The sequence below is a fragment of the Ranitomeya imitator genome, chromosome 5 (assembly GCF_032444005.1).
Source record: "Ranitomeya imitator isolate aRanImi1 chromosome 5, aRanImi1.pri, whole genome shotgun sequence".
Classification (NCBI taxonomy): Eukaryota; Metazoa; Chordata; class Amphibia; order Anura; family Dendrobatidae; genus Ranitomeya; species Ranitomeya imitator.
In genome coordinates, this window is record NC_091286.1 from 580031062 (window position 1) to 580103150 (window position 72089).

General features: G+C 42.7%; 1 protein-coding gene across 6 annotated transcripts; it reads left to right on the forward strand.

Moving 5' to 3' along the window:
• Positions 1 to 21394: 21394 nt before the first annotated feature.
• On the forward strand, positions 21395 to 55954 carry ZBTB38 (zinc finger and BTB domain containing 38). Of its 6 annotated transcripts, none has more exons than XM_069727865.1 (2): positions 21395 to 22164; positions 47230 to 55954. In XM_069727865.1, the coding sequence occupies exon 2, from the start codon at positions 47250 to 47252 to the stop codon at positions 51015 to 51017; it is 3768 nt and encodes a 1255-aa protein (XP_069583966.1). In that variant the 5' UTR covers positions 21395 to 22164; positions 47230 to 47249; the 3' UTR covers positions 51018 to 55954. The 6 variants fall into 6 exon arrangements, 5 of the variants coding, with proteins under 5 accessions (XP_069583966.1, XP_069583967.1, XP_069583970.1 ...); XM_069727866.1 differs by having other exon boundaries at positions 21429 to 22038; XM_069727869.1 differs by having other exon boundaries at positions 21440 to 21660.
• The last annotated feature ends 16135 nt before the right edge of the window (positions 55955 to 72089 follow it).

The window sequence follows — 72089 nt, forward strand, 5'->3', positions numbered from 1 at the left end:
CCTTTGATAAAATTTAATGTGCTGCAAAAAGGTATTGCTATCAGCATAAACATATTTCTCCTCAAAAAGGCCCAAAAATAAATTCGAGAAGGTACATGCTGCCGGAGTCCCCATCGCAGTCCCCACCTTTTGTTCATACCAAAAACATAAACGCATTGTGAGTAAGAATGAAATCTAGGCCTTCACATACAAACCTAGTGAATTCACGGCTTTTATTCGTGGTGCACAAAATCTGCTCAATGGCCTCCACGCCTATCCTCTGAGGGATCCTCGTATACAAACTTTCCACGTTGATCGAGGCTCAGGAATAATTTTCCTGCCATTCGAAATTCTGGATACTGCTAAGAAAAGAATTTGTGTCCTTCAAATAGGCAGGAACATCCTTCAACATAGGGCGCAACAACCAATCGATGTACTGGGACATGGGCTCAGTGAGCGACCCTATCCCAGACACGATCGGCCGCCCAGGAGGACACTGAACAGACTTGTGCACCTTAGGAATGTGATACCAATGGGGTCTGGTGGGGAACTCCGGCAACAATTTCTCTGCTTTTCTCTGCGTGATAACGCCCAATTCTACATATTTCCTCAAATAGGACCTCAACTCAGATTTATATTTTTGCAGCGGATTATTTGGTAACAACCTATAAACCTGTCATGATCCCAATGGCAGGGGATCACAAAAGGACAAGCACAAAAAACAAAGCAAGCTCTAGGGTGATGGAAACTGAGCTGACCGCGATCCTGAACCTAACACACGACTAGCTGTAGCCGGGGAACGTGCCTACGATGATTCCTAGACGTCTCGCGCCAGCCGAAGGACTAACTTCCCCTATTAGAAGAAACACAGACCTCTCTTGCCTCCAGAGAAACACCCCACAGAAATAGCAGCCCCCCACATGTAATGACGGTGAAATGAGAGGAAAGCACATACGTAGTTATGAAAACAGATTCAGCAAAATGAGGCCCGCTAAAGCTAGATAGCAGAGGATACAAAAGTGAACTGCGCGGTCAGCGAAAAACCCTACAAAAAACCATCCTGAAATTACTTGAACTCATGTGCCAACTCATGGAACATGAGGAGTAATATCAGCCCACTAGAGCAACCAGCAAAAAGGAATCACATATCTGCAAGCTGGACTAAGACAAAAAATTAAGCAAAACGTGGAACAGGAAAATCAAAAACTTAGCTTGTCCTGAAGATTACAGAAGCGGGAAGCAGAGGTAACAAGACACACTGATTACATTGATAGCCGGCGAGGAAATGACAAGAAAGCCAGGTTAAATAGGAAACTCCCATATCCTGATAGAACAGGTGGACACCAGAGACCGCAGAAAACACAAGTCACCCAGCACCATCTGTAACCACCAGAGGGAGCCCAAAAACAGAATCCACAACAGTACCCCCCCCTTGAGGAGGGGTCACCGAACCCTCACGAGAACCACCAGGGCGACCAGGATGAGCCCTATGAAATGCACGGACCAAATCAGCAGCATGAACATCAGAGGCAACCACCCAAGAATTATCCTCCTGACCATAACCCTTCCACTTGACCAAATACTGGAGTTTCCGTCTGGAAACACGAGAATCCAAGATCTTCTCCACAACATACTCCAATTCTCCCTCCACCAGCACCGGAGCAGGAGGTTCAAGCGAAGGAACAACAGGTACCTCATACCTCCGCAACAACGACCGATGGAACACATTATGAATAGCAAACGATGCCGGGAGATCCAAATGAAATGACACAGGGTTAAGAATTTCCAAGATCCTATAGGGACCGATGAACCGAGGCTTGAACTTAGGAGAAGAGACGTTCATAGGAACAAAACGAGAAGACAACCACACCAAGTCCCCAACATGAAGTCGAGGACCCACGCGGTGACGGCGATTAGCAAACTGCTGAGCCCTCTCCTGGGACAACTTCAAATTGTCCACCACATGACTCCAAATCTGATGCAACCTATCCACCACCATGTCCACTCCAGGACAATCAGAAGGCTCCACCTGACCAGAGGAAAAACGAGGATGAAACCCCGAATTACAAAAGAAAGGAGAAACCAAGGTAGCAGAACTAGCCGATTATTAAGGGCAAATTCGGCAAGCGGCAAAAAGGTAACCCAGTCGTCTTGATCAGCAGAAACAAAACACCTTAAATAAGTTTCCAAGGTCTGATTAGTTCGTTCCGTCTGGCCATTCGTCTGAGGATGGAATGCAGACGAAAAGGACAAATCAATGCCCATCTTAGCACAGAACGTCCGCCAAAATCTAGACACAAACTGGGATCCCCTGTCAGAAACGATGTTCTCCGGAATCCCATGCAAACGAACCACGTTCTGAAAAAACAGAGGGACCAACTCAGAGGAGGATGGCAACTTAGGCAAGGGTACCAGATGTACCATCTTAGAAAAGCGGTCACACACAACCCAGATGACGGACATTTTTTGAGAGACAGGGAGATCCGAAATAAAGTCCATGGAAATGTGCGTCCAAGGCCTCTTCGGAATAGGCAAAGGTGACAACAATCCACTGGCACGAGAACAGCAAGTCTTAGCCCGAGCGCAAACTTCACAAGACTGCACAAAAGAACGCACATCCCTCGACAAGGAAGGCCACCAAAAAGACCTGGCCACCAAGTCTCTAGTACCAAATATTCCAGGATGACCTGCCAACACAGAAGAATGGACCTCGGAGATGACTCTACTGGTCCAATTATCCAGAACAAACAGTCTTTCAGGCGGACAACGATCAGGTTTATCCGCCTGAAACTCCTGCAAAGCACGTCGCAAGTCTGGGGAGACAGCCGACAAAATCACCCCATCCCTAACCAGTGGGCTCAGAATTTCCAGGGGAGTCAGGCACAAAACTCCTAGAAAGAGCATCCGCCTTCACATTCTTTGAACCTGGCAGGTATGAAACCACAAAATCGAAATGGGAGAAAAACAGTGACCAACGAGCCTGTCTAGGATTCAGACGCTTGGCAGACTCAAGGTAAATCAGATTTTTGTGATCAGTCAAGACCACCACACGATGTCTAGCACCCTCAAGCCAATGACGCCACTCCTCAAATGCCCACTTCATGGCCAAAAGCTCCCGATTACCAACATCATAATTCCGCTCAGTGGGCGAAAACTTTCTAGAAAAGAACGCACATGGCTTCATCACTGAGCAATCGGAGCTTCTCTGCGACAAAACCGCCCCCGCTCCAATCTCGGAAGCATCAACCTCAACCTGAAAAGGAAGCGAAACATCTGGCTGACGCAACACAGGAGCAGAAGAAAACCGGCGCTTAAGTTCCTGAAAGGCCTCCACAGCCGCAGGAGACCAATCAGCAACATCAGCACCCTTCTTAGTCAAATCCGTCAAAGGCTTAACAACACTAGAAAAATTAGTTATGAAGCGACGATAAAAATTAGCAAAGCCCAAGAACTTCTGTAGACTCTTAAGAGATGTAGGCTGCGTCCAGTCACAAATAGCCTGAACCTTTACGGGATCCATCTCAATAGTAGAAGGGGAAAAAATATACCCCAAAACAGAAATCTTCTGGACTCCAAAGAGACACTTTGAACCTTTTACAAACAACGAATTGGCCCGCAGGACCTGAAACACCTTCCTGACCTGCTGAACATGGGACTCCCAGTCATCAGAAAAAACCAAAACATCATCCAAATACACAATCATAAATTTATCCAGATATTCACGGAAAATATCGTGCATAAAGGACTGGAAGACAGAAGGAGCATTAGAAAGTCCAAAAGGCATCACCAAATACTCAAAATGGCCCTCAGGCGTATTAAATGCGGTTTTTCACTCATCACCCTGCTTTATCCGCACAAGATTATACGCACCCCGAAGATCAATCTTAGTGAACCATTTAGCCCCCTTAATGCGAGCGAACAAATCAGTCAACAATGGCAAAGGATACTGATATTTGACTGTAATCTTATTCAAAAGACGGTAATCTATACAAGGCCTCAAGGAACCATCTTTTTTGGCCACGAAAAAAAAACCTGCTCCCAAAGGGGACGAAGATGGACGGATATGTCCCTTTTCCAAGGACTCCTTAACATAATCCCGCATAGCAGTATGCTCTGGCACTGACAGATTGAACAAACGTCCTTTAGGAAATTTACTGCCAGGAATCAAATCTATAGCACAATCGCAATCCCTGTGAGGAGGAAGCGAACTGAGCTTAGGCTCCTCAAAAACATCCCGATAATCAGACAAAAATACAGGAACCTCAGAAGGAGTAGATGAAGCGATAGAAATCGGAGGTGCATCATCATGAACCCCCTGACATCCCCAGCTTAACACAGACACCGTTTTCCAGTCCAAGACTGGGTTATGAGTTTGTAACCATGGCAGACCAAGCACTAAGACATCATGTAAATTATACAGTAGCAGGAAGCGAATCACCTCCTGATGAACGGGAGTCATACGCATGGTCACTTGTGTCCAGTACTGAGGTATGTTCATAGCCAAAGGTGTAGAGTCAATTCCTTTCAAAGGAATAGGGACTTCCAGAGGCTCCAGACTAAACCCACAGCGGTTGGCAAATGACCAATCCATAAGACTCAGGGCAGCGCCTGAATCCACATAGGCATCGACGGAAATGGCTGATAATGAACAAATCAGAGTCACAGACAGAATGAACTTAGAATGTAAAGTACTAATGGCAACAGACTTATCAACCTTTTTTGTGCGTTTAGAGCATGCTGATATAACATGAGCTGAATCACCACAATAAAAACACAACCCATTTTTCCGCCTATAGTTTTGCCGTTCACTTCTGGACTGAATTCTATCACATTGCATTGTCTCAGGTGCCTGTTCAGAAGACACCGCCAAATGGTGCACAGGTTTGCGCTCCCGTAAACGCCGATCAATCTGAATAGCCATAGTCATAGACTCATTCAGACCTGTAGGCGCAGGGAACCCCACCATAACATCTTTAATGGCCTCAGAAAGGCCATCTCTGAATCTTGCAGCCAGGGCGCACTCATTCCACTGAGTAAGCACCGACCATTTCCGAAATTTCTGACAATATATTTCTGCTTCATCTTGCCCCTGAGAGAGAGCCAATAAAGCTTTTTCAGCCTGAATCTCTAGGTTAGGTTCCTCATAGAGCAAACCCAATGCCAGAAAAAACGCATCCACATTGAGCAACGCAGGATCCCCTGGTGCCAATGCAAATGCCCAATTCTGAGGGTCACCCCGCAGGAAAGATATAACAATTTTGACTTGCTGAGCAGGGTCTCCAGAGGAGCGAGATTTTAAAGAAAGAAACAACTTGCAATTGTTCCTAAAATTCAGAAAACTAGATCTATCTCCAGAAAAAAACTCTGGGATAGGAATTCTAGGTTCAGACATAGGAGCATGTAACATAGTTAGTAAGGCCAAAAAAAGACATTTGTCCATCCAGTTCAGCCTATATTCCATCATAATAAATCCCCAGATCTACGTCCTTCTACAGAACCTAATAATTGTATGATACAATATTGTTCTGCTCCAGGAAGACATCCAGGCCTCTCTTGAACCCCTCGACTGAGTTCGCCATCACCACCTCCTCAGGCAAGCAATTCCAGATTCTCACTGCCCTAACAGTAAAGAATCCTCTTCTATGTTGGTGGAAAAACCTTCTCTCCTCCAGACGCAAAGAATGCCCCCTTGTGCCCGTCACCTTCCTTGGTATAAACAGATCCTCAGCGAGATATTTGTATTGTCCCCTTATATACTTATACATGGTTATTAGATCGCCCCTCAGTCGTCTTTTTTCTAGACTAAATAATCCTAATTTCGCTAATCTATCTGGGTATTGTAGTTCTCCCATCCCCTTTATTAATTTTGTTGCCCTCCTTTGTACTCTCTCTAGTTCCATTATATCCTTCCTGAGCACCGGTGCCCAAAACTGGACACAGTACTCCATGTGCGGTCTAACTAGGGATTTGTACAGAGGCAGTATAATGCTCTCATCATGTGTATCCAGACCTCTTTTAATGCACCCCATGATCCTGTTTGCCTTGGCAGCTGCTGCCTGGCACTGGCTGCTCCAGGTAAGTTTATCATTAACTAGGATCCCCAAGTCCTTCTCCCTGTCAGATTTACCCAGTGGTTTCCCATTCAGTGTGTAATGTTGACATTGATTCCTTCTTCCCATGTGTATAACCTTACATTTATCATTGTTAAACCTCATCTGCCACCTTTCAGCCCAAGTTTCCAACTTATCCAGATCCATCTGTAGCAGAATACTATCTTCTCTTGTATTAACTGCTTTACATAGTTTTGTATCATCTGCAAATATCGATATTTTACTGTGTAAACCTTCTACCAGATCATTAATGAATATGTTGAAGAGAACAGGTCCCAATACCGACCCCTGCGGTACCCCACTGGTCACAGCGACCCAGTTAGAGACTATACCATTTATAACCACCCTCTGCTTTCTATCACTAAGCCAGTTACTAACCCATTTACACACATTTTCCCCCAGACCAAGCATTCTCATTTTGTGTACCAACCTCTTGTGCGGCACGGTATCAAACGCTTTGGAAAAATCGAGATATACCACGTCCAATGACTCACCGTTGTCCAGCCTATAGCTTACCTCTTCATAAAAACTGATTAGATTGGTTTGACAGGAGCGATTTCTCATAAACCCATGCTGATATGGAGTTAAACAGTTATTCTCATTGAGATAATCCAGAATAACATCCCTCAGAAACCCTTCAAATATTTTACCAACAATAGAGGTTAGACTTACTGGCCTATAATTTCCAGGTTCACTTTTAGAGCCCTTTTTGAATATTGGCACCACATTTGCTATGCGCCAATCCTGCGGAACAGACCCTGTCGCTATAGAGTCCCTAAAAATAAGAAATAATGGTTTATCTATTACATTACTTAGTTCTCTTAGTACTCGTGGGTGTATGCCATCCGGACCCGGAGATTTATCTATTTTAATCTTATTTAGCCGGTTTCGCACCTCTTCTTGGGTTAGATTGGTGACCCTTAATATAGGGTTTTCATTGTTTCTTGGGATTTCACCTAGCATTTCATTTTCCACCGTGAATACCGTGGAGAAGAAGGTGTTTAATATGTTCGCTTTTTCCTCGTCATCTACAACCATTCTTTCCTCACTATTTTTTAAGGGGCCTACATTTTCAGTTTTTATTCTTTTACTATTGATATAGTTGAAGAACAGTTTGGGATTAGTTTTACTCTCCTTAGCAATGTGCTTCTCTGTTTCCTTTTTGGCAGGTTTAATTAGTTTTTTAGATAAAGTATTTTTCTCCCTATAGTTTTTTAGAGCTTCAATGGTGCCATCCTGCTTTAGTAGTGCAAATGCTTTCTTTTTACTGTTAATTGCCTGTCTTACTTCTTTGTTTAGCCACATTGGGTTTTTCCTATTTCTAGTCCTTTTATTCCCACAAGGTATAAACCGCTTACACTGCCTATTTAGGATGTTCTTAACCCCTTCAAGACCCAGCCTATTTTGACCTTAAAGACCTTGCCGTTTTTTGCAATTCTGACCAGTGTCCCTTTATGAGGTAATAACTCAGGAACGCTTCAACGGATCCTAGCGGTTCTGAGATTGTTTTTTCGTGACATATTGGGCTTCATGTTAGTGGTAAATTTAGGTCAATAAATTCTGCATTTATTTGTGATAAACACGGAAATTTGGCGAAAATTTTGAAAATTTCGCAATTTTCACATTTTGAATTTTTATTCTGTTAAACCAGAGAGATATGTGACACAAAATAGTTAATAAATAACATTTCCCACATGTTTACTTTACATCAGCACAATTTTGGAAACAAAATTTTTTTTTGTTAGGAAGTTATAAGGGTTAAAATTCGACCAGCGATTTGTCATTTTTACAACGAAATTTACAAAACCATTTTTTTTAGGGACCACCTCACATTTGAAGTCAGTTTGAGGGGTCTATATGGCTGAAAATACCCAAAAGTGACACCATTCTAAAAACTGCACCCCTCAAGGTACTCAAAACCACATTCAAGAAGTTTATTAACCCTTCAGGTGCTTCACAGCAGCAGAAGCAACATGGAAGGAAAAAATGAACATTTAACTTTTTAGTCACAAAAATTATCTTTTAGCAACAATTTTTTTATTTTCCCAATGGTAAAAGGAGAAACTGAACCACGAAAGTTGTTGTCCAATTTGTCCTGAGTACGCTGATACCTCATATGTGGGGGTAAACCACTGTTTTGGCGCACGGCAGGGCTTGGAAGGGAAGGAGCGCCATTTGACTTTTTGAATCAAAAATTGGCTCCACTCTTTAGCGGACACCATGTCACGTTTGGAGAGCCCCCGTGTGCCTAAAAATTGGAGCTCCCCCACAAGTGACCCCATTTTGGAAACTAGACGCCCCAAGGAACTTATCTAGATGCATAGTGAGCACTTTGAACCCCCAGGTGCTTCACAAATTGATCCGTAAAAATGAAAAAGTACTTTGTTTTCACAAAAAAATTCTTTTAGCCTCAATTTTTTCATTTTCACATGGGCAACAGGATAAAATGGATCCTAAAATGTGTTGGGCAATTTCTCCTGAGTACACCAATACCTCACATGTGGAGGTAAACCACTGTTTGGGCACATGGTAAGGCTCGGAAGGGAAGGAGCGCCATTTGACTTTTTGAATGAAAAATTATTTCCATCGTTAGCGGACACCATGTCGCGTTTGGATAGCTCCTGTGTGCCTAAACATTGGCGCTCCCCCACAAGTGACCCCATTTTGGAAACTAGACCCCCCAAGGAACTAATTTAGATGCCTAGTGAGCACTTTAAACCCTCAGGTGCTTCACAAATTGATCTGTAAAAATGAAAAAGTACTTTTTTTTCACAAAAAAATTCTTTTCGCCTCAATTTTTTCATTTTCACATGGGCAGTAGGATAAAATGGATCATAAAATTTGTTGGGCAATTTCTCCCGAGTACGCCGATACCTCATATGTGGGGGTAAACCACTGTTTGGGCACACGGCAGGGCTCGGAAGGGAAGGCGCGCCATTTGACTTTTTGAATGGAAAATTAGCTCCAATTGTTAGCGGACACCATGTCGCGTTTGGAGAGCCCCTGTGTGCCTAAACATTGGAGCTCCCGCACAAGTGACCCCATTTTGGAAACTAGACCCCCCAAGGAACTTATCTAGATGCATATTGAGCACTTTAAACCCCCAGGTGCTTCACAGAAGTTTATAACGCAGAGCCATGAAAATAAAAAATAATTTTTCTTTCCTCAAAAATGATTTTTTAGCCTGGAATTTCCTATTTTGCCAAGGATAATAGGAGAAATTGGACCCCAAATATTGTTGTCCAGTTTGTCCTGAGTACGCTGATACCCCATATGTGGGGGTAAACCACTGTTTGGGCGCACGGCAGGGCTCGGAAGGGATGGCACGCCATTTGGCTTTTTAAATGGAAAATTAGCTCCAATCATTAGCGGACACCATGTCACGTTTGGAGAGCCCCTGTGTGCCTAAACATTGGAGATCCCCCAGAAATGACACCATTTTAGAAACTAGACCCCCAAAGGAACTAATCTAGATGTGTGGTGAGGACTTTGAACCCCCAAGTGCTTCACAGAAGTTTATAACGCAGAGCCATGAAAAAAAAAAAAAAAATTATTTTCTCAAAAATGATCTTTTAGCCTGCAATTTTTTATTTTCCCAAGGGTAACAGGAGAAATTTGACCCCAAAAGTTGTTGTCCAGTTTCTCCTGAGTACGCTGATACCCCATATGTGGGGGTAAATCACTGTTTGGGCACATGCCGGGGCTCGGAAGTGAAGTAGTGACGTTTTGAAATGCAGACTTTGATGGAATGCTCTGTGGGCGTCACGTTGCGTTTGCAGAGCCCCTGATGTGGCTTAACAGTAGAAACCCCCCACAAGTGACCCCATTTTGGAAACTAGACCCCCAAAGGAACTTATCTAGATGTGTGGTGAGCACTTTGAACCCCCAAGTGCTTCATAGAAGTTTATAATGCAGAGCCGTGAAAATAATAAATACGTTTTCTTTCCTCAAAAATAATTATTTAGCCCAGAGTTTTTTATTTTTCCCAAGGGTAACAGGAGAAATTTGACCCCAATATTTGTTGTCCAGTTTCTCCTGAGTACGGTGATACCCCATATGTGGGGGTAAACTACTGTTTGGGCACATGCCGGGGCTTGGAATTGAAGTAGTGACGTTTTGAAATGCAGACTTTGATGGAATGCTCTGCGGGCGTCACGTTGCGTTTGCAGAGCCCCTGATGTGCCTAAACAGTAGAAACCCCCCACAAGTGACCCCATTTTGGAAACTAGACCCTGAAAGGAACTTATCTAGATGTGTGGTGAGCACTTTGAACCCCCAAGTGCTTCATAGAAGTTTATAATGCAGAGCCGTGAAAATAATAAATACGTTTTCTTTCCTCAAAAATAATTATTTAGCCCAGAATTTTTTATTTTCCCAAGGGTTACAGGAGAAATTGGACCCCAAAAGTTGTTGTCCAGTTTCTCCTGAGTACGCTGATACCCCATATGTGGGGGTAAACCACTGTTTGGGCACACGTCGGGGCTCAGAAGGGAAGTAGTGACTTTTGAAATGCAGACTTTGATGGAATGGTCTGCGGGTGTCACGTTGCGTTTGCAGAGCCCCTGGTGTGCCTAAACAGTAGAAACCCCCCACAAGTGACCCCATTTTAGAAACTAGACCCCCCAAGGAACTTATCTAGATATGTGGTGAGCACTTTGAACCCCCAAGTGCTTCACAGACGTTTACAACACAGATCCGTGAAAATAAAAAATCATTTTTCTTTCCTCAAAAATTATGTTTTAGCAAGCATTTTTTTAGATTCACAAGGGTAACAGGAGAAATTGGACCCCAGTAATTGTTGCGCAGTTTGTCCTGAGTATGCTGGTACCCCATATGTGGGGGTAAACCACTGTTTGGGCACACGTCAGGGCTCGGAAGTGAGGGAGCACCATTTGACTTTTTGAATACGAGATTGGCTGGAATCAATGGTGGCGCCATGTTGCGTTTGGAGACCCCTGATGTGCCTAAACAGTGGTAACCCCTCAATTCTAACTCCAACACTAACCCCAACACACCCCTAACCCTAATCCCAACTGTAGCCATAATCCTAATCACAACCCTAACCCCAACACACCCCTAACCACAACACTAATTCCAACCCTAACCCTAAGGCTATGTGCCCACGTTGCGGATTCGTGTGAGATATTTCCGCACCATTTTTGAAAAATCTGCGGGTAAAAGGCACTGTGTTTTACCTGCGGATTTTCCGCGGATTTCCAGTGTTTTTTGTGCGGATTTCACCTGCGGATTCCTATTGAGGAACAGGTGTAAAACGCTGCGGAATCCGCACAAAGAATTCACATGCTGCGGAAAATACAACGCAGCGTTCCCGCGCGGTATTTTCCGCATCACGGGCACAGCGGATTTGGTTTTTCATATGTTTACATGGTACTGTAAACCTGATGGAACACTGCTGCGAATCCGCAGCCAAATCCGCACCGTGTGCACATAGCCTAATTCTAAAGGTATGTGCACACGCTGCGGAAAACGCTGCGGATCCGCAGCAGTTTCCCATGAGTGTACAGTTCAATGTAAACCTATGGGAAACAAAAATCGCTGTACACATGCTGCGGAAAAACTGCACGGAAACGCAGCGGTTTACATTCCGCAGCATGTCACTTCTTTGTGCGGATTCCGCAGCGGTTTTACAACTGCTCCAATAGAAAATCGCAATTGTAAAACCGCAGTGAAATGCGCAGAAAAAAACGCGGTAAATCCGCCATAAATCCGCAGCGGTTTAGCACTGCGGATTTATCAAATCCGCAGCGGAAAAATCCGCAGAGGACCAGAATACGTGTGCACATTCCTAACCCTAACCCTACCCCTAACCCTACCCCTAACCCTAGCCCTAACCCTAACCCTACCCCTAACCCTACCCCTACCCCTAACCCTACCCCTAACCCTAACCCTACCCCTAACCCTACCCCTAACCCTAACCCTACCCCTAACCCTAACCCTATTCTAACATTAGTGGAAAAAAAAAAATTTCTTTATTTTTTTATTGTCCCTACCTATGGGGGTGACAAAGGGGGGGGGTCATTTATTATTTTTTTTATTTTGATCACTGAGATAGATTATATCTCAGTGATCAAAATGCACTTTGGAACGAATCTGCCGGCCGGAAGATTCGGCGGGCGCACTGCACATGCGCCCGCCATTTTGGAAGATGGCGGCGCCCGGGAGAAGACGGACGGGACCACGGCTGGATCGGTAAGTATGATAGGGTGGGGGGGGGACCACGGGGGGGGGGATCGGAGCACGGGGGGGGGGGATCGGAGCACGGGGGGGGGAATCGGAGCGCGGGAGGGGTGGAACGGAGCGCGGGGGGCGTGGAACGGAGCACGGGGGGGCTGGAATGGAGCACGGGGGGGTGGAACGGAGCACGGGGGGGGGTGGATCGGAGTGCAGGGGGGGTGATTGGAGCACGGGGGGGTGATTGGAGCACGGGGGGAGCGGACACGAGCACGGGGGGGAGCGGAGCACAGGGCGGAGGGGAGCCGGAGCAGTGTACCGGCCAGATCGGGGGGGTGGGGGGGCGATCGGAGGGGTGGGGTGGGGGCACACTAGTATTTCCAGCCATGGCCGATGATATTTCAGCATCGGCCATGGCTGGATTGTAATATTTCACCCGTTATAATGGGTGAAATATTACAAATCGCTCTGATTGGCAGTTTCACTTTCAACAGCCAATCAGAGCGATCGTAGCCACGAGGGGGTGAAGCCACCCCCCCTGGGCTAAACTACCACTCCCCCTGTCCCTGCAGATCGGGTGAAATGGGAGTTAACCCTTTCACCCGATCTGCAGGGACGCGATCTTTCCATGACGCCGCATAGGCGTCATGGGTCGGATTGGCACCGACTTTCATGACGCCTACGTGGCGTCAAAGGTCGGGAAGGGGTTAAACATTTCCCATTTATTATCTGTATTCTTATTTCTGAGGATATTGTCCCAGTCTACCAGATTAAGGGCATCTCTAAGCTGGTCAAACTTTGCCTTCCTAAAGTTCAGTGTTTTTGTGACTCCCTGACAAGTCCCCCTAGTGAAAGACAGGTGAAACTGTACAATATTGTGGTCGCTATTTCCTAGATGCCCGACCACCTGCAGATTTGTTATTCTGTCAGGTCTATTAGATAGTATTAGGTCTAAAAGTGCTGCTCCTCTGGTTGGATTCTGCACCAATTGTGAAAGATAATTGTTCTTGGTTATTAGCAGAAACCTGTTGCCTTTATGGGTTTCACAGGTTTCTGTTTCCCAGTTAATATCCGGGTAGTTAAAGTCCCCCATAACCAGGACCTCATTATGGGTTGCAGCTTCATCTATCTGCTTTAGAAGTAGACTTTCCATGGTTTCTGTTATATTTGGGGATTTGTAACAGACCCCAATGAGAATTTTGTTACCATTTTTCCCTCCATGAATTTCGACCCATATGGACTCGACATCCTCATTTCCTTCGCTAATATCCTCCCTTAAAGTGGACTTTAGACAAGACTTTACATAGAGACAAACCCCTCCTCCTCTCCGATTTTTACGATCCTTTCTAAACAGACTGTAACCCTGTAAGTTAACTGCCCAGTCATAGCTTTCATCTAACCATGTTTCGGTTATTCCCACTATGTCAAAGTTACCTGTAGATATTTCTGCTTCTAGTTCTTCCATCTTGTTTGTCAGGCTTCTGGCGTTTGCAAACATGCAGTTTAGAGGATTTTGTTTTGTTCCAATCTCCTCGCTGTGGATTGTTTTAGAAATGTTCTTACCTCCCTTCTGAGTATGTTTTCCTGGATCTTCTTTGTTCAAGTCTAATGTTTTTCTTCCCGTCCCCTCTTCTTCTAGTTTAACGCCCTCCTGATGAGTGTAGCGAGTCTTCTGGCGAATGTGTGTTTCCCAGGTTTGTTGAGGTGTAGTCCGTCTCTGGCGAGGAGTCCATCGTACAAGTAATTCACACCGTGGTCCAGGAATCCGAATCCTTGTTGTCTGCACCATCGTCTTAGCCAGTTGTTTGCATCAAGGATCCTGTTCCATCTCCTGGTGCCATGCCCGTCTACTGGAAGGATAGAAGAAAAAACTACCTGTGCATCCAGTTCCTTTACTTTCTTCCCCAACTCTTCAAAGTCTTTGCAGATTGTCGGTAGGTCCTTCCTTGCCGTGTCATTGGTGCCAACATGTATCAGAAGAAATGGGTGGACGTCCTTGGAGCTGAAGAGCTTTGGTATCCTATCGGTCACATCTTTGATCATCGCACCTGGAAGGCAGCATACTTCTCTTGCAGTTATGTCCGGTCTGCAGATGGCTGCTTCTGTGCCTCTCAGTAGTGAGTCTCCCACCACCACCACTCTTTGTTGCTTCTTGGCTGTACTTTTTGCTGTCACTTGTTGCTGTGTGCCCTTTTCTTTTTTGCTTGCTGGTATTGTTTCATCCTTAGGTGTGCCATCTTCATCCTCTACAAAGATTTGATATCGGTTCTTCAGTTGTGTGGTTGGTGATTTCTCCATGGTCTTCTTGCTTCTTTTGGTCACATGCTTCCACTCATCTGCTTTTGGAGGTTCTCTGACACTTTTTTCACCTTCTGTGACCAGTAGAGATGCTTCTGTTCTGTCTAGAAAGTCTTCATTCTCTTTGATGAGTTTCAAAGTTGCTATTCTTTCTTCCAGACCCCGCACCTTTTCTTCTAAAAGGGCCACAAGTCTACACTTCTGACAGGTGAAATTTGATTCTTCTTCTGGTCGATCTGTGAACATGTAGCACATGCTGCAGCTCACCATGTAGGTTGTCACATCTGCCATGTTGCAGATCTTGTATATTTTGAACCTTAGCAGCAAGATTATTCAGGCTGGAAGCCAAACTCTGGACGTCCATGATAAACAGCTGAGGTCAGAGCCATTCAGGGAATTAAGAGGAGGTAAGACGCAGCCAGGCTGCAATTAAGGCTAGGCAGCAAACTCTGAGGGAAAAAAAAAAAAAAAAAACTTCCTCAGACTACTTTTCCTCCTACTTCAGCCAATACGATTACCACTTTTTGGCCGGCTATACTGTCATGATCCCAATGGCAGGGGATCACAAAAGGACAAGCACAAAAAACAAAGCAAGCTCTAGGGTGATGGAAACTGAGCTGACCGCGATCCTGAACCTAACACACAACTAGCTGTAGCCGGGGAACGTGCCTACGATGATTCCTAGACGTCTCGCGCCAGCCGAAGGACTAACTTCCCCTATTAGAAGAAACACAGACCTCTCTTGCCTCCAGAGAAACACCCCACAGAAATAGCAGCCCCCCACATGTAATGACGGTGAAATGAGAGGAAAGCACATACGTAGTTATGAAAACAGATTCAGCAAAATGAGGCCCGCTAAAGCTAGATAGCAGAGGATACAAAAGTGAACTGCGCGGTCAGCGAAAAACCCTACAAAAAACCATCCTGAAATTACTTGAACTCACGTGCCAACTCATGGAACATGAGGAGTAATATCAGCCCACTAGAGCAACCAGCAAAAAGGAATCACATATCTGCAAGCTGGACTAAGACAAAAATTAAGCAAAACGTGGAACAGGAAAATCAAAAACTTAGCTTGTCCTGAAGATTACAGAAGCGGGAAGCAGAGGTAACAAGACACACTGATTACATTGATAACCGGCGAGGAAATGACAAGAAAGCCAGGTTAAATAGGAAACTCCCATATCCTGATAGAACAGGTGGACACCAGAGACCGCAGAAAACACAAGTCACCCAGCACCATCTGTAACCACCAGAGGGAGCCCAAAAACAGAATCCACAACATAAACCGTCCTATCCGACAGCTGTCTCTTTGCTTCAGCGATGTAGTAGGGTCTGGGAAGTAACACCATTTTGCCCCCCTTGTCAGCAGACCGTACCACCATGTCCTCCCACGTCCGTATCTCACGTAGGGCCGTAACCTCCTCCCTGGTCAAATTACTAGGGGGTTTCGGATATATGAGTGCCTCGACATCCTTAATAACTTGCGCCTCAAACAAGTCCACTAAGTTGCCGGGGGATACCAAGGGCATAAACCTAGAAGAAACTCCCCCCTGAAAGGGGGCCACTATATCCCCATCTCGTTGATCAAAACTGTCAGAATTTTCATTCATGCCCAAAAGCAATCTAGTATCCTCTCCCAAATCGGCTAACGCTCCTGTCCCTGCCATGAACCCCAATGGCCCGATAGTTACTGGCGTCTCTCCTTCTGGGACACTACTAGCAGTCGCTTTTTGTTGAACATTTTAAAGAGGTGAAACTTCCTAATAGACTTGAAAAGGTCAATTTTGAAATCGGTCATATTGAATTCCTGCGGAATACAAAACCCCAAACCCTTAGCCAATAAAGACAAATGAGTCGAAGTCAGTACATGGTCAGTCAAATTGATCACTGTGCTTTCAATCGGAACATCTAATATCTGCGTGTCCACGCTACATGCTTCCATTTGTACTGTTTGCCTATACCGGCTCTTCCTTCTGCTACTCCGGGTCTTTCTCCTAAAGGGGTCGACACTTCAGGAGTCTCAGTCTCTACTGCTGGTAGCAACTCTAGTGAACTGGCAGAAGTGCCCGCCCCGTCGCTCAGGCTAGATTCAGACGCGGTAGTCAGATACTCCCTCTTGCGATATTTTTTCTTATTATTATTCTTCTTTCTCCAATTGCCGGTGATTTTACCTCCAATCTCTCCTTCTTTGTTGTTACTCCACGTAAAAATACGCCCTGTATCAAAGTCGGCCTTATCACGGACAAATTTGTCCCTTTTTCTCTGCTTGACATTGGCCTGGATTGGTGTAAGTTTAATAAAGTGTTTGGACAGGTGATCGCACTTCCATATGAACAGAATGATCCCCTTAAAAAAAAACATGATTTTTAAAGCACCACTCCAGCGTTCTTTTTTATTTCAGCACTGGAGTGGTGCTACTAATCTAAGTTCCCAACCACTAGTATTATGCTAACCAACCACCATCTTCAGCTCTTATTGGTGCCGCTCTGGTCTCGTGCCACCATCTTGTGAAAGCAACACCTGACTGACCGCATGCCATAGGTAACAGTCACAAGCTCTCGAAGTAAGTCTGCGAGAGCCTCGTTCTGACTCTCAGAGACTTAAAATGAATTGTGACTTCTGACTAGCTCCAGCAAAACACTGCAGCAATCTGACAGGTCACAACCTGCTGGAGACAAACGGAGCGGTGCCATTAACAGATGAAGATGGCGGCTGGTAAGCATGAGACTAGGGGCAGGGAAATGAGATTAGAGTCACCTTTCCATTGTTGCAATTAAAAAATCTACTGGAGTGGTGCTTTAAATAAACTTTCCCTAAAATGGGGCAATTGGCATCTGCCTCATGTGGTCTTGCCTTTCTCTGAGTCATCATGTTACCTTATAAGTTGCAATTATGGTTTTTCTGTCTTCTTTCAATCTTAAAGCTATGAAACAAACTATTTAAAAGAATGCTGTTATTCTAAGGAAATAAATGGATAATTGAGAAACTTAAAGGCAATTAATTATAAAGTATAAACTAGGATTTATATATGTGATTTTTTTTTATGACAATCATATTCTTTTCACCTGTCCCAAAATGGGATATTGGCCTGCTTCAAGATTCTGATGCCTGTAAACCTCAAAACTTATGTTTTCTGGCTTTTCTGCAATGTTTGTAATGGCAAATGACCTGAAATGGTTTATATTGTACATAGTAAGAACTGTAAGAAAATAAAAGTAAATAATCCTTTAGCTTGGTTCCCCCTACCTTATTTCTAAATGTGAAGCTAATCTACACAAGCGTCCATGGCTTTGTCACAAAACAAAAAGATTTCATTGCATATATAATTTGAAGAATCATAATAAATTATTATATTTTATAGGTCACACCATTATTATTCAAAGAGTGCAAGGGAGAACAACTATGAAACACAGACATCAAAGAGTTGTCCCTATGCGAAGAAGGAGACCGACCAGAGCTCTTCTGTGGCACTGAGGACACGAAGATAGCAAGGAAAGAAGCTGCTCTCCACAATGACACAAAGACCTTTCACTGTGCTGCCGACAAATCACAAAAACCATGGAAGGAACAGCTTCAAGGAGATCTGCACTACCTTAGGCAAACTTTTGAAGATTTTTTCTGTTTTTACTTAACTGCATATGTATGGAGCGAAAAACATTTTTTCCATTTGGGTTTTATTAAAAAATTAGCAGTTTGCCTTCTGTGGCCTCTACCTTACCCTGGCTGTTGTTAACTGTAGTGTGAGTTTACTGAGAATCCTTTAGTGAATTTGTTCCATTGGGACAGTGTGTACCACTTTTTACCCATCTTTCTCTGAGCTCGTCTTAGCTGATTTTTGGGAAATAGACCACATCAAAGTGGAATATCCAGAGAAACAAAGAACCTGTAAAAACAAAACAATGCAAAATCGTCAAAGTTATCCAATCATAAAATTGATTTTTAGCGCCAAATACATGCATTTAGGTATGAAACAAATTTTCCAAAAATGGAAATCCCCTTTAACATTCATTCAGCTGCAGGAAATGGCTGTGACGACACACAACAGACAAGTCCACCGTTACCACTAACTCCACCTATATGCAAAGAAGCCTAAGCAAAGCAAGAGATTACTATAATTTGGAAACTTACAACAGGGAACATAACATTTCAGGAGGAGGCCCAGTCATGTGTCACAGTTTCACATCTGACTGTGGCCTAGCCACACCTTGAATGACAGCTCAACCACCCTCTGGGATCTGTAGTATGTAGTCATCCAATCTGATCCTGGGGCGTCCTGGGCTATCAACATTTTGATCGACAGTCCTGCTGGTCAATCTGGTCTAGCCTGTGCGTGTTTCCCCAGGCTCCTCCTGTCTTTAATTATTTGCAAGCTATTTAGCTTGGTTGCTGTCTGCAGTTCAGTGTCAGTTGTAGCTTTGCTTAAGTTAGGTGTGTGTGCTTGCTCTGTATATGACATCTTGATCTTGTTGATGACCTCGGATTTGTTGTGACTATTCGTGTGGATTATCCCTTACGCCATTGATGCTCTCTGACTTCAGGTATCTGACCACCGAGATGACCTTTAACTATCCGTTTGTTGTATTCCCTGTTCTTGACATATCATCCTGGCATTCTTTATGCCATAGCCACACATTTCATATTTGCATTCATTCTTAAATTCACAACATGGATTGGACTGAGACCACAGAAAATGTATAATAAAAACATTTATCCTTTTCCTTTTTTTAAGCTTCTCTCTTGATTATGTGTTAAAGCAATTGATATTAACAAAACTTATCAAATGTGTGTAAGTGGCGGTGACGATACTCCTGTAGATCCCTAGCATGATGTATCATTAGTAGGGGAAGGCTGCTACCTATTGGTCAGATGGGACCTTGTGGAACCAACCAGCACAGGAAGAGTTGCAGGGAGACAAGTTCAAATTCGGCACCCAGTCAGGTGCCTTTGATGATGCAGTTCAAGGATATAAATGTCCTACCTGCCAAACCATGAAGTGATTTGGCGCCAAGAGAGAGAACGGTGCGGATGTGGACCAGGGACGATGCTGAAGCCAGAGTGACAGGCCTCAGTGGAAAGTGTGTGCCAGCAGGGTGCTGGCTGCTGTCAGAGAGAGTCCAGACATTGCCAAGTGACTACATCGGTCAAGGCCCAGAGCACAGACAGCGCAAGTCAAGGTCCAAATCCCCGCTCAAGTTTCAAAGTCTAGATGACACCAGTCGGGAGCCGGAGCCCAGCCCTGTCCTTCTCAGACCCAGGAGACACCCGCTGTCGGTCAAGCATCAAAGATCTGTGAGAAGACTTTGACCGGGGAAGAACGCTGGAAGATAGAAGGGAGTCACAAATAAGCCAGGCCGCCGCTTCCAGCACCAAAGTACGGTACAGGGGTCGGCCTGGGCTAGGACAACAGGTGGGGTGGGGGTTGGCTGGAGCAAAAGAGGATCAACATTCCTTGGTAGACTTTGCTAGGAGACTTACGGCCCAGCGGGAAGACCCAGTGACCCCCGCTAGGGCCATTGTGTCAAAAGGAGTTAATGCAGTAGCTCTCGCAGGAACGGATGTACCAACCCTGTCAGAGGGACACCAGTATAATCCTTTAAGACACTTCACTGTTATTCAAATTGAACTGTAAGACCTATTGTATGTTCCGTATTGTATAATCCACATGTGTTTGCACTTTTTCCTATTGTTTAACTGTTTCCCAACAATAAATAGTTTGTTGTCTGTTTCTGCCTCATGCTCATCTGTGTGTTGCATCCAGTCACTTGCTTTCATTTGCACAATATGCATAAGGTGCAGGGCAGTGTTCACACTAGTGTCATGTCTTCCATTTCTCAAAAGATTTACGACAGAAATGTTAGCACCACTATGATCCATCATCATCATCACAGGTCAACCGTTATCCCTTTTTTTAACTCCTGTTGAATTATAATGGATCTGTGAGAATTCTGGCATAATTTGTGCTAAAATACTGTATTTCATGACTTTTTCCATCATTATAATGTGTTTTAGACACTTTTTGTAACTTGTTTGAATATGAGGCATGGCAAGGCTGAAAAAGAGCGTGGCATAATGTGCAACACATCAAATGCACCAACATTGTGGCAAAAAAACACTAGACAGTCTTAAATTTAGGCCTGGGTCACACGTGCGAGTTCAATGCGAGAAACTCATGCGAGTCCCTCGCATCAAGTCTTGGCACTGCCGCCAGCACTCGGGACCGTAGTGTGCTCCTGCATAGAAATACATGCAACCGCACGCTCCGGTTCCGAGTGCCAGTGGCAGTGTCGGGACTTGATGCGAGAGATTTGCGTGAGTTTCTCACATTGAACTCCCAAGTCTGACCCCGGCCTAAGTTTAAGACTGTCTTGTCTTTTGCCACAATTTTGGTGCATTTGATGTGTTGCACATTACGCCACGCTCTTTTTCAGCCTTGCCACGCCTCCTATTCAAACAAGTTACAAAAATAATAATGATGGAAAAAGTCATGAAATACAGTATTTTAGCACAAATTATGCCAGAATTCTGAAGCCTATAGCTTAATAAATATGACCCACTGTATTTCTTCTTACATTGATATTTGGCCAGTTTAAATCTTCGGGATCTTATTATAAATTGCTTGTTTTATTTAAAAAAAAAAACAACAAAAAAACAATAATATAAAATAAAACATGTTACTGCTAAATCGTCTATTAAAATTGAAATATAATAGTATTATCCTGTGTGCAATGCCCTGAAAGAATGTGTTCTTGCTCTGTCGTCACAGCCCATGGTCACGGTGCAGTAAAATATGCAGAGCAGGCAGCCAGACAGTTAATACAGCCAGCAGTCAGTAGGTGCGTACAGTTTAGTATGTGTTCGGCTATGACTTGTTTGCATTATGTGGGTCAGAGTACTCGGATTATGCAAGCGAAAAAACTGCAACGGATTACTCAATGTTTGAGCAGAATCCAGCTCTGAAGGAATCGGGTTTTTTTTTTTTTTTTTTATCACAAGAGGAAATAACAATTCTTTAGTACGTATTTTCCTGTGCGACTGAGCAGCTGTAATGCTGATATATTTAGCACTTGCCGAGCCTGTGGTAAGTAGGGTGTTGCCTAAATACAATTAGCCGGTCAGATGACTGGATCTCGGTGGCTTGCAAACTGTGGAAAGGATATTGCTTTTAATAAAACTTAAACTGCAGCTTTCGAAACAAACAAAAAAAAAAAGGGGAGCAAATGATTGCGAACGCAGGGCGGTGTTGTGAATACTGCCTGAAGAGGACATCACAGCTTCCCGAAGATCATGTTCAAGCAGTAGGGTTTATTTTGCAGCGAGAAGAAGGATGTCATACTTAATATGTTTGCATCCTGCATCAGCCCCGGAATGGTCATACGCACGGCTGTACAAGGCGACGAAGCTGGTGTCTTCCAGGAGCCCGTCACGTAATATCTGGGGAACTGCCAGCTGAGTAAAGGTTGTTGTTCATCTTTTTTTTATTATTATTATTTTTGGCATTTTTTTTTTTGCTTATTGTTCCTCAATCCGAAGCTGCTGATGGCTTGTCGGTCATCCACATCATTAGTTGCATACTGCGTTTAAGGTGAGCTGGATCTTTCCTTCTTCATAAGCGATGCTGCAGAATGCATCTGAAATGGCAGCGAGGATTAATGCCTTCTCTTCTGCATGCTGTGCTCCGAATCCATTATACGCTGCTGTCAGTATGTAAATACTCAGCCTGATATAACATTCTGCACCTCCTGCCTCTCGGTACATTGCATCACCATTTTACAGCCGGCATTTTCATCGTCATCTCATGCAAAAAAAAAAAAAATACAAGCTTTAAAAAAAAAAAAAAAATTTGACTGTGACAGGCTGCGTAATCGTATTAACCTTGCTTTTAATCCTGTCCTGCATTTACCCAGCTAAATAATGTATGCTGTATTGTTAATTAATGTGAATATCAAATTAAAGCGCTTGGAAACTAATATGCTTGCAATGCAGGTAGGAGGAATGGAAAAAAAATCTATTTTTAACTCCTGCATAGCACTGTAGCTCGCCTCTCGTATGCGGAAGTCATGGCTAAATGGTCGGTTCTCCGGGGGAACAGAGAAGTGGCCCTTTGCAGTGGTCACTACTCCTGCCGTTATTAATACAAAGCTGCGGATCAATGGGACACAGCATGAAGAAAACCCGGAGGTGGATTATCATTGCTTACCAAGATCCGTTCCCCCAATGGGAAATCCACTTCTCATGAATGTCAGCCGGCCGAGCTGATTTTACCGACGACGGTTCTTCATACCCATGAAGCGTGGACCGAACTTAAAAAAAAAAAAGGTTTATTTTTATTCTTCCGTAACGTACGTCACACGCAGGAGGACCGAAAGTATTTTACGTGTTAACGGTATCCTTAAACGGTTCGCAGAGGTAGGTCGCAAGTGCATGTTGTTGTCGTTATGGTCCGAGCGCCGCGCCAACCCTGAATATGTCTAATCTTACGCAGATTGCTAGATGTTATTCAGCAGACATGAAGATGAGAGAAGCCATCACAGAATAGGCGATGTACTTGTCTGTATCAGTCACCACTACCGGATGCTGATTTTAACAAGATGCCTTTAAGAAACAGATTTCATGTAAACGACCTCTAGGAACCTCATCTCTTGCTCGGTTGTATAAAATGAATTTCTGTGTGAAAGGTGTCCTGCCACAGTATGGCGGACGGCTTATTGCACATGTTAACTGTTCACTGCTCTTTCGGTTACATATCGTATTGCTTGTTGTTCCAACCGAAAAACTATGTAAAAATTTGATAAAATACTACATTTTAATAAGCTTTGCTTTATAAAACGAAAAAAAACAGATCTTAGCTGTCCCGTCTCATCATTAAAACCGTGAAGTAAAACCATCCAGTCAGGCCTTTGTGTGACAGTAACCCCTTGCCTGCTCTCCACATTAATGCGTAATGTCGTGACATTTAGAAAATTCAAGGACGTTTCCGCCTCTTTTCTCGTGTAAAAAAAAACAAACAAAAATTTGATTTTTCTCCCCCCGAAAATAAGCTTTTTGTTCAGTAAAAAAAGTCCATCGTAGCTGTTTCTGCTCCTGCCTTGTTGTTCTATGCACACTAATGAACATTCGAGGCCTGTAAAGGCCGCTGTGGTGGTTGCAGGGTTAATAGCCAGACTGACGCAGGATGATTCGATGTCGTGAATCCAAATCCGGACAGAACAGGGTGTTTTTCTCTTCTTTTTTCCCCCCCACATTCCTTGCCTTGCTGTGTGTGTGCGTGTTTGCTGCAAAGCTCCTTTAAGACAGAGATTCTGCATTCGCGATGATCTCTCTAGACTGGGCCCGTGCCTTGTTACTGTGGCAACGGAACATTTTTCGCTAAATGATTTTAACACTGGGGGGAAGATAATGTTATTTCTAGAAAAATTTCCACCAGGCAAGTAACGAATGCTTTCCTCAGAAGGCATATTCCTTTTTTTTTTATTTATTTTTGCTTGTTGTTTTTCTTTCGTGATTTATTGTTTTCGAGCTACGTGCTGCTGTGTATTATCAACCCTATCGTAAGCGTTGATTCCTAATACATGCACGATATGTTCTCACACGCGTGCAACAATGGCAACGACGACAAAAAAAGAAGCGCCATATTGTCCGCAGAATTTAACACTTTTTCTGCCAGATGTTTTCTTGTGTTGCTAGGAACAAACAGTGTGTGATTGTAAAAAGCTGCGTAGAACTTAGTGAGGCGGGATGAGGCTTCTATTCTGACTAAATGTCACTATTCTTGTGTACGAAACAGCATTTGAATCTAATTTATCGGCTGCTTTTATCTGAACTCTGTCTTCTGCGCGCTGTCTTTTATTCTCTTCCTGTTTATGTTGTGGTTAATAACTAATTGCAGCAACGGCCATTTTGAGGCAGCTTGCATACCTCAAAATGGCTGCCGGGATGGTAAAAAAGAAGAAAATGGCGGCCTTTGTTAGTTAACGATGATATATTTTAAACTTTGTAGTGTCTCTTTTAATATGTTTTAACTATTGCATAGCGCATCTACGTTAGAAATTATCCTGGATCTGTGTGCATATCCCTTGCTATATATAGGGAAATGGCCGCCTCAGCTCAAGCAGAGTAATTTTACCGTAAACCTGTGTTAATATTAATTTCCTTAACCTATAATGTACCATGAGATATTCATAAGAATCTATGACCCACCACCAGCTTCTATTTCATCTCTCTCTGTATGAGAAATACAGCAGCCATTTTAAGCCACGTTATAGCCTGCTGCAAAATGGCTGAAATACAACAAAACCCCAACCTGCTGACACATGTAATGTTATGCAGCAATCTATCGTTCGGTCGCTGCTATTATCGATGTGCAAATAAACCAAGGTCGCTAAGTACCATTGCGTTAACCCTTTGACCCTCGGGGGATATTAGTCGCTTAGGAATCCTCTACCGAGCTCTAGTTTCTTTTTGTAGCACATATAAAAACAGTGCATGGCAGAATAATAAATATTTCATGCATCAGAAAGAAGCAGTATATGGTTTGCCATTACCATTGCCTTAATACATTAAGGAGTACGAGAATCTGTGAATTAATATTACTGTGCTTTCTTGTGAGGAAGGGAGGATAGCCCGATACGATATCTGAACAGCCTGTGTGTCTGTATATGCTGATGCTATGCAATGTAGCATCTGTGCGTGTATACATATATATGTGTGTATATGGACAGACAGAGAGATAGATAGATAGATAGATAGATAGATAGATAGATAGATAGATAGATAGATAGATAGATAGATAGATAGATAGATAGATTCCCCTGCACCGTATATGAGTAATGGCATAATAAAATGCTGAGACATATTATTTCTATTGATTTGTGCTTCAGTGTCAAGATAGCTATCACTATATAATACGGCACATGTTATGATATATACATACTCTACATAACATCATATCAGTATATACAGGCACACACGCAGTTTAGATATTGCAATAATGCTGTGTGAAATGTAAAGAATTTAATTCACAACAGAACAAAGCAGATGGTGAAAGACATTTTATTCGAAAACTTAAGTCTGATGGCAGAAACACATCTCAAAAAAGCTGCGACGGCTCCATGTCTACCACTGTCTAGTGTCACCTCTTCTTTTTACAACACTCTGTAAACTGGGCAGTGAATAGACCAGTTGCTGGAGTTTGGGGAGAAGAAAGTTGTCCCATTTTTCTCCGCTCAACAGTCCTGGATCTTATTTGCCTGATTTTTCTTTTCATAATGCGCCAAATGTTTTCTGTTGGTAACAGGTCTAGACTGCAGGCGGCTGGTACATCTTTCTTCTGCGAAGTCATACTGTTGTGATGGATGCAGTATGTAATATAGCATTTCCTTCCTGAAATATACGAAACCCTGAAACAGATATTGTTTAGATGGGCGCATATGTTGTGCTAAAACCTGTATATAATGCTCAGCGTTGTTAGTGCCTTTCAAGAAGCGTAAGCTGCCCATACCATAGGCACTAATGCTCTATAACATCAAGGATGCAGGCTAGTGAGCTGATTTGTGCAATTCCTTTTTAAATGAGCTTTGGCAGAGAAAAGACATCAGCATTTCTCAATTGTGTTGATATACTGTATGGCTTCTTCTTTGCATGATAGAGCTTAAACTTACATATGTGGCGTATATGTCGAACTGTGTTCACAAACAATAATTTCTGGAAGTATTCCAGAGCGCATACAGTGATTTGACAAACTAATTCATGCCTCTTTTTCATGCACTGCTGCTTGAGGGCCCATAGATCATGAGCAGCCAATAGTAACAGTCGGTCTTTTCCCTTATGCACATACACTATAGATGGCAACATATTCAGTCTTTGCAATTTTATGTTGAGGATCATTTTTTTAAATTATTCCTCAATTTTTAGACACAGTTATTCACAGATTGGTGAACCTCTGACCATCTTTACTTCTGAGAGACTCTGCCTCTCTAAAATTCTCTTTTTAAACAGTGATGTCACTGAGTTGAGAATTAACCCACCTTTTTACATTAGTACCACTTGCTTTTTCAGCCTTTTGTGACCCTTTTTCCAACTTTTTTGAGATGTGTTTTTGACATCAATTTCTAAATTAGTTAATTTAATGCAAATGAAAAATGTCTAATAGTCACCTTCTGATGAGTTTTATGCTTTGTTGTGAATAAAATTAATTACAAATAATTGCATTATTGTTTAGTATTTTACATTTCACACAGCATTCTACCTTTTTGGAAAGTGGGTACATATATACAGCTCTGGCAGAAAATAAGAGACCACTGCAAAATGTTCAGTTTGTCCGATCTTTCTCTTTATATTGTATATTTTTGAGTAAAATGTAAATTGTTCTTTTATTCTATAAACTTCTGACAACATGTCTCCGAAGTTCCATGCAATAAATTTTGTATTTATTTTCTGAAAATGAGAAATGGACAAAATAACAAATAATGTAAAAAAAACAAACAAAAACAAGTTCATAATCATTTAGAAACGACAATACTAATATTTTAACTCAGGAAGAGTTCATAAATCAATATTTTGTGGAATAACCATGATTTTTAATCACAGCTTTCATGCATCTTGACATGCTTTCCACCAGTCTTTCACACTGCTTTTGAGTGACCTTATGCCACTCCTGGTACAAAAATGTAAGCAGTTCTTCTTTGTTTGATGGCTTGTGACTCTCCATGTTCCTCTTAATTACATTCCAGAGGTTTTCAATGGGGTTCAGGTCTGGAGATTGGGATGGCCATGACTGGGATTTGATGTGGTGGTCCTTCATCCACACCTTGATTGACCTACTTGTGTGATATAGGGCATTGTTCTGCGGGAAAAAACAGTCCTCAGAGTTGGGGAACATTGCCTGAGCAGAAGGAATCAACTGTTTTTTTCAGGACAACCTTGTATGTGGCTAGATTCATACGTCCTTCGCAAAGATTAACTTGCCCAATTCCAGCCTTGCTGAAGCAAGTTGTCAGTAGTTTATAGAATATAAGAACAATTTACATTTTACTCAAAAATATACCTATAAAGATAAAAATCAGACAAACTGAAAATTTTGCAGTGGTCTCTTAATTTTTACCAGAGCTGTATACATACTGTATATATACAATGCTGAAAAAATAAAGAGAAGTAGAAAATCAAATTACAGGCTGGTACAACTTCAGTGGAAATGCCTCAAAACAAGGAAATGATGCTCAGTAGTGTGCGTGGCCTCCACATGCCTGTAAGACCTCCCTAGAACATCATGGGCATGGTCCTGATTATGTCGCGGATGTGCTACTGAGGGATCTCCTCCCAGATCGGGATTAAAGCATCCATCAACTCCTGGACTATCCGATAACCTCTGTGGTGCAATGAGACATGAGGTCCCAAATGTGCTCGATTGGATTTAGGTCCGGGGAGCGGGCAAGCCAGTCCATAGAATCAACGCATTCATCATATAGTAACTGATGACACATTTCAGCCACATGACTCGGACCATTTCACCTGTCCCTGCTGCTGAAAAACATCCCCACAGCATGATAGTGCCACTAGCATTTTGGTCTCGTCTGACCACAGCACCTTCCTCCATACATTGGGAGAGTCTCCCACATTTTTTTGACAAACTCAAAACGAGCCTTACAATTTTTGTGTGGAAGTAAAGGCTTTTTTCTGCCCACTCTTCCATAAAGGCCACCTTTTTGGAGTGTACGGCTTATTGTGTTCCTATGGACAGATACTCCAGTCTCTGCTTGGGAACTCTGCGGCTCCTTTAGGGTTACCTTTGGCCTCTGTGCTGCCTCTCTGATTAATGCCCTCCTTGCGCGGGCTGAGAGTTTTGGTGGGTGGCCGTCTCTTGGCAGGTTTGTTGTGGTACCATATTCTTTCCATGTGATGACAATTGATTTGATGGTATTCCGGGGATCATCAGAGATTGGGATACATTTTTATCGCATTTTTTTAGAGTGACCAAAAACAGCTATTATGCCATTTCAATTTTTTTTTAAATTTCAGCATTCACCATATGAGATAAGTAATAGCTTTTTTTCAAAGAGCTAAATAATAGTATAGGACGTGCTGTATATACTCGAGTATAAGCCAAGTTTTTCAGCACTTTTTTTTGTGCTGAAGGCACCCCCTTGGCTTATACTCGAGTCATTGTCCCAGAAGATGGAGGCGGAGCGGCAGCGGTGGAGCAGTGGGTCACAGAGCCAGGAGCCGGTGGCTGCGGCTAACTCCTGTACCTGCTGCTAAAGAGAAAATAATATTCACTGCACTGGGATGAAAGGATGGGGATGGGGGCCATTCAGACAAGGATAGGGATGAGGGTGCCATGCATACAAGGATAGGGATGAGGGTGCCATGAATATACGCATAGGGATAAGGAGCCATGCATACAAGGAAAGGGAAAAGGGTGCCATGTATACAAGGATAGGGATGAGGGGGCCATGCATACCAGTATAGGGATGAGGGAGCCATGCATACCAGGATAGGGTTGAGGGGACAATATATACCAGGATGGAGATGGGGGCCATGCATACAAGTATAGGGATGAGGGAGCCATGCATACAAGGATATGGATGAGGGGGCTATGCATCCAAGGATGGGGATGAGGAGCCATGCATACAAGGATATTGATGAGGAGGCCATGCATACAAGGATATTGATGAGGAGGCCATGCATACAAGTATAGGGATGAGGAACCATGCATACAAGTATAGGGATGAGGGAGCCATGCATACAAGGATATAGATGAGACAGCCATGCATACCAAGATAGGGATGAGGAACCATGCATACCAGAATGTGGGTGAGGAGGCCGTGCATGCCAAGATGGGAATGAGGGGACAATGCATACTTGGCTTATACTCGAGTCAATACGTTTTCCCAAAATTAGGTGCCTCGGCTTATACTCGGGTCGACTTTTACTCGAGCATATACAGTACTTTCTGAGGTGCAAAAACTGATTGCTTCAACCTTTTGTAAGCCTCCATACATCGATAATAAAGTTAGATGTCACAATTAGTTTTGCACTTCATCATCAGCCATGTCTTTTTATAAATCTTGTTGTGCCATGCTCTGTCCTAAGGTGTCTTAGTCATGAAGGCATGGGTAAGCCCTACATCAGATGTATATTAGTCATCAGAGAATGCGTAAGACCCACATCCGCTAATGGCACTGGACAAGGCTCACATATTACTTTGGAATATGTCAATGAGCATTTAGCAAAGAAAGGCTGGTGACAGGCAACCAGAAACACAAAGCTGTGAGGAGGCAGATCATTTCTGCAGGACAGCAGCTTCATGCCCAGTATTGATATCTACTCATCTCTCCTGTTACATTTACCCCTTGATTACAATCTTCTTTTTGCCTCCACTATCCGTATAGTACTTATTAATTCCATCAAGTCTATTACATGTCATGCACAATCATTCTGCAGCTAGACAGAACAACTTGGGAAAAGAATGGGCTATTTATGGTGCATAGGTGCTGTAAAAAAGTGTATAACAATGATTCGATGACTTACTTTTATTTTTCACTGGTCTTGATGTCACTATTGAAATGGAATTGTTTTGGTGCATAAAGGGATGATATCATCAGAAAACAATCTACAATTTAAATCAAGTTTTTTTCTGTTAATTGTATTTTTTAAAATATTTTTGACAATACTTTTTTTACATATCAAAATCTGTATTTAAAATAAAAAATAGAAATCTTGCAATTTTCAAACTGGTCACTGAGCTTTTTTAGACTCACACTTCCTTTTGTTTCAGGAAACAACATATGAACACAGCCACAATGGTCTGACCTTGACCCTATCTTTTGAACTGAAGCTAAAGTGGATCAGGCAAATTTTGAATCCACCTGTTTGTGTGTTTTTTTTTCCAGGGAAATTCAATTCAGAAAGAAATTATTCTTCAATGTCCCTTATTATGCTCTGGAGTCTTCTGAGACCCTATAGCATAATAAACGTAATATATGAAAAGAGTTTAAAAAAAACCTTAAAATTAACTCACAACTCACCTCTCTACTTCTTGCTGTCACCCTTTCGGTTCTCATTGCAACACCAGATCCCCTCTTCTCCCCAGGAGGATTCTGTAAAAGCATGCAAAAGGTCAAGATGTCATGTCACGAAGCGCGCCGTAAATTTGTCCAGCGTTTCATTTAAGCTAGAAATCCCAGCTCAGTATGAGAGGCCTGGGGATGTCAACATGAGTTGTGGGGATACAAAGATGCAACGAGGACCAGACAGGAGATGGTGAGGAACAGAGGTGAAAACTATGGTTAATGATTGTTTTAACCTTTTTATTGGCTGTTACAGTTCAGAAAAATGGTGGCCAGCAGATGCCATTTTACTGAATCCAAGTGGAAGAAAATCTGTAATTTAATTTTAGTGAATGTGGATTTTTATAACATTTGAATAGAATTCAATTCCACTCAAATTTATTTGCTCATCTTTAACTGCAGCATCTAATGAGGGTGAGCAAAAGTGATTGTAAAGGGAGAGAGAACAGGGTATATAGTGATTCATAGATGACCAAAGCACCCGTAAGTCCAGGCATATATGCCTACAGCGTTTAAGACCCCATAGTCGGGCAGACCAGTTTGTGTGATGCAGCGGTGCGGATCGCCTGTTTCTATATGTGGACTTGATTCATAGATAATACGGAATCTGACAAGATAGTAAATATTGGGCTAAAAAAAGCCCCAATGGCCAGTGTGAAGATGACAAGACTGTTATTATTACTAGGACAACCCCTTCTCTCTCTGAATGTTCGCCCCATTAATGTAAACCCCCCATACTTCCCTGCAGATAACATTCCAGTAGTGTCTCGCATTCCCGAGGCTCACATGCGGTTGTGAGGTCATGTGAGCCCTGCGCCAAGCAGCGCTGCCGCCAGTCTCCCAGCTTTCGGATGTATAAATAATCAAGGGGAAGTGAGAGGAGAGAAAAAAACGAAAAAATGTTTGGCTTCAATATTACCATATTCTGAGAGTCATAACTTTATTGCAGGTATGTTAGCTTGCCTTTTTGCAGAGCGTGCTGCAGTTTTTGTTGGTACCATTTTGAATTTCTTTTTACATTTTTTGGAGAGGAAGCTATGTGACCAAACAACAGCAGTTCTGCATTATCATTTTTTTAAAATGTTTTTACACTGATTCCATATTTCATTAGTTCTGACAAATTTGCACATGTAGCAATACCAAATATGCATATATACATTTTTTTTTAGCTTGTGCTATTTACATTTTGGGAAAAGTAATTACTTTCCAGTGTCGGCTCCTGAGCCCACTCCAAACTGTAAGTACACACATCTACTGTAAATGAGCGGGAAATGTTGTCAAGGGGTTAAAGAATGAAGATAAGTGTCAAAGAAAGATTATATCTCTTCTGAAGATAGCAAAGTAATGTTGAAACATCATTACAATATGTTATCTGACAAGCTGGAGATGTCTAGCAACATGAGGTTTAAGGGGTGAAAGAAGCAGTCCAATATCAGCACCAGTTCTAAGACGTAGCACTATACCCCATGGCTCCAACAGTAATCCACTAATTATTTCAGCCAAGCCATTCAGCTAATTTTGGACTGTCTGTGAAATTGATCCAGCAAGATCATGTGTGAAAATATATCCTAACACTAATGTGATTATTTACCATTATGTCTTCCATGGGTAGCAAATAGCTCACCTCATTTACCCATTCTGTAATGGTATAGTGACTGATGTTTGTTTTTGTTCTATATTCGTGTGTTGGGATTTCAAGCTTCAAGAAAATTACGAAAGAAGTTTAGATATACAGTATCAGGGACTAATTTGTCTCGTAGATATAGTCCTTCTACTGGTGCTTCCCAAAAAATTTGAATATCATCAAACAGTTAATTTATTTCAGTTCTTCAATAAAAAAGTTAAATTCATATATTATATAGAGTGATTATATACAGAGTGATCTATTTCAAGTGTTTATTTCTGTTAATGTTGATGATTATGGCTTGTAGCCAACGAAAACCCAAAAGTCATTATCTCAGTAAATTAGAATACTTTATAACACCAGCTTGAAAAATGATGCTAAAATCTGAAATGTTGGCCTACTGAAATGTATGTTCAGTAAATGCACTTAATACATGGTCGCAGCTCCTTTTGCATCAATTACTGCATCAATGCAGCATGGCATGGAGGCGATCAGCCTGTGGTACTGATGAGCTGTTATGGAAGCCCAGATTGCTTTGAAAGCAGCCTTCATCTCGTCTGCAATGTTGGGTCTGGTGTCTCCCATCTTCCTCTTGACAATACCCCATAGATTCTCTATGGGTTTAAGGTCAGGCGAGTTTGCTGGCCAATCAAGCACAGTGATGCTGTTGTTTTTAAACCAGATATTGGTACTTTTGGCAGTATGGACAGGTGCCAAGTCCTGCTGGAGAATTAAATATCCATCTCCAAAAAACTTGTCAGCAGAGGCAAGCATGAAGCATAAAATTTCCTAGTAGATGGCTGCGTTGACTTTGGTCTTGATAAAACACAGTGGACCTACACCAGCAGATGACATGGCTCCCCAAACCATCACCGATTATGGAAACTTCACACTAGACCTCAAGCAGCTTGGATTGTATCCTCTCCACACTTCCTCCAGACTCTGGGACCTTCATTTCCAAATGAATACTTACAGCACATAAACGCATGTTCACATTGGCCATAAAGCGCGCAAAACCTACAACAAACAAAATGAGCAAAAAAACCTGCTGCAACTAAATAAGTAAAAAGCAATGCATTTAAATAACTCAGGGTTCGTAGTAGTACTAAGTAATACAGGGTCCCAATCTATGGACACCAGTCCATCTATGGGCTGAATACCCTACTTGGGCACCACATCCCTCTACTGTAAGAATGTTGTGAATATTACAAATACCATGTCCTGGATACGTCTGTGTGTGGTGGCTCTTGGAGCAATGACTCCAGCAGCAGTCCACTCCTTGTGAATCTCCCTCAAATTTTTGAGTGGCCTTTACTTAACAATCCATTCAAGGCTGTGGTTATCCTGGTTGCTTGTGCACCTTTTTCTACCACACTTTTTCCTTCCAACTTTCCAATAATATGCTTGGATACAGCACTCTGTGAACAGCCAGCTTCTTTAGCAATGAGCTTTTGTGGCTTACCCTCCTTGTGGAGTGTGACAATGACTGCATTCTGGACATACGTCAAGTCAGCAGTCTTCCCCATGATTGTGGAGCTGCTGAAACATACTAAGGGACCTTTTCAAACCCTTAGGAAGCCTTTGCAGATGTTTTGTTCATTATTCTAATTAACTGAGATGATGACTTTTGGGTTTTCATTGTCTGCAAGCCATAATCATCAACATTAACAGAAATTAACACTAGAAATAGATCACTCTGTGTGTAATGACTCTATATATCAGTTTCACTTTTTGTATTGAAGAACTGAAATAAATTCACTTTTTGATGATATTATAATTTTGTGAGAAGCACCTGTATGTGGATGACAACAAGTAACAGCGCTGTCACAAATGATAACCCAAAGTAGCTCAAAGTGGAGCAATTGCCCATCACAACCAATTGGTTTCCACCTATGATTTTAAAATGCTGTATAGAAAATTAGAGAGTCACTCATACGCAAAATTATCATTTTTCTCCCAATAGGGCACACATTACTAGTAGATCTACCCCACATTTAAACATCAGAATAAAAACCTATGTTATACTAATTAAAACTTGGCTGGTGGTGTAACAAAGTAAAGTAATTAATAAGTAGATGGGTCAATATCACCAGAGTTCAATTAACTGCTCTATAGAGGTAATACTTAGGTTAATGTGTTTCTATGGGTTCTGGGCTATAATACACACTTTTTAGCAAGATTCTTTACTACTAAAAAGTGCATATTACTGTGAGAAAAATCTGATAAATCTGAGAAATGACTGTGGTTGCTGGAGCAATCATCTGATTGCACTGCGTCCTGCTCCTGGGCACACCGGGCACAACGCTCATTTTGATCATGAGGAGCAGCAGCCTACCATCTGGCATTAATTATTAAATGACAGCCGAGTATATAATGTCTGTGCATGCAATACAAGTTCACCCTAATAAGGCATATGGTCAGAGCTTGTGGTCAGGAGAAAACCACTTTTTACCCGAAAAGAGCACAAGATGTATTTAAAGGGAATCCGTCAGTAAGATTATCCCCCCCATTCCCACTCACAAACTGCATATTATGGGCAGGTAGGTCTTTGAAAGCTAAATCCATTGATACTTATATATATTCTCTGTTGCTTCATTTCCAAGAGATCAGCTTTTAAATTCACATGAAAATGAGGTGTTAAGTGCTCTGGGTGTGACAAAGCACTTCCTGAGCCACTACTGTATCCTCATCTAGCACCACACCATTTAGCTTGATTGATACATCACTGTCTGTCAGGCACCAGGCAATGGAATCATATCAATCAAGCTAAAGAGGCCGGTGTTGGAGGAGAAAACAACCTAACAAAACTGGCAATGTATCGAACAGCTGTGCGACATATTTTTCGAGCACGCTGACGATACTCGGTTATCACTCGGAAATTAATTATCAAATTATCCGAGCATATTCGCTCATTAGAAATTAATTAAAACACTGATTTCTCGGGAATGCAGCAACCGATACAAGATGTGGTGTCGATGGATTTAACTTTCAAAGACCTGCCTGGTTATATGTGGGTTGGGTTTTTGGGGGGAGGGGGTGATGTCACTGATAAATTCTATTTAAAGCATTGTAAAACATATTATGCAGTAATGTTGTCCCTTAGATCAGATATTGGGCACAATGGGTGCAGGGAAAACAAAGTTTCTTTACATATGTCAAGTCCACAGAGATGCACAGCTAGTGAGCATATAGGCACATAGGGCAAATGTATAGATTTTTACGCAAAACTTGGTAGGATTAAGCAAGTGACTGTATCTGACTCTTCAATATCTGCCGTGGAAGAAAACAGTCAGTAAATTAAATAAATGACATACGCTGGAGACAGCTTGTTCCGAGAAGACAGGAAGTGGGACAGTCATATTTTGTAAGGCTGAGCTCAGTAACCTGGGTAGATGCCAAATTTGCCGATTCACTTACTGCGCCGTGTATCAGTTGGTTGCAGGCCTGTAATTCTATATTCTCACTGTGAGGCATTGCTTTTTCTGTGTGGAGCTGGAACATGGTGGCATCACACAGGGAGATTTGTGAAAATTCAGTATCTTAAGGTTTGGAAATGAAAACATAATAACTTCTTCATTTGACGGCAGAAGATTTTTTTTTCAGTCCCTACAAACCACACTAGAGAGGTCTGTCTTAAAGGAGATCTTTTATATGGATCCACAAAGACATTACAAATGTTGAAAAATAATTAACCCCTCCCTGCAGCAGCCATTTTTCCCATTCATCGCTTTTTTCAAAGCCATAACTTTTTTTTATTTTTCTGCTGATATAGTTGTATGATGGTTTTTTTTTCTGTAGGATGAGTTTTGGTTTTAGATTTCACCATTCAGTTTACATTATGATGTACTAATAAAAAAGAAAAATTATATTTTTGCAGGACGGAAGGTGACCACAAAATGGCCATACTTCCGTACAGCAGTGTTCTGTAAATGTAAGGCTATGATCACACATTTTTTCAGCGTTGTGGGGATATGTATTTTTATGCAAATTTTCAGCTGCATTTTACAGTAATAGCAAATTATATGAGATTTCAGAAATCTAATACACGCAGCTTTTTTTGTTTGTCCTCAGCATTTTGTGCAAAACCTTGGGTTTCTCAGAATTGAGCATGTCACTTCTTCCAGCGTTTCTTCAGTGTTTTACACCTACTGAAGGCAATCGGTGGTGTAAAATGGTTTATAAATATTTTCCCATAGCAGGGCTGACATTATTTCTCATAAAATGCTGTAATAATAGGCATAACTACAATAATAAATGTGGGCCCTAGCTACCAACATTCAAGCTTCGAATGAATAAGATATTTTTGTATTTGATGATTTGGAAGCTTATCTAGCTGCTTTTTGGACAGATAGTCCACAGATAGATAAAAACATTGCCACTCATATAAATATCATTCCTGTGCATTGCCCCTTCCCATGTAATTCTAGGATAATGGTTAGCGTGCCTGCACACCAATAGGTAATGCTGCAACAGAAAGCAAAAAAGCCAAATTGTGACCTCCATATAATTGGGTCAGAGAATCTCCAAAAAGGCAAGGCTTGTGGGATGTTCGCAAGGGATAGTAGTTAGTCATTACCAAAATTGGTCCAAGAAGGGACAACGGGTAAACCAGCAGCAGTGTCAAGGGCATCTAAGGTTCCTTGATGCACGTGGGGACCGAAGGCTAGCCTGTCTGGTTCAATCCCACATAACGGCAACTACAGCATAAATGGTTGTAAAAGTTGATGTTGGCTAAGATAGATGGAGATCCTGTTCTAGGTATGGTTATAAAGAAAGATAGGAAGGGGCCAAAACACAGCATGCATCATGGTTTGATCCCTGTCCACTTCCGATAGAGTCTACAATCCCATTTTCTGTACATCATATGGACGGTCAGGAGTAATGCCATTGCATACATGGGTAAGAGATGGAACCAGGATGCACTGCAAGAAGATATTGGTGGACACAGTGTGTGGTGCTCTAGGCAATGTTACCTGAAACCATGGGCCCTTGAAGGTTTGGCAACGAAAACCTATCAAAACACTTCTGTAGACCCCGTACACCCCTTTATAGGAACAGTGCTCCCTAATGGCAGTGGCCTCTTTCTTGGAGATAATACAGTCCTTCTCCCCACATTCCAAACATTGGTCAGGAATGACAGAGTTTAACGTGTTGACTTGACCTCCATATTCCAAAAGACCACAATCTGATTGAGCATTTCTGGGATGTTCTGGGAAAATATGTCCAAACCACGGAGGGCACACCTCACAACGTTCCATAGCATAGGTGATAATTGTATAATCTGAGTGTCTGATGAGTAGAAGTGGACCTTAGCCCTCCTGTTTGAATGAGCAGTAATGTGCATGTGAGTCAACTGCACCATTTGTTTCCTATGAGACTGACGTAGATTGCCAGGAACAGAGCTCCAGTGATGACATCTTGGCACCAAATAACACGACACCTTCGGATGTATCACGGGGTCCATGATTCGATGGGTCAGAGCAGTTTTGGCGGCATAAAGAGGACTTAAACAATACAACGCGGGTAAATTATATCTTATGGCTAGTTGGTGTGCAATCGATTGTGAGCTTATAACTGGACAGTAGATGTAATGCAAATACTGTATAATCGCAGTAAAATTATAAGTGACATTAGCAATTCCTAGGCTGTTGATTGTCAAAAATCAGTGTGTGAATGCCACGCTCCTCCCAATCCCCAATGACAAGATAGACTCTGTGATGGAAGTGAAATGCTATATTCTTCTTTACTAGACTTTCATTTTCCATAAAGATGAATATAGCATTTCATTGACATCATTGTGGACTGGGAGGAGCGCGGCGTTCACTTCACAAAGAAAACCACGGATTTCATCAATGGCCCCCAGTAAGGATTAGTCTAAGACCAGGGTCACACTTAACGTATGAAAAATCGGTCCGAGTCTCCCTGCCGAGAGTCGCACCAGTGTTCTCTGTATGCGATTTTCTCGCACCTATGTATCCGTATGACATGCGTATGGCTTTACATTTCTCACTGCTTTTCCCCATTGAATTAAATTGCTCAATGAGCTGAAATGAGGAAAATGTGTGCGTATTTGTCGCAAGCTACACTGATGGTCCGCGTGGTGCCCGAGTTTTTCTCGCACCCATAGACTTGCATTGGTGAGTCTTGGACGATATACGCAAATAATCACAGCCTGCTGCGCTTTTACACACACGTCAAATACCCCTGTGAAACAATACGGTGATGTGAGCTACCCCATAGATTAACACTGGTCCGAGTGCTATGCGATGTTTTCTCGCATAGCACTCATCCGTATTCTACGGTAGTGTGACCCCCGACTAAAGGTCGCCAGCAGCAAACTCCCATCACCTATTATCCAGCTGCCACAAGTGAACGCAGCAGGGGAGAGCTGCTATTGTGTAGATGGGGGAACTATCGTACCTACATTGTTTTGCGCCATCGGATGTTGCCCTATGATGCGCTTTTCTCTCATTTTTACAGTATTTTTTAAAAAGAATTAATCATTTCTAATCATACAAGTCAGCGTGAATCTCAGGAGCAAATCTACAGGGAGTAGAGCCAAGGGTTGCAGCCGCACCTGTGCTAAAACATCCCATTGGCCCATGTGAAGGGAGCAGTACTACTAAAGACCTATAATAATAATTGGAGGCCCTAATGGAGGTTTTGCAGTGAGGCCCACTATCAAATTACGCAACTGTCATGCCTGAGCTATGGTGCATGGGGACCATATGACAGGATAATGCTATAATGCAGGGGCGGACATGTCATTGGCGCAACCTGGGCAGCCACACAGGGGCCCAATAGGAAAGGGGGCCACTACCAGCTGCAAAGCAGGTGGAATTGGACATAATGAGGTGCTATTGGGCTGCAAAGCGCCCATATACTGTCCTTGCACAGGGGCCTCTCCTGTGTCCGCGAGTGCCTAGGACGCATGTAATCTTGTCAGGTATTGTGCACCTGTATTAGCACCAGTCTATGGGACGCCATTGGTACCCCTCATCTCCCAATGCAGAAAGTGGAGCAACGCTTTATGTCTAGGAACTTTACAGAGAATATCCTGTGAAAACAAATTATAAATATCTTTAGGAAAGGTGATAACTAGGGTTGAGCGACCTTGAATTTTTTAGGGTCGAGCCGGGTTTCGCGAAACCCGACTATCTCAAAAGTCGAGTCGAGTGAAATCGGCCGATTATGGCGAAAAGTCGAGGATCGACCGAAACACGAAACCTAATGCAAAGCCAATGGGAAATTTTTTTTTTTTTTCTCTCTCTCTCCTCTCTCTCTCTCTCCCCCCGTCCGTCCCTGAACTGAAAAGCTGGTGTTACACAGTGCAAATCGCGACAACATGGCGATAGGCGTCCACGCCCCTAAGACCTATGTCATCACTCTACCCACGCCCCTTCATTGGCTGAAAAAAATGGCGCCAAGCGCGTCATACGAAACGCGACTTTGGCGCGAAAGTCGCGTACCGCATGGCCGACCCCAAACAGGGATCGGGTCGGGTTTCATGAAACCCGACTTTGCCAAAAGTCGGCGACTTTTGAAAATGAACGATCCGTTTCGCTCAACCCTAGTGATAACTTATTGATATTGATCTGTGGGGTCCGTCCGCTGGGACCTGGACAGATCGGTAGAACGGGGAATATTTTATCCCTGACGGGGCACTTTCATCCCCATTACACTAGAGCAGGTCAGATGTCGGACCACCAATACATTCATTGCCAGAAAAAGCTGAGCCATAAGGAATACAATGAGTGGATGTCGAGCGATCCCTCGTTCTGAAGATCGGTCGGACCCCCGCGATCAGTAAGTTTTCATCTTTTCTGTGGATAGGTGATGTCGCCCCACCTGACGGGCACTGGAGCGTGGCAGCCGGGGTGTAGGGGTTAACGCTCAGCTGCAGGTAGAGGGCAATGGTGCATCGGTTGTCGATAGCAACCACCGCGTTCCAGCTGTCGCTTTCTGAACAGCGTTGCACGGTGTCAGCCATCATCCAATTAGTTGCTATAGGCATCAGTTATCTATTCCATATGCATTCATTTTCACACCTTTCCCACTAAGATATCACATTTTTACAGCTGTTGTAGAACTACAAGTAGCAGCAGCCATTACAGCCCACTGTCAGCTGCAGAGTTGCTAGTTCCCAGTGAAGCTTCCCATAGGACTGGGTGTTTGGATAGCTGTGGCTGTCCTGACTCTGGTCATGTTTCGGGCAGTGGAGCGTCACGGCCACATCACTCTCCCCGCAGCGTGCGTGTCACCGCCATTAGGTCATTGAGGAGCGAGGAGGAGCCGGCCATGCTCTGCAGTCTGTGCTGTGAGCGCCGGGCGCCACCTGGTGGCAGAACAGCGCACAGCGCCCCACACAGCGCACTGCTTGTAAACATCCCGGCCGCACGGAGGTAAGGGCTGCCATGGCCTCACACTTTACATATGGGTCAGAACTAATGCAAACAGCAGGGCTGCAGGCAGCTGTACTTGTGGAGCAAGCCGTGGCCCCAGCCAGATGTGTGGCAGCAGCTGGGCCACTGGCTCCTCACTAGTCACGTCAGGCTTGTATTGTGTGTGGTGAGTGCAACATATTAGCATCTTAGAAGTTGTCCTATTACCTATGTGCCCACATGCCCTGGTGCAGTGCTGCCTGGCAGATGCAGGGTGTGACTGTGGGGTACTGTGCATGGCACTGCTGTGTGTTGGCCCTGGTGGTTTATGAACTGCGTAGTGTGAACTGTATTCTATACGTTATCGGGGAGGCGCGTGCTGGGCAGATATTGTACCGAGCGCTCGGCGGGCAGATGTTGTACCGAGCACTCGGCGGGCAGATGTTGTACCGAGCACTCGGCGGGCAGATGTTGTACCGAGCACTCGGCGCCACCCTTCTCAGGCCTCCAGTATTGTATGCAGACAGGTGGTGTGGCATGACATGGCAGCACCGCAGGCCCGAGGCTTCGTCTACAGCAGGCACTGCCCATCTTTGGGCCTTTGTTTTATTTATTTTTTATTCTCAGGCGTTAACCCTATTCATTCCCCTAGCAGACGAGTTTGTCCCGTGGCGCCTACATCCGCCGATCTAACCTTCACATGTTCCTAGCGGAAGCTTCTGATTTATTCGGCGTTGATGAGTACTTGTTGTAAAGCCGGCCGTGATCATATGTGCATCTCTGATTTTAAAAGACTTGAAAAATGAAAGATCCTTTTTTTAACATTTTCTCTCATTTAGATCCACTTTTGGCTTAGTAAAAAAAAAATAGAAACTGGATCAGAAGCTACACATGTGAATATAGCAATGTAGATTGCTTCAAAGCTGGGGCTACACGGTACTTGTGTGACCGAAGTTCGACCTCGCAGCGCAAAACAAGTGAATGGGGTCGCATGGTGAACCCGAGGATACCGCGACAAGCGAGTCACAGGAAGTCCAACCGCGTCAGATTTTTTTTGCGGCTTTCTTGTTGCAGCGTCCTCAAGGTCACAATGTGCCTCCATTTACTTGTATTGGGCTACGACACCTAGTGAACTTTGCTTGCGTGACTTGAGTGGCGGCCAAAGTCAACGTGTAACCCCATCCTAAACTTAGCAAAATGTATCCCTGTGAGAGATGGGTGAATTGATTAGCAAGGATCATGGTCCAGCAGTCTGTGACCACCTACTACCTTCTGGAATCCCGTCTTCTGAGTTGTAGACCCAGCGTGTGGTTATCGTTGCGGCATGGCGCATGCGTTATGTTGTGTCTGGCCTAGTGATGAGCGAGTGTACTCGTTGCTCGGGTTTTCCAGAGCACGCGCGGGTGGTCTCCGTGTATTTGTAACTGCTCGGAGATTTCATTTTTGTTGACACAGCTGCTAGCCAGCCTGAGTACATGTGGGGGTTGCCTGGTTGCTAGGGAATCCCCACATGTAATCAAGCTGTCTATCAGCTGTAAATCATGCAACCGAGGCAACGAAAACTAACTCTCTGAGCAGTTACAAATACTTGGAGACCACCCGAGCGTGCTCAGGCAAACCCGAGCAACGAGTATACTCGGTCATCACTAGTCATGCCTACTAATCAGGAGAGACACCGGGGATGCTGGCAGGTAGGAGATGGTTGACAGGGCCCCCCTCTGGCAGCCATGGACTACTGACGTAGCTGCAGGACCAGTGTCTTGTGAATCCATTGGTTCGTCTCTATTCCCCGTTGTTTGCAGTAACCAATCAGAGACATCGCTTCGTTATTCTGGTGCAGTTTCGACGATAAAAGCAGAAATTCTGATTAGTTGCTGTGAATAATGCATTTTTATTAAAAGGGCAGTCAAGTGGAAGAAAATGATTTTTTGAATGGTCTTATGATTGTATAAAAGCTAAATTGACCGTGGCAGATCCAGGTTCAGCTCCAGCTCTTACCCGGTCCTTGCTGGTCTGTACTTCCTGTCTTGTATTGATACCCCGGAAATTCTTACTTAGCCAATCAGTGCCCGCAGTGATGACCCGCAGAAATAGATGAGACCTGGAAGTAGACACCAGCAAGGGCCAGGCGAGTATCAGAATATGATCTGTGGGAATGAGTATCACTTCTTATACTTTTTACATAATTATTTTATTTCTATTAGTTTATGTATGGTAAATCTGAACCCTTTTACAAAAAAAAAAAAAATTAAATCCTTTTGGCATAGTGTAGGGTAGACTTTTCAACATAATAATGACAATTTTTCAACACTTTTCTTCTGTACGTGAAAATTAATGTAAGGCCATACCTGATCCACAGAAGGTTAATCAACAAGGCCATGCATCCTGTTAAATTGTCCCCTGATGCCCTGGGGAAAATAATGTTATATTGCTCATGTCTCCACCCCAGTTCTTAAAGTGTTTTGGATGTTATCCTAAAGGTAAATGTGGTAATGAGAATATTTTCCTACCTGATCAATGTATAAAAGCTTGTGAAATGGAGTTTTATTCTTCAAGAGGTTTTTTTTTTCTGGTTGTTTATATTTTTTAAATTTCCCACAATGTTTCTCACAGTCTCATTAGTTTATTAAACATACTAATAAAAGCTGAGCTATTGCATCAAGAATTATGGAATATAAATCAGGTGCCATATTTATTTCTAGAATTGATTTAAGGGGGGTAGTCCTGGCATCTAGAAATAAGAACCTATTCAGAAGATAGGTCATCGATGTCAGATCAGATACACCGACACCAATCACCGACACTATTCAATGTAACACTGAACAGATCCATAATTAGAAAAGCAAAGCACGGCACTTCCGGTAAGTTGGTGCTCAAGTAGGATCCTATGCCATTACCGTAATCAGTATTTAGAAACTTGGCTCTCATGTGTGAATTGAGAGATTCATCATTTATTTATTAAAACAATCCAGAAAACAAGAACAATTTTTCCAGATAAAACCTACGACCCACCCTAAAAATTAAGTTTATGCAAACATTGTGCAAAAGGAGACTTTGTGGTCATCCCAGGGTGATTTCGGTGGTGGGGCTTGTCATTCATTTGGAATTTAAAATATTTTTTTTAAAGATCTGACACCAGGTCAGAAGTGGACGTTTTTTTTTCATATTTTATTCCTTATACTCCCCAGTAATTTGTTTTCTAAGTCCTTCATACGGTTTCTGCGATATGGGCCTTTTTATTCACTGCTAATGTTCATAATTTCTCTCAAGGGGCATTACTCACAGGGTAATAATGTAGAACTGCCTGAAAACACAACCCAAGAGAATCCTGTGTGTCACATCACCCTTCGATAAAGATCATTAAAATATCACCTTAATTAAAATCACCCATATATCTGGGACTATATTGCTGATCTATAAGCCACCCCATCCCACTCCATGAAAATAAAATCAGTACTAAGGAGAAAAGCAGGAATAAAATAGTACACTGGGGTGTCCAGTCTCATGGCGAAAGTCTGCAGTCACTCTGTAACTGCACACTTCTGAATACTTACAACTTACGCACTACATGCTGTTGGGATTCTCTGATGTCACTGATTAATGTCACTGGGTGGGCATTTGACCGCAATTATGCAATTTGCTTGCCACTGGCCACATTCAAACTAGTCGTCCTCAGCCTCGCACAACTTACTTGTAGTGAGTTCAAGTATGTCTAGTTGGAACTTGACCGAATGTATGCAAATTTGGTAATTTCCCCAACATATTTTAGTTGATCATTAGCTACACCAACCACACACCTTGGTGTCTAAATCGACTTTCATTGAACATTGACTTTCATTGAAGGACTAATTTTTTAAAACAAAACATGGACAGCCAAAAATATCCCAGTGCTGCATGAGGACTCCTTGTGTCCTAACGTGTCGTATCAAAAGAGGCTGTTGTAATAAGTTTCAGATTATTCTGCAATTCTTGCTGTTTTAAGTTAAATAAATTCTAATAAATTTTAGGGGTTTTTGTGGTCTTGCTATGAGAATTTTGTTTATGTTTTTGGAAGGAAGTTTGTATTTTTCATCTAGCTGCTCACAAAGCATGCCAAAGCACTACTACTACATCAGTAATACCAATGCTATAGCACTGAATTCAGAGCTGTGGAGTCTTTAAGGAAAACCACCAACTCCTCAATTTCCCTGACTTCCGACTCCCCAGCACTGGTCACTACGGAGCATGTACATGAAGTGCAGCACAGATTCATCTCCACTAAAAGCCCAGATCCCTAGATCAGGAACAGAACAGAGGGTTTATAGAACATTTCATAACTTTACCAAATTATTATGAAAACATTTACATCATACACTGCATTGAACCCAATATTTTTGTCCATTTTATACCAACTCTGACTGCACTAAAATGGACTCCAACTCCAACTCCACAGTCCTGGCAGTGATGCACAACTTTTATCAGTGCTATCCCTGTGGGAAGTACCTGGTATCAAAAGCCCCATGGCCATTGCACATTTAGCTGCTACTCCTATGCCTTTGATTTTTTTGATAATGATACCTTGATATTACTATGCACACTTATCAATTCTCACCATTTTTCATACTCTGAACCGGTCAATAATTGTAAAAAATGTCCCACTTGTACAGTGGTTTTTCCTTTCCTTTAGGTTAAAATCTTCTTTTGTCATGCTTAGAATTAATTTCACATGTCAAGTAAAATTTCCAATTGGCACAATTCTGCATTTGGTTGCAACTAGGGATGAGCGGGCCTGTGGAAGTTCGGGTTCTGGTAGCCAATCTGAACTTTAGTACAAAGTTCGGTTTAGGTATCAGAACTGTAGCCAAACTTGAACTAGAACCCGAATCCCATTGAAAACAATAGAGACCCGAACTTTGCATCTGGAAAAAATCTGTCTCTCTCGGAACTTCAAGCATTGCAGCGGACTTCCAGTAGAAGTCCTTGTTCAGCGTTTAGCACCAGACACTAACTCTCCGGTACAAACCCTGAACTTTTACATTCATCTCTAGTTGCACCCCTTCAAAAAGTGTAGAATAATAATGAATCTTTTTTTTTTTTTAAAAAGCAAGAAATATGAAAATAATAGTTTATCTTTAGCCCAAAAATATAAGCATTCATCCTTACATCTTAAATCTGGTTTCACTTCTTGAACATTTGGTGTGGTTAAAGGGAACCTGTCACCTGAATTTGGCGGGACTGGTTTTGGGTCATATGGGTGGAGTTTTCGGGTGTTTGATTCACCCTTTCCTTACCTGCTGGCTGCATGCTGGCTGCAATATTGGATTGAAGTTCATTCTCTGTCTTCCGTAGTACATGCCTGCACAAGGTAATCTTTCCTTGCGCAGGCGTGTACTATGGAGGACAGAGAATGAACTTCAATCCAATATTGCAGCCATCATGCAGCCAGCGGGTAAGGAAAGGGTGAATCAAACACCCAAAAACTCCGCCCATATGACCCAAAACCAGTCCCGCCAAATTCAGGTGACAGAGTCCCTTTAACTAAACTGAAATCCACAGTATTTCTGCAACAAATGTCTGCACTTATTTCCCGCACTTAGGACTTCTTCACACGCTGTGATTTGTTCCAAATGTTGCATTTTACAGTACCAGAAAAGTAAATTGATTTCTAAATTGCCATGCACATGCTGCTTATTTGTTTCCTTGCAGATTTGAACCATGAACCATCAAAGCGTTTGGTTTTTTTTTTTTGTTTTATTCTTCAAATCTGCAGCATGTCAATTCTTTGAGTGTTTTGCAATATTTTTCTCCCAGTCAAATGAATGGGGAAAAACTCACATAAAAATGCACATATTTTATGCATCGTTTTCCCTGACAACACTCGGGTTTTTAGTGCAGAAAAACCTGCCCCAAATACTCAGTATGTGTATTTTGTTGAACAAACAGCACTAAGAAGCACAGAAAAGCAGCTTAAACTGCTAATTGCATGGTCCCCATTAAAATTAATAGGTAAAACTGCCCCAAAGGGATCTTTTTCTGCAACAGAAATTAATATGCTGCAGTTTTTAAAAAACACACCAACAACCAATTACTGCATGGATTTCACACCAGAAAACCACATAATATGTGGGTTATATGACAGTAAAACTCATCCATTTGGTTGGTACTGTATACAGGTGCTGATTTCGCATGCATAAAATCTGCATCAAATATGCAATGTGTTAACCTAGCCTTAGAGATCCTGCTTTTGGGTAACGTGGTGTGCATCAAAACTAAGAAAAACAAAATACCGTAATAATAATTCAGCTTGGATCAATACAAAGTGCCCTGTGTCTAAGACAAAAAAGAAAACAGACAATATTTTACCAATAAATGAAAAAAAAATTCACAATACAACATTGCAAACACTTCGCCCTTTACTGTACATCAAGATGCACTTCTCTTTTTTTTTGTGGTACATTTATAGAAATTGGATTGGTGATTTTAGAATTTTTTGCACATTAATATTTCATATATCATTTAGGTAAAGATGAAATAAGTTGAGATGTCTTTAGTCAATTTGGTGGAATATAAACTAATCTATTTTGTTTTTGTCTTCATAGACTTCCATGCCTAAATCAGAATGTTCACTTCAGAAGACCTAGCAGATTGCCTTCATGGAGAGAGCCTTCTCTGTAGTCTAAATGAGCAACGTATGCAAGGATTCTTGTGTGATGTCACCATCGTGGTTGAAGACACCAAATTTAAGGCTCATAGGAATATACTGGCAGCCTCAAGTCTATATTTTAGGAATCAGTTCCGGAGCCAGAGTATTTTAATACAAGGACATGTCTTGGAACTCACAGATTTCAAAGCTGACACGTTTACGGAGATACTGAATTTTATTTATAGCTCTAAGATTGCAGTGAAGAAAAAGGAGACACTTACTGATCTTGCAGATGCTGGTAAAAAACTAGGAATAACATTTTTAGAAAATATAAAAACTTCCAAGAAATGTTCATCTGTCACATGCTCAACAGAAACTGAGGGAACTTTACCACCTACATTTTATCGAGGAGAGAATGGTTTGAAATCAGAAACTGTAGATAAAAGGGGTGATGACCCAGCGGTTGCTAATGGACCAAGAATAACCAATGCATTTTCCATTTTGGAAACGGAAGTCAATGGATTTTCTCCTCTTGATTTGAGAGCAAATTTTAGGAAGTCTAACGGCCCTTCTGAAGAAGAGAATGATAAAAGTAACTCTGATATCGGTGTCTGTAGTGATGGTGAACCTGTTAACACTTTGGCTGAGCATTCTTATGCAGTGTCTCCTGGGGATGCTCCATACAAGAAGGACTCTGCGTTTGATCATAGCAATAAGCGTAGCCATTTAGGGAATGGTGAGGATAGCACACCACATCCAGTTCCCAGTATCCAAGAACCGTCATCAACTGGCAACATGCCTGTGTTAGAGCCTCAGTGTTTTATTCCCCAAACTATAGTCCAGAGTAGTGCTTCTACAAATGTTGCCAGCTCAACTGACCAAACGGCCAACCCTTCTGATCTCTATAGCCAAAAGGAAAATGAAAGTCTCTTACTGCCACTTGCTCCAAGTAACCCACCCGTCCCTCAGCCTTTCTGTGAAAATGCACTTTATCCACTACCTAAAAGGCATCATGAGACATTAAGCTGCAAAAATTGCAGCAAAGAGTTTGCACATTTCAAACGCTTACAGAGACATGAACAAATCTGTTTTAAAGTGGTCCACACTGAAAAAGATATGAAGTTACCCAACAGCTTTTCACAGGTTACCTCAGCCGATGGAGCTTCTGACCAGAATGGTCTTCCCAATGGTTCCTCGGCTGCGACAGATCACTTTGTGAAGATAGTAGATGGTAAAATATTCTACGTTTGCATTGTATGCAAAAGAAATTATGTTACCCTTTCAAGCCTTCGACGTCATTCTAATGTCCACTCCTGGAGAAAATCCTATCCTTGCCATTATTGCAGCAAGGTGTTTGCCTTAGCAGAATATCGAACTAAACATGAAATTTGGCATACAGGGGATCGTCGATATCAGTGCATATTCTGCCTAGAAACATTTATGACTTATTACATTCTTAAAAATCATCAAAAATCTTCTCATGGAATTGATCCCAGATTAGGTGTGGGGAGTAAAGCAAACAACAGAGGCCTCAAATCTAGTATCTATCCCTACAAATTATATCGACTTTTACCGATGAAGAGTAAAAGAGCAGCATTGAATGGATCTGGGAATAACTCTGCAGAGCACTCTGGAATCCACTTCCAAGGACAGAATTCATTTAACATAGCCACTGTTGTACAAAATCCAATAATCTCGCCGTTTGCTTTGGAAAACCCGGAAAGCTATTCTTGTACACTAGACCCAGCATCACAAAATGCTACAACCACAAACCAGGAGTCTTGGCCATTTAATATAATACAGTGTGATAAAAATGCAAATGTTTTACCTGCTTCCAACTCAAGCACTCCTAATGACGTTTTGGACTCCACTCCAACAGTAGGTGATAGTGAAGCCTGTCCTTCCTATACAGAGAATCAAAATATTCCCACCGTTATTAACACTACCAAGCCAGCACCATCTGTGATTATGCACAGCAGCAGGGTATCATCTGTGATCATGCATGGAAATGCTGTGACCGGAGGTACAGCAACAAATGGAATAGGTTGGAATCACAGTAGAACCATTGTATCACCAGAAAGAGAAGAAACTTATCAGGGAAATAATGTTGAAGCTACACAATCAAAATCTACAAGTGAGGATGAGCAGACAGATAAGTACAGGGCAGGGGAGACATATCCGGAAAGGCGAGAAGTAACACAACCTGCCACTTCATATAAAAAGAACAAAAGTGTTATTCGGGAAGGAAATAAAACAGAAACATACATAGCAAAACCGGCATTACCCGGAACTTTAGTAAATAGTGGAATTGCTCCGCTTTGCCAGATCACAGTCAAAATTGGAAGTGAAGCTCTGGTAAAAAGACAGATCTCCGGTTCATCGCTATTTTTCAGGAGAAATGGAAAACCAAGGCATTCTGAGTCTAAACTAGAGAAAGCACGGCAAGTATCTGATGAAGACAAGAAAGAAAGGAGCTCCAATCGACTTCGTAAATCAGAATGTATTCAAATGGAAGAAATGTGTGATGACGCCAGTGACCAGGATGTGTCTGACAAACCTTGGCGACCCTACTATAACTACAAACCTAAAAAGAAATCTAAGCACTTTAAAAAATTTAGAAAACTCAAGAAAAAGAAAAAACACAGTAGAAGTAGAGATCTTGAGGATGATTTCATTGACGTAGAAAACATAGATGAAGTTAATGTAGTGGACACAAAAAGTTCTACTGGGCATGCTGAAGATCAGGAAGATGGACAGGAGAAACCTCTAGAAACAGAAGATTTTAAAGACCACGAGAAAACAGATAAGGTAGAAATGATTACAGCACAGTGGCAAATGGACAGCAAACCCTTCTTTTGTGAACTGTGTCAAAAATCTTTTCGAAATTCTTCAACTTTAAAACTGCATATGCGTTGTCACACCGGGGAGAAGCCCTATCCCTGCAAGACATGCGGAAAGTGCTTCTCCTTCCCAGGGAATTTAAACAAACACGAACGCATCCACCAGACTGTAAAGCACTTCAAGTGTCAGTACTGCAGCAAGTCATTTATGTTACATGAAACTCTGAAAAAGCACGAGAGGATTCACACTAGAGAAAAAACGTATGACTGTCAGTTTTGCTCCCAGCAATTCCTATACCTTTGTACAAAAAAGAACCACGAGCAAAAACATTTAGCAGAACAGAGTGTTAAAGGGTTTGTTTGTTTCCATTGTTCTAAAGTCTGCAAAACTGCAGCAGCTCTCGGGATGCACCAAAAGAAGCACTATCTCAAGGGTCTAAAGAATAAAGACCATAAAGACTTTTCACCATCTACAGCCGAAATAGGCAGCTGGAGTAATGTTGCCAGTAGTTCTAGCAAAGAATCCAACATGATTGAAGAAAGAAGTTCCCTGAATGTGCCTGAAAGTTTTCCTCCTTCCTTCGACGACTGCGAGGCTCCATTGTTGTCTTTTAACAACAGTGTTACTGAAGTATCCCCGCAGAATGTTAATGCTGCAAGTCTTGTGGAGAATGTAAATGAAATTGGAGAAAGCGATGGTCATTTTCTGACTCCGGCGCCACCTCCAACTGGATTAAACAGCACCATGCTGATGGAGGCCCCCAGAGGCTGGAAGCACTGGAAAACAAGACAGTACAACTTAGAGGAAAGCATGAACACTGATCATTCATCGTTAAAAGAAAGTACGAAGACTTTCACCGAATTGAAGACAATGACTAGTTTTGAGACCCCGTTTATCCCGTAAAGGGTTAAAATGGGACAACAGAAGCAGTGCAAACTAATTTTGTTAACTCATTTGCTGCCACAGGACAACCGCAAACCCCATTGCAGCAAAAATGGTCAAAATAGTCAAAAGTTATCAAAACGTTTAGTGTTAATATGTGTTATTTTACCTAAGCTGTACATCCATGCACCAGTCCTATGTAAAAAAAAAAAACAACAACAACAGCTTATAGTGTGTTTTTGAGAGCAGTTTGCCATGTAACACCTTCCGTGCAGATTAAAGTATAATATACGTTTATTAAAGCAGCAGTCAGTCGGTTTTTCTGTATACATGTGGCGGGTCCATAAAAGACCACAAAAATTTCTTTACATTTTAATCCAAATTGGGGGGGTGGTTTCCATTCTCCCTGTATATGTTAGGACTATGAGATATTTAGTGGGACAGAAATGACCATAGCACCAATACAAAGTGACAGCACGTTCCTGTAATGATATCACAGCTCCTCCTTACCGTTCACCTCATTCTGACGTCGTAGTGCTGTTCTCTATGGGGTTCCTCTGTGTGGACTGCTTCTTTTAATACCATATATTATGCTACATTTAGTATAAACTGTACAGTATATTTTATATTGTATTTAGTGTATTATTTAGGAAAAGAGCTCACTGCAGCCGGGACTAAAGAAAAAAAAAACAAAACAACTATGTGTATCTTGAAAATCGGAATCGCACACAATATGTTATAGTGAATTATACTGTTAACACAAAGTAACTATTTGTCATCATTTCTTAAAAAGATGCATTGTTTAGATTATGACATTCTACCGTGTTGTATTGGTCAGTAAGGGGTCATCCACTTGTAAAAAAAGATCTTTAGGTGTGATCCTAATATAAAGCTGTACAACTCACTAATATATGGGTGTCCTAATCCTCAGCTACCAGCCGGACGTGGTATCATCCCGGTAGCTCTACTTCCAGGTTGTGCTTGAGCGTTTCCTGTGTTGGCCCGTCACAGTGCTGTGTGCTTATCGGTCGGATTCACTGGCTGGAGATCAGGCACCTTTAGTAATAAATACAGCTCTGGCAAAAATTAAGAGACCACCACATCAAATCCCTGTCATGGGCAGCCCAGTCTCCAGACCTGAACCCCATTGAAAACCTCTGGAATGTAATGAAGAAGAAGATGATGGATAGTCACAAGCCATCAAAGAAAGAAGAACTGCTTACATTTTTGTGCCAGGAGCAGTGTGAAAGACTGGTGGACAGCATGCCAAAACGCACGAAAGCTGTGATTAAAAATCATGGTTATTCCACAAAATATTGATTTCTGAACTCTTCCTGAGTTAAAACATTAGTATTGTTGTTTCTAAATGATTATGAACGTGTTTTCTTTGCATTCTATGAGATTTGAAAGCACTGTTTGTTTGTTTTTTTAATTTTGACCATTTCTCCTTTTCAGAAAAAAAAAATGTGTTGCTTGGAAATTGGAAGAGATATGTTGTCAGACGTTTATAGAATAAAAGAACAATTTACATTTTACTCAGAAATATACCTATAAAGATGAAAAATCAGACAAACTGAAAATTTTGCAGTGCTCTCTTAATTTTTGCCAGAGCTGTATGCATTTGTAAATTTTATATCTTTATATTAGAAACCCATCTAAAGATAATTTTGTACATTGGACCACCTCTTTAATAATGTTTCAACAGTTTTTTTTTTTCAAGATTGTGCCTGAAAGAACCAGTAAGAGTGGGAGATAGTTTTATCTATGCAACCAAAGGATATTTCTTTTTTTTATTGCATTGTGTTAGATTTAATTTTAGTATGTACCTAGGGGTTCTTCTGCACATTTTAGTAAATCCTAAATTGTAATGGACTGTTGTATATTAGTATTGCCATTCAGGCTATTGCAGTAACACTTGTAAAAAAGAATTCTCCAGTTAGTTTGGATTGGCCTTTTTCCTTTTTAATTCCCTCTCTCGCCCCAATCTATTGGATTCCCTATTTCTAAATATGAGATGATGAAAAAAATGGTCTTACACCTTATCCCATTTTAGAGACAATAACTTGGAGGATGTTAAAGGGAATCGGTCACAAGGTTTGTGCCACATAATCTGAGAGCAGCAGAGCGTAGTGGCAGAAACCACGATTCCAGTGATGTGTCACTTACTGGGCTGCTTAGTGTAGTTTTGATAAAATCATAGTTTTATCAGCAGGAGATTATCACTACAGGTCTAATAAACCTGCTGCCATGTAGTCAAACTTATCAATCTGCTCCGTCAAACCTCGCCCCAACCACTGTTTGGCAGCTTTCTGTGTACACTGTGCATAGGCAGAAAGATGCCAATCAGTGGTGTGGGCGGGGATATACAGAGCTCAGCATTCAGAGAACTGCTAGATCTGCAGCAGAGAAAACAGGGATTTTATCAAAATGATATCAAGCAGCTCAGTAAGTGATACATCGCTGGAATCAGGGTCTCTGCCCCTACTTTATGCTTCTTTCAGATGGGGTAGCAAAAATCTGGTGACAGATTCCCTTTTAAAAAGTCAACTGTTCACACAAATATGAGTTTTCCATACTTGACCATTCATCAGTCTAAATGGCAACCTGCCTTGTTGAACTTGCTGTCCAGTCTGTGAGGAGTATGTAATAGAGCAAGATTAGTTGAGCAGATTGATATATAGTTTTCTATTGGTTACAAATACAATTATAGTAGTACACCGTATAATAGCCAAAGCTCTGCGGAGTTTGTGTATGTGAACCTTGTTTTAGTCATTGACATCGCTGCTACTCTAGACTTATGGGTCTATTGGTTGTCCAGCTCAGTGACTGACAGCCGTCCCTGTGTGTACACTAATTACTGAGTCCACCGGACTTGTAAGTCTTCAATGACAAAGATTTACATCAATAAATCCTTGTCATAATATAGCCATGTGCGTAAGTTGGGCTTTATACATGTATTTTATTATTGATTTACTTTCTTTTATAGCACCATTGATACCTCAGCACTTGACAGACATCATCATCACTGTCTCCATTAGGGCTCACAATCTAAAATCCCTATCAGTATGTCTTTGGAGTGTGGAGGAAAGCCATGCAAATACTGGGAAAACACACAAACTTGTTGCAGATTCTTTCATTGGTGGGATATAAATCCAGGGCCTGCGCGGCTTCAGAGCTAGCCATTGAGCCATCATGCTGCCCATGTGGACATACTACGGCTCTATACAACCTCCCAAGGTAAAAGGAGCTATAACTCATATATGGGGAGTATTTTTATGTCGATTCTGCATGTGTACTACAAAACAAGAGAGTATTTTATGTTCCATAGGAACTTGAGTTACATGGGTATCTGTCCCTGGAAGTATTTCTTCTAAGGCAGGGGTGGGGAACCTCAGGCCCCCGGGCCATTTACGGCCCTCGATGCCCTTTTATCAGGCCCCCGGGCAGATTCTCGGACCGCATTTTTGGGCAGGGAGGTATAGTTCGATTACAATCAGCTCATTAATTTCTTCTTGCTCTGTTAGCACACACACAGTGTTCACTACTGAACACTGAAGGGCATGCAATGAAAGATTACGTCCTGACATCAGTGCCAGAGTCAGGATGTACTTTGTGGGTGGAGTTTGTACGGCCCTCGAAGGATGGAATAAACATCCAAATGGCCCTTGGCAGAAAAAAAGATTCCTCACCCCTGTTCTAAGGGATATCCAAAGTATGGCCATATAGCAGCACACATGGTGCTTCTGGCTCAAGACTCCGAATGCCCCTTTAAAGACTCCTGCATATGCCTGTACACGAGGCCTACTACCAAATCTTTTCCTAAAAACTATATGTTATCTGCTCAACATCTCCAGCGCTATAAGATACTGCCTGAAGATCACACAGCTTGTTTGGCACGATAGGTTTTCCGCATCTTGAGTCTTAAAACAAGTTATTACCTTGTTGACTGGTGGAGTCCAACCCGCATCGATCAACAGAATGGGAAACTTATCTTTGTTAGAAAGGGGCTTGCATGTGCAACCGTTGCTCCATTCATTGTCAGTGGGGCATGTGGGTTTTTTCAGCAGCCTCAGAGAATGAATGGAGGTGCATTGAAGTTTCTGACCTCGTGCCGCTTCATTTTTTAACAGCGATAAAAGTTCCCCAACTGGGATAAAAATTCCCCATTCTGCCATATCACTTGTTTTCACTCTACAACCACCCTAAGAATCCATCATAGGTACAATTGCCTATTTTATGGTTTACAGAGCATTTTACATACTTACAAAATATGTTCCATTGCTGACAACATTTTCAGTTATTTGACTTGCACCTTAGGACATTCAGGGGACCTATTTTTGTATTTGAGAATGAAAGGGACACTTTTAGAAAATTATTTAATCATGCCCCATTAACTTTGTTTCTATTATTGTCTTATAATTAATACAGAAGCACTACTATTTTTATTTGCTCGCCTACAAATATCATCTTTACCAAAATTCGTATGTAACCTCAGTGTTCCTCATGGGCGGGAGGTCACATGTCAAACACAAGAATTCCATCATGGAATCCTTGTGATCCTCACAAAAATTCAGCAACTCTTTACTCCTTAATGCTGATTCCTAGGTCATTGTAACAATTTTATTTTACATAAACTTGATGGTGACCAAGTCTCAATCTGGAGTCCTAAAATTAGGATGTTCTCTTTATATTTGCATATCCAACGAGGACAAGACAGGAAAAAATAGTTAATTATAGGATTGGAAGATTCTCAAAACTTCACAACTACTATGAAAATACTGAACTAGACAGTACTCTGTTGAGCACTGTAATGGATGTTAGTGGCAATAGCAAAATGTCTTCACGATTACGGTTATAATATAACATGTCGTTTTAATTGGTCTGTATTTTTTCATTTGTTTTCTGCATTTTGTTCTGTTTTATTATGTCTTCATTTCTCATAAAATGATTAATCAGTAGTGTCATTTCTTAGCTCTTTATTTTCTCCAGTAAATGTACCGTAATATCTGAAACCATTTGTTGACATTTTATGTTAAATTAGACCTCCACCTTCAGATTTTAACACATTTCTACTTAGTTTTAATAAGATCACCATCATTAAAATATAGAGGATTAATCTTCATATTTTAGTGTAAATCAGCACAATAAAACCACTTTGCTGTACATTCGAAAATCTAAGATTGCAAGCCAAACAGTAAAACTCTTATTAATACACTGGATGGTGGCCCGATTCTAACGCATCGGGTATTCTAGAATATGCATGTCCACGTAGTATATTGCCCAGCCCACGTAGTATATTGCCCAGCCACGTAGTATATTGCCCAGCCACATAGTATATTGTCCAGCCACATAGTATATTGCCCAGCGACGTAGTATATTGCCCAGCCACATAGTATATTGCCCAGCCACGTAGTATATTGCCCAGTGACGTAGAATATTGCCCAGCCACGTAGTATATTGCCCAGTTATGTAGTATATTGCCTAGTGACGTAGTATATTGCGCAGCCACGTATTATATTGCCTAGCCACATAGTATATTGCCCAGTTACGTCGTAGTATATCGCCGAGCTTTGTAGTATATTGCACAGCCCACGTAGTATATTGCCCAGCGACGTAATATATTGCCCAGTTACATAGTATATTGCCTAGTGACGTAGTATATTGCGCAGCCACGTAATATATTGCCCAGCCACGTAGTATATTGCCCAGTTACGTAGTATATTGTGCAGCCACGTAGTATATTGCCCAGTGACGTAGTATACAGCACAGAGCCACGTAGTATATTGCCCAGTCACGTAGTATATTGCACAGCGATGTAGTATACAGCACAGAGCCACGTAGTATATTGCCCAGTCACGTAGTATATTGCACAGCGATGTAGTATACAGCACAGAGCCACGTAGTATATTGGCCAGTCACGTAGTATATTGCCCAGCTACGTAGTATATTGCCCAGCCAGGTTTGTCACAGGTGAAAAAATAAAAAATAAACATATACCTACCTTTCCGAGGGCCCCTTGTAGTCCACGGCAGGTTCCAGTCCCAGGGTTGGTGTTAGCGCAGGACCTGTGATGACGTCGCGGTCACATGACCGTGACGTCATGGTAGGTCTTTGTAGCACAGGCATGCAGGGCCTGTGATGACGTCGCGGTCACACGACCGTGACGTCATGGCAGGGCCTTCTGCCACCGAAACCTGCAACGGAAGATGGCGGCCGGCGCGAGCTGCAATGGAGGGTGAGTACAGCAGGTTTTTTGTTTTTTTAATTATTTTTAACAGTACATTTTTTACTATTGATGCCGCATAGGCAGCGTCAATAGTAAAAAGTTGGGGACACACAGCGGCGGTAATGGAGTGCGTTACCTGCGGCAACGCGGTCCGTTATCGCCAGCATTAACCCTGTGTTAGCGGTGACCAGAGGGGAGTATTCGGGCGACAGGCACTGACTGCGGGGAGTAAGGAGCGGCCATTTTCTTTCGGACTGTGCCCGTCGCTGATTGCTCGCGGCAGCCATGACAGGTAGCTGGCGAGACCAATCAGCGAATGAATAACCGTGACAGACAGAAGGACAGACAGAAGGAAGTGACCCTTAGATAATTATATAATAGACATGCTTTTATACGTATATGTGGTGCGTGTGTGTATATATTATATTTTCTAGAGCAGTATGTGTATGTGTATATATATATAGTATGTGTATATATATATATATATATATACACACATACTGCTCTAAAAAAATAAAGGGAAGACTAAAATACCACATCTTAGATATCACTGAATAAAATATTCCAGTTGAAAATCTTTATTCATGCATGGAATGCATTGAGAGCTATGAAACATAAAAATTATCAATGTAAATTAAATCTATTGTCCCATGTAGGTCTGGATTTGGAATGATACTCAATATCAAAATGGAAAATCAAATTAAAGGCTGATCCAACTTCAGTAGAAATGCCTCAGGACAAGGAAATTATGCTCAGTAGTGTGTGTGGTCTCCACGTGCCTTTATGACCTCCCAGCGACGCCTTGGCATACGCCTGATGAGGCGGCTGATGTTCTCCTGAGGGATCTCCTCCCAGATCTGGATTAAAGCATCAGTCAACTCCTGGACAGTCTGTGGTGCAACGTGTCGTTGGTGGATGGAATTAGACATGATGTCCCAGATGTGCTCGATTGGATTCAGGTCAGGGGAACTGGAAGGCCAGTCCATAGCATCATTGCCTTCATCATGCAGGAACTGCTGACACTCTTCAGCCACATGAGGCCTAGCATTGTTATGCATCAGAAGGAACCCATGGCCAACTGCACTTGCGTGTGGCCTCACAATGGGTCTGAGCATCTTATTCCGGTACCTCTGGCTAGCACATGGAGGGCTGTTCTTCCCACCAAAGAAATGCCTCCCCACACCCAGGGCCGTATTTAGAGTTTCTTGCTACCCTAGGCACTTTTAGTGCTGCTTCCCCCATTGGTGAGTATGACACTATTGGCAGTGACTTTGGGCAAAAATTGCTGATGTGAAAGTAGCTTTTTGCAGCAGATCGGGCAGTTTTTCTGCATCTGCTGCGTAACGGATCACTTACAGCAACACTGTGTTTGGCCTCATTCATTCCCTATGGGATTTGCGGCACTTGCTGTGATCCGGCAAATGTGGTACCATACCTCTCAACTTGTGAAAAAGGGAAACGGGGACAAAGTTTGGCAAATTTTAGGCCACGTCTCTGACCACACCCATTTCACCACTAGTCACACCCATATCCACGCTCCAACCACACCCATTTAGTTCTGCTGATCACACTTTCATAAACAATAATTATAAACAAAAAAATATGGTCACACAGTGCTCCATACTGTATAATGGCCCCACATGATGCTCAATAGTGTATAATGGCCACATATGATGCTCCATGCTGTATAATGGCCACACAGTGCTCCATACTGTATAATGGCCCCACATGATGCTCCATACTGTATAATGGCCACACATGATGCTCAATACTGTATAGAGTCCACACATGATGCTCCATACTGTATAATGCCCCCCTCCCATCTTGCATGCATGGCTCATCTCCCCCCCTCACATCCTGTATGCATGGCTCATCTCCCCCCTCCCTGTATGCATGGCTCATCTCCCCCCCCTCCCTGTATGCATGGCTCATCTCCCCTCCTGTATGCATGGCTTATCTCCCCCCTCCTTTAGCATGGCTCAGCTCCCCCCTCCTGTATGCATGGCTCATCTCCCCCCTCCTGTATGCATGGCTCATCTCCCCCCTCCCTGTATGCATGGCTCATCTCCCCCCACCTGTATGCATGGCTCAACTCCCCCCTCTGTATGCATGGCTCATCTCCCCCCTCCTGTATTCATGGCTCATCTCCCCCTCCTGTATGCATGGCTCATCCCCCCCTCCTGTATGTATGGCTCATCTCCCCCCTCCTGTATGCATGGCTCATCTCCCCCTCCTGTATGTATGGCTCATCTCCCCCCTCCTGTATGCATGGCTCATCTCCCCCCTCCTGTATGCATGGCTCATCTCCCCCCGCTATGCATGGCTCATCTCCCCCCTCCTGTATGCATGGCTCATCTCCCCCCGCTATGCATGGCTCATCTCCCCCCTCCTGTATGCATGGCCCCCCTCCTGTATGCATGGCTCATCTCCCCCCTCCTGTATGCATGGCTCTTCTTCCCCCCTCCTGTATGCATGGCTTATCTCCCCCCTCCTGTATGCATGGCTCATCCCCCCTTCTGTATGCATGGCTCATCTCCCCCCTCCTGTATGCATGGCTGATCTACCCCCTCCTGTATGCATGGACCCCCTCCTGTATGCATGGCTCCCCCTCCTGTATGCATTGCTCATCTTCCCCCTGTATGCATGGCTCATCTCCCCCTCTCCTGTATGCATGGCTCATCTCCCCCTCCTGTATGCATGGCTCATCTCCCCCCTCCTGTATGCATGGCTCATCTCCCCCCTCCTGTATGCATGGCTCATCTCCCCCCTCCTGTATGCATGGCTCATCTCCCCCTCCTGTATGCATGGCTCATTTCCCCCCCTCCTGTATGCATGGCTCATCTCCCCTTCCTGTATGCATGGCTCATCTCCCCCCTCCTGTATGCATGGATCATCCTCCCCCCTCCTATATGCATGGCTCATCTCCCCCCCTGCTGTATGCATGGCTCATCTACCCCCTCCTGTATGCATGGCTCATCTCCCCCCCTCCTGTATGCATGGCTCATCCCCCCTCCCCCCTCTTGTATGCATGACGGGGGCGGTCGGGAGATGACCCCGGACTTCAGATTAAATAAAAAAAACAGAAAAAAAAACTTGCTCAGGTGCCGCCCCCCGCATCGTCCCGCCCTAGGCATGGGCCCTCAAGTGCATAGTGGCAAATACGGCCCTGCCCACACCATTACTGTACCACTGCAAAACCGGTCATACTGAAGGATATTGTAGGCAGCGGAACGTTCTCCATGGCGTCTCCTGACTCTGTCACATGTACATGAAGCTGTTCTCATCCATGAAGAGCAGAGTGCGCCCATGTCGAATCTGCCAATCCTGATTTTCTATTCAAATGCCAATCGCCCTGTGCGGTGTAGGGCTGTAAGCACAACACCCACTTGTGGACATCAGGCACTCATGAAGTCTGTTTCTCAGAGGTTGAACAGACACATGGATGTTAGTGGCCTGCAGGAGGTCATTTTGCAGGGTTCTGGCACTGCTCCTCCTTGCACATACAGTCATGGCCAAAAGTATTGACACCCCTGCAATTCTGTCAGATAATACTCATTTTCTTCCTGAAAATGATTGCAAACACAAATTATTTGGTATTATTATCTTCATTTAATTTGTCTTAAATGAAAAAACACAAAAGAGAATGAAGCAAAAAGCAAAACATTGATAATTTCACACAAAACTCCAAAAATGGGCCAGACAAAAGTATTGGCACCCTCAGCCTAATACTTGGTTGCACAACCTTTAGCCAAAATAACTGCGACCAACTGCTTCCGGTAACCATCAATGAGTTTCTTACAATGCTCTGCTGGAATTTTAGACCATTCTTCTTTGGCAAACTGCTCCAGGTCCCTGATATTTGAAGGGTGCCTTCTCCAAACTGCCATTTTTAGATCTCTCCACAGGTGTTCTATGGGATTCAGGTCTGGACTCATTGCTGGCCACCTTAGAAGTCTCCAGTGCTTTCTCTCAAACCATTTTCTAGTGCTTTTTGAAGTGTGTTTTGGGTCATTGTCCTGCTGGAAGACCCATGACCTCTGAGGGAGACCCAGCTTTCTCACACTGGGCCCTACATTATGCTGCAAAATTTGTTGGTAGTCTTCAGATTTCATAATGCCATGCACACGGTCAAGCAGTCCAGTGCCAGAGGCAGCAAAGCAACACCAAAACATCAGGGAACCTCCGCCATGTTTGACTGTAGGGACCGTGTTCTTTTCTTTGAATGCCTCTTTTTTCTCCTGTAAACTCTATGTTGATGCCTTTGCACAAAAAGCTCTACTTTTGTCTCATCTGACCAGAGAACATTCTTCCAAAACATTTTAGGCTTTTTCAGGTAAGTTTTCGCAAACTCAACTCCAGCCTGGCTTTTTTATGTCTCGGGGTAAGAAGTGGGGTCTTCCTGAATCTCCTACCATACAGTCCCTTTTCATTCAGACGCCGACGGATAGTACGGGTTGACACTGTTGTACCCTCGGACTGCAGGGCAGCTTGAACTTGTTTGGATGTTAGTCGAGGTTCTTTATCCAACATCCGCACAATCTTGCGATGAAATCTCTTGTCAATTTTTCGTTTCCGTCCACATCTAGGGAGGTTAGCCACAGTGCCAAGGGCTTTAAACTTCTTGATGACACTGCGCACGGTAGACACAGGAACATTCAGGTCTTTGGAGATGGACTTGTAGCCTTGAGATTGCTCATGCTTCCTCACAATTTGGTTTCTCAAGTCCTCAGACAGTTCTTTGGTCTTCTTTCTTTTCTTCATGCTCAATGTGGTACACACAAGGACACAGGACAGAGGTTGAGTCAACTTTAATCCATGTCAACTGGCTGCAAGTGTGATTTAGTTATTGCCAACACCTGTTAGGTGTCACAGGTAAGTTACAGGTGCTGTTAATTACACAAATTAGAGAAGCATCACATGATTTTTCGAACAGTGTCAATACTTTTGTCCACCCCCTCTTTTATGTTTGGTGTGGAATTATATCCAATTTGGCTTTAGGACAATTCTTTTTGTGTTTTTTCATTTAAGACAAATTAAATGAAGATAATAATACCAAAGAATTTGTGTTTGCAATCATTTTCAGAAAGAAAATGAGTATTATCTGACAGAATTGCAGGGGTGTCAATACTTTTGGCCATGACTGTAGGAGGAGGTAGTGGACCTGCTGCTGAGTTGTTTCCCCATACAGTTCTCTCCACATCTGGTGTACTGGCCTGTCTCCTGGTATCTGCTCCATGCTCTGGACATTGTGCTGACATACACAGCTACCTTTCTTGCCACAGCTTGCATTGAAGTGCCATCCTGGATGAGCTGAACTACCTGAGCAACTTGTGGGTTGTAGACACAGCCTCATGCTATTTTACAGTACCTCTAGGGGTGAAAGCAATGACAAGATGCAGACGTGACCAAAACAACAGCCAAAAAGAATGAGAACAGAGAAATGGTCTGTGGTCACACCCTGCAGAACCACTCCTTTATTAAGGTTGTCTATCATTTCTACCTGTCGGCTGTTCCATTTGCACAACAGCAGGAGAAATTGATTCACAATCAGTGTTGCTTCATAAATGGACAGGTTGATTTCACAGAAGTGTGATTGACTTGGAGTTGCATTGTGTTGTTTAAGAGTTCCCTTATTTTTTGAGCAGTGGATAGATGTGTGAAAAACTGATTGCCCCTGTGAGATAGTGCTTACTGCATGTGTTGGGGGACACTCGCTTGGCAACGGGATAAACGTAGACAGGCACGTTTTTTCCACATAGACAGTCTGTTTTGTTTATTTAGACACCGTAGGCCATGTTGCACATCACAGGCCTACACATAGTCCATAGCACTTTATAGTATACAGATTTAACTTGCAGTTCAGACACTACACTCGCCAGCCCTCCTTGACTAGTTCCCGGAGTTGTCTGTGCACCGTATTAATGTCTCTATTCACACAGCATTAAATGACATGAGATTACAGTTGATTAATGTCCATGGAACACAACAGGCACCACAACACGACATTAGGTTGCAGGCACTACACATGCTGGACCTTACTCCTTACCCCTTGTCAGTGCACACAGATCCCCATACTCTGGGTTACCTTCCAGGAGCTCCTTCTCCACATGCTGACTCCTGTCAGTACTCTCTCTCTTAGGGAAGCTGCCGACCTGGGATCACCATCCCAGACAATGCTTTGCTCACTAGGCCACCTGACAGTCCAGATCCTCATACGGGCTGTAGCTCCCCCAGTGCAATGCCATTGCAGACTCTGCCTCCACTCCTTCCCATGTGCTCTTCAGGAATCCTACTCCCAGGACTTCCAACACAGGCCACTCTGTGCTATTCAGGACGTCCGTCCCCACCTGGGACCGTCCAACACTCAAGTCTCTAAGTGTGCTGTTCAGGGATCCGATCCTACTCCCAGGATCTCCCAACACACCAGTCCTCAGATCCACAGCCTCACAGTGCGCTATTCAGGGATCCAGTCCACACACAGGACCTCCCAACACACAAGCCATCCAGGATCTCACACAGTCTCCATTAGCGTCTCACTACACCTCCATGTGACCACACCATGGTCACATTATGTAGTTGTAACCACTCCCATAGATGGGAGTTTTGTGTGGCTTGTTCGACCCGCCCAGCTCTTGGACTAGCCCAATAAGCCTTCCTTAACTATTATACAAACACTTGTGGGACTACAGGTCCCAGAACAACAACATTACTTCAGGCTTACAGCGCAGACTCCCTCTGCGACACATATCGGCAATTTACAACTCTCCCAGTCACTGTTTCACCATCATAACCACAGATACGCCTTCATGCATATCCCGAGGAGCACAGTGCCCCCTAGCTGTAACAGGGGTCACTGCATCACACCCCCCACCCCTAAAAACAAATTAACTGTGGTTTATCACATATTTGTGAAGCTGAGTAAATTCCCTAGCCACATGCAGGCCTGATTACTGCTGCACCTGTTCTCAATCAAGAAATCACTTAAATAACACCTGCCTGACAAACTGAAGTAGATTAGGTTATAAAGCCATTTCTAAATCTTTAGGACTCCAGCAACCCACAATGAGAGCTATTGTCCAGAAATGGTGAAAACAAGGAACAGTGATGAACCTTCCTTGGAGTGGCAGCCAACAAAATTATGGCAATAGCTCAGCAACTCATCCCAGAAGTCACAAAAAATCTGCAACAACATCCAAAAAACTGCAGGCCCCACTTGCCTCAGTTAAGGTCAGTGTTCATGACTCCACCATAAGAAAGAGACTGGGCAAAAATGGATAATTGTTCTACTGCATAACCTAGCTTCAGCTTGAGGTCACAAACAGATGGTCAGATTTTTTTAGGATTTTTGATAGACAGCAGAATTTATGGTTCCATCTATATATATAATTGCCTAAGGGGTACTTCTGTCTGTCTGCAACTTCCGTAATGAAAATCCCGCGTCGCTAATTGGTCTTGCCAGCTGCCTGTCATGGCTGCCGCGACCAATCAGCGACGGGCACAGTCCGATTAGTCCCTCCCTACTCCCCTGCAGTCAGTGCCTGGCGCCTGCATACTCCCCTCCGGTCACCACTCACACAGGGTTAATGCCAGCAGTGATGGACCGCGTTATGCCACGGGTAACGCACTCCGCTACCGCTACTATTAACCCTGTGTGTCCCCAAATTTTGACTATTGCTGCCTATGCAGCATCAAGAGTAAAAACATGTAATGTTAAAAATAATAATAAAAAAAAAACCTGCTATACTCACCCTCCGTAGTCCACTGAGCCGCGCGCGCATCGACAGTGCCAGCGCTTTGCTGGATTGGATCCCGGCAGGTGAGTATATACCTATTTTTTATTTTAATTTTTTTTTTTTAACAGGGATATGGTGCCCACACTTCTATATACTACGTGGGCTGTGTAATATACCGCGTGGCTGCTATATACTACCTGGCCAGTGTTAGATAATATGTGGGCTGTGTTATGTACTGCGTGGGCTGTGCTATATATTACGTGGGCAGTGTTATATACTGCGTGGTCTGTGTTATATATTATGTGGCCAGTGTCATATACTGTGTGGGCTGTGTAATATACTGCGTGGCTGCTATATACTACCTGGCCAGTGTTAGATGCTATGTGGGCTGTTTTATGTACTGCATGGGTTGTGCTATATATTACGTGGGCAGTGTTATATACTGCGTGGTCTGTGTTATATATTATGTGGCCAGTGTCATATACTGTGTGGGCTGTGTAATATACTGCGTGGCTGCTATATACTACCTGGCCAGTGTTAGATGCTATGTGGGCTGTGTTATGTACTGCGTGGGCTATGCTATATATTACGTGGGCAGTGTTATATACTGTGTGCATACATTGTGTGTTTTAATTACAGCAGGTCCAATACCCCTCCACAGAGAGAATTTTAGTCTAGGAAGAGGTTTTCACATGTACCCATTCAGATGGAGACGTTTATTCTCAGCGAGGTAAGGCAAGTGTAGGACCTGGTATAAGAGAGATGCCGTAAAGGGGCTACCAGGTACACATAAAATTGGCAACAAAAGAACCACTCAAAGCAAATAGTATCAGGATCCTAGAGAACAACCAAAAAACCAAAACGCAACAAGGATCCTTAAAATATAACTTTTAATATTTAAAGCTAAAAAAGTTTGTTCCAATATATGCAACAAAGGTATTACAAGTTATAACCCATGAAAGTCAGATACAAACTACCTTACCCTGTCTGGTAGCCTATTCTCAATCACTACCTGACAGCGGAGGTTGGCACCCTAAGTTTCTGCGGTAGGCGCCCCCGCTCCTCGACGACTGGCCCTAATAGCCCTAAGTAGACCCTATATTCCCTAAAAAAGACGTGCCAAATCTATCCACCCCAGAAAAAATGAAAGAAATATAAAAAATCAAAACACTACACAAATGAAAATAGAAAAAAATTAAAAAAAAATAAACATAGCAGAAAAACAGAAAAAAATTTTTTTCTTGATCCGTCGAATCAGAGAGTCCCTTAAATAGGGATATTTGGAAATGTCACTGCCTAAGGGGTAGAAATAACACCCATGTCTCTTTAATCCAGAAAGATATCAGCGGGCCACTCCATCCCATATATATACCTATTTTTTATTTTAATTTTTTTTTTTTTAACAGGGATATGGTGCCCACACTTCTATATACTACGTGGGCTGTGTAATATACCGCGTGGCTGCTATATACTACCTGGCCAGTGTTAGATAATATGTGGGCTGTGTTATGTACTGCGTGGGCTGTGCTATATATTACGTGGCCAGTGTTATATACTGCATGGGCTGTGTTATATATTACGTGGCCAGTGTCACATACTGTGTGGGCTGTGTAATATACTGCGTGGCTGCTATATACTACCTGGCCAGTGTTAGATGCTATGTGGGCTGTGTTATGTACTGCATGGGCTGTGCTATATATTACGTGGGCAGTGTTATATACTGCGTGGTCTGTGTTATATATTATGTGGCCAGTGTCATATACTGTGTGGGCTGTGTAATATACTGCGTGGCTGCTATATACTACCTGGCCAGTGTTAGATGCTATGTGGGCTGTGTTATGTACTGCGTGGGCTGTGCTATATATTACGTGGGCAGTGTTATATACTGTGTGCATACATTGTGTGTTTTAATTACAGCAGGTCCAATACCCCTCCACAGAGAGAATTTTAGTCTAGGAAGAGGTTTTCACATGTACCCATTCAGATGGAGACGTTTATTCTCAGCGAGGTAAGGCAAGTGTAGGACCTGGTATAAGAGAGATGCCGTAAAGGGGCTACCAGGTACACATAAAATTGGCAACAAAAGAACCACTCAAAGCAAATAGTATCAGGATCCTAGAGAACAACCAAAAAACCAAAACGCAACAAGGATCCTTAAAATATAACTTTTAATATTTAAAGCTAAAAAAGTTTGTTCCAATATATGCAACAAAGGTATTACAAGTTATAACCCATGAAAGTCAGATACAAACTACCTTACTCTGTCTGGTAGCCTATTCTCAATCACTACCTGACAGCGGAGGTTGGTACCCTAAGTTTCTGTGGTAGGCGCCCCCGCTCCTCGACGACTGGCCCTAATAGCCCTAAATAGACCCTATATTCCCTAAAAAAGACGTGCCAAATCTATCCACCCCAGAAAAAATGAAAGAAATATAAAAAATCAAAACACTACACAAATGAAAATAGAAAAAAATAAAAATAAAATAAACATAGCAGAAAAACAGAAAAAATTTTTTTTCTTGATCCGTCGAATCAGAGAGTCCCTTAAATAGGGATATTTGGAAATGTCACTGCCTAAGGGGTAGAAATAACACCCATGTCTCTTTAATCCAGAAAGATATCAGCGGGCCACTCCATCCCATATATATACTTCAGGGTGATCATGTGCTTCTGTACATTCAATGATGTTTCCCAAAAAGGGACATATCCAGTATAAATACCCCCAAAAAATTGAAAGAAATATAAAAAATCAAAAAAACTACAAAAATAAAAATAAAAAATGAAAAAAATAAACACAGCAAAAAAACACAAAATTGTTGTCTGCCAGAGGAAAAAAGTCCCTTAAAGGGAAATAGTCCAAAATCACATCCCAATAAGTACAAATACCAATGTCTCGTTTATCCATAAAATATCAGCGAGCCACTCCATCCCGTATATTTTTACTTGCAAGAAAAAAATAATAATAAGTATAGTCCAGAAAATAAATCCAAAATCAGTCCAATGACTCCCAAATAAATGGATTTCACAAGAGGACAGTGGCCCACCTCATACCAGAGACATCCCAGCAAAAAGAAAAAACAGAGGACCATCAAAGCTGGTTGAAAAAGTTGTCCCAAAGACACCCCATAGTTCAATACTGTATCCAACGCTTCTACTCATCTGCGTCCCAGAGGCGTTGTGGGTGGTGATGCGATCATCCAGCTCCGTTAAGACTCCTGAGAGTCTTGATATCTCTGTGGCATTGATCCATGTCCCCTGATGAACCCCCAGGATTTTCACGGGGGGGAAACGCGTCGGGCAGAATAGGGAGGACATCCCGGCAGGAGTCTTAACGGAGCTGGATGAGCGCATCACCACCCACAACGCCTCTGGGACGCAGATGAGTAGAAGCGTTGGATACAGTATTGAACTATGGGGTGTCTTTGGGACAACTTTTTCAACCAGCTTTGATGGTCCTCTGTTTTTTCTTTTTGCTGGGATGTCTCTGGTATGAGGTGGGCCACTGTCCTCTTGTGAAATCCATTTATTTGGGAGTCATTGGACTGATTTTGGATTTATTTTCTGGACTATACTTATTATTATTTTTTTCTTGCAAGTAAAAATATACGGGATGGAGTGGCTCGCTGATATTTTATGGATAAACGAGACATTGGTATTTGTACTTATTGGGATGTGATTTTGGACTATTTCCCTTTAAGGGACTTTTTTCCTCTGGCAGACAACAATTTTGTGTTTTTTTGCTGTGTTTATTTTTTTCATTTTTTATTTTTATTTTTGTAGTTTTTTTGATTTTTTATATTTCTTTCATTTTTTGGGGGGTATTTATACTGGATATGTCCCTTTTTGGGAAACATCATTGAATGTACAGAAGCACATGATCACCCTGAAGTATATATATGGGATGGAGTGGCCCGCTGATATCTTTCTGGATTAAAGAGACATGGGTGTTATTTCTACCCCTTAGGCAGTAACATTTCCAAATATCCCTATTTAAGGGACTCTCTGATTCGACGGATCAAGAAAAAAATTTTTTTCTGTTTTTCTGCTATGTTTATTTTTTTTTATTTTTTTCTATTTTCATTTGTGTAGTGTTTTGATTTTTTATATTTCTTTCATTTTTTCTGGGGTGGATAGATTTGGCACGTCTTTTTTAGGGAATATAGGGTCTATTTAGGGCTATTAGGGCCAGTCGTCGAGGAGCGGGGGCGCCTACCGCAGAAACTTAGGGTGCCAACCTCCGCTGTCAGGTAGTGATTGAGAATAGGCTACCAGACAGGGTAAGGTAGTTTGTATCTGACTTTCATGGGTTATAACTTGTAATACCTTTGTTGCATATATTGGAACAAACTTTTTTAGCTACACATAAAATTGGCCATTTTTATGCGCTAAATGCTCTCATTTTTCATATTTCTAGTGCAGTAATGCAGTTCAAATTTCGTTTTTCAAGTTTGTATGTTGCTGCAGTGTGCTGCCTTATTTACTTAATTATATACTGTGTGGTCTGTGTTATATATTACGTGCCCAGTTTTATATACTGCGTGGCCTGTGTTATATACTACGTCACCTGTGTTATATACTGCGTGGCTGCTATATACTGCGTGGCCTGTGTTATATAGTACGTGGGCTGTGTTATATACTGTTTGGGCTGTGTTATATACTGCGTGGCCACTGTTATATATTGCGTGGCCTGTATTAACGCATCGGGTATTCTACAATATGTATGTATGTTTGTATATAGCAGCCACATAGTATATAGCACAGACCATGTATTATTTGTCTGCTATATACTAAATGTCTCCTACATACTACGTGGCCTGTGCTATATACTATGTGGCTGCTATATACACATACCTACATATTCTAGAATACCCGATGCGTTACAATCGGGCCACCATCTAGTTTACCATAACAAGTCTTCCCAGTTCTGAAGCAGCAAAACCACCCCAGACCATCACACTTCCACCGCCATGTTTTACTGTTGGTATGATGTTCCTTTTCTAAAATGTTGTGTTACTTCTACACCACATGTAATGGGACATACAACTTCCAAAAAGTTCAACTTTTGTCTCGTTAGTCCACAGAGTATACTCCCAAAAGTCTTGAGGATCATCAAGATGTTTTCTGCCAAAACTGAGATGAGCCTTTATGTTCTTATTGCTCAGCAGTGCTTTTCCATCTTCGAACTCTGCCATGCAGGTAATTTTTGCGCAGTCTCTTTCTTATGGTGGAGTCATGAACACTGACCTTAATTGAAGCAAGGAGTCTAGCTTTTGAGGATATTTTTGTCTATTTCAGTTTGTCAGGCAGGTCCTATTGAAGTGATTTCTTGTTATCCTCAGTAGTGGTTGTTCTACAGCAGTTCGACAATAAAGGTTTGCTTCCCGCAGGCTCCTGTGGACAGTTGAGCTGTATCTGCTACTTGATGGCTGTATATCAACGGTGATGGCTGTTATCTTAAGTTTTCTCAATTTGCAATTTGTCAGTTTGCATTTTCTGATGGTTGTAACTCTGCTGAACTTATCCTCTGCAGCAGAGGTAAGTTGATTTTTTTTCCTAGGGCAGTCTCATGACAGCCAGTTTAATAATAGCGGTTAATGGTTTTCATGCACTTAAAGATATGATCAGGTTTCTATTAATTTTCTTGTGGATTGACTGAGCTTTATGTCTTAAAGGGAATCTGTGACCAGGTATTTTTACCCCATCTGCAAGCAGCCTACTATAGGGGCAGAGACCCTGATTCTAGCAATGTATCACTTACTGAGCTGCTTGCTGTCATTTTGATACAAACACTGTTTTATTTGCTGCAGCTCTGGCAGTTCTCTGAATGCTGAGCTCTGTATAGTTTTGCTCACATAACTGAGTGACAGCTAACTGCCCATGTACAATGTACACAGAAAGCAACCAATCACTGATGGGGTGGGTTATGCAAGGCTCATGAATATGCTTGACTACCTGGCAGCAGGTTTACTAGTCCATTAGTGATAATCTCCTGCTAATAAAACTGATTTTATCAAAATGAAACTAAGCAGCCCAGTAAATGACACATCGCTGGAATCATGGTCTCTGACCTATATAAAGCTGCTCTAATACTAGGCGGCAAAAGCCTGGTGACAGATTCCCTTTAAAATAAGTGGACTGTTGTTTCTCTTTACTTAGTTTAGTAGTTCTTTCCGTATTTTGGCATATAAAAGTTGTGGAAATGGGGCTCAGCACTGTATGGAACTGTGGACCAACACATCAGATGATCATAAACACTTTCTGAAGTCTGATGAATCCACAACTGAACTGTTAATGGAGCATACCTGCTCACTGGAAGCCATTCCAGGTGATCACCCGATGAAGCAGCATGAGAAAATGCCAGGGGTCATCAGAGTAAAAAGTGGGTGCTTTGATTAATCTACCGTTTAAATTATTTTCTGTGTTTTTCCCACTTGTTTCTTAACCCCTTAGCGACAGCCGATACGCTTTTTAACGGCGGCCGCTAAAGGTACTTAAACCACAGCGCCGTTAATTAACAGTGCTGTGGAAAAAGTGAATAGCGCCCCCCAGAGTCGGATTTTCTCCGGGGTCTCGGCTGCCGGGGGTAGCCGAGACCCCAGAGAACATGATTCGGGGTTTTTTTTACCGATCCCGCATTTGCGATCGCCAGTAATTAACCGTTTACCGGCAATCGCAAAAAAAAAAAACGCGATCTCTTTTTAATTTCTCTGTCCTCCGATGTGATCGCACATCAGAGGACAGAGAAAGGGGGTCCCAGATAGCCCCCCGATACTCACCTATCTCCCCCGGTGCTCCTCGTGACTGCCGGTGGGCGCCGCCATCTTCAAAATGGCGGGCGCATGCGCAGTGCGCCTGCCGGCCGGCCCCGTCAGGAGACCAGCAGTTGGGGCTAAGATTAGGACTAGGGCTAGGGTTAGGGTTAGGGCTAGGGTTAGGGCTAGGGCTAGGGCTAGGGTTAGGGCTAGGGTTAGGGCTAGGGCTAGGGTTAGGGTTAGGGCTAGGGTTCTTTCACACTTACGTCGGTACGGGGCCGTCGCAATGCGTCGGCCCGACATACCGACGCACGTTGTGAAAATTGTGCACAACGTGGGCAGCGGATGTAGTTTTTCAACGCATCCGCTGCCCAATCTATGT

Coding starts and splice junctions, on each gene's coding strand:
- ZBTB38 (XM_069727865.1), top strand. CDS start 47,250: ATGTTCACTTCAGAAGACCTAGCAGATTGCCTTCATGGAGAGAGCCTT.